At 44.9% G+C, this 70,834-nt stretch overlaps 1 protein-coding gene across 1 annotated transcript; it reads left to right on the top strand.

The window, feature by feature from the left end:
- The first annotated feature begins 43,324 nt into the window (after window positions 1-43,324).
- On the top strand, window positions 43,325-53,367 carry PABPN1 (poly(A) binding protein nuclear 1). Its single transcript, XM_069761811.1, has 7 exons — window positions 43,325-43,678; window positions 44,162-44,276; window positions 46,068-46,135; window positions 46,376-46,482; window positions 51,353-51,440; window positions 52,408-52,556; window positions 52,649-53,367. The coding sequence occupies exons 1-7, from the start codon at window positions 43,364-43,366 to the stop codon at window positions 52,686-52,688; spliced, it is 882 nt and encodes a 293-aa protein (XP_069617912.1). The 5' UTR covers window positions 43,325-43,363; the 3' UTR covers window positions 52,689-53,367.
- The last annotated feature ends 17,467 nt before the right edge of the window (window positions 53,368-70,834 follow it).

Below are 70,834 nucleotides of genomic sequence, written 5' to 3'. Positions count from 1 at the left end.
GCCCCCCACATATAATGACTGTGAGTAAGATGAAAAGACAAAACGTAGGGATGAAATAGATTCAGCAAAGTGGGGCCCGATATTCTAGGACAGAGCGAGGACAGTAAAGCGAACTTTGCAGTCTACAAAAAACCCTAAAGCAAAACCACGCAAAGGGGGCAAAAAAAACCCACCGTGCCGAAATAACGGCACGGCGGTACACCCTTTGCGTCTCAGAGCTTCCAGCAAAAGAAAAGACAAGCTGGACAGAAAAAAAGCAACAAAAAAGCAAAAAGCACTTAGCTATACAGAGCAGCAGGTCACAGGAACAATCAGGAGAAGCTAAGATCCAACACTGAAACATTGACAAGGAGCAAGGATAGCAGCATCAGGCGGAGTTAAGTAATGAAGCAGTTAACGAGCTCACCAGAACACCTGAGGGAGAAGCTCAGAAGCTGCAGTACCACTTGTGACCACAGGAGTGAATTCAGCCACAGAATTCACAACAGTACCCCCCCCTTGAGGAGGGGTCACCGAACCCTCACCAGAGCCCCCAGGCCGACCAGGATGAGCCGCATGAAAGGCACGAACAAGATCGGAAGCATGAACATCAGAGGCAAAAACCCAGGAATTATCTTCCTGAGCATAACCCTTCCATTTAACCAGATACTGGAGTTTCCGTCTAGAAACACGAGAATCCAAAATCTTCTCCACAATATACTCCAATTCCCCCTCCACCAAAACCGGGGCAGGAGGCTCAACAGATGGAACCATAGGTGCCACGTATCTCCGCAACAACGACCTATGGAATACATTATGTATGGAAAAGGAGTCTGGGAGGGTCAAACGAAAAGACACAGGATTGAGAACCTCAGAAATCCTATACGGACCAATAAAACGAGGTTTAAATTTAGGAGAGGAAACCTTCATAGGAATATGACGAGAAGATAACCAAACCAGATCCCCAACACGAAGTCGGGGACCCACACGGCGTCTGCGATTAGGGAAAAGTTGAGCTTTCTCCTGGGACAAGATCAAATTGTCCACTACCTGAGTCCAGATCTGCTGCAACCTATCCACCACAGAATCCACACCAGGACAGTCCGAAGACTCAACCTGTCCTGAAGAGAAACGAGGATGGAACCCAGAATTGCAAAAAAATGGAGAAACCAAGGTAGCCGAGCTGGCCCGATTATTAAGGGCGAACTCAGCCAACGGCAAAAAGGACACCCAATCATCCTGGTCTGCAGAAACAAAACATCTCAGATATGTTTCCAAGGTCTGATTGGTTCGTTCGGTCTGGCCATTAGTCTGAGGATGGAAAGCCGAGGAAAAGGATAGGTCAATGCCCATCCTACCACAAAAGGCTTGCCAAAACCTTGAAACAAACTGGGAACCTCTGTCAGAAACAATATTCTCAGGAATGCCATGCAACCGAACCACATGCTGAAAGAACAAAGGTACCAAATCAGAGGAGGAAGGCAATTTAGCCAAGGGCACCAGATGGACCATTTTAGAAAAGCGATCACAGACCACCCAAATGACTGACATCTTTTGAGAAACGGGAAGGTCAGAAATGAAATCCATCGAAATATGTGTCCAAGGCCTCTTTGGGACCGGCAAGGGCAAAAGCAACCCACTGGCACGAGAACAGCAGGGCTTAGCCCTAGCACAAATCCCACAGGACTGCACAAAAGTACGTACATCCCGTGACAGAGATGGCCACCAGAAGGATCTAGCCACTAACTCTCTGGTACCAAAGATTCCAGGATGACCAGCCAACACCGAACAATGAAGTTCAGAGATAAGTTTATTAGTCCACCTATCAGGGACGAACAGTTTCTCTGCTGGACAACGATCAGGTTTATTCGCCTGAAATTTTTGCAGCACCCGCCGCAAATCAGGGGAGATGGCAGACACAATGACTCCTTCCTTGAGGATACCCGCTGGCTCAGATAAACCCGGAGAGTCGGGCACAAAACTCCTAGACAGAGCATCCGCCTTCACATTTTTAGAGCCCGGAAGGTACGAAATCACAAAGTCGAAGCGGGCAAAAAATAACGACCAACGGGCCTGTCTAGGATTCAAGCGCTTGGCAGACTCGAGATAAGTCAAGTTCTTATGATCAGTCAATACCACCACGCGATGCTTAGCTCCTTCAAGCCAATGACGCCACTCCTCGAATGCCCACTTCATGGCCAGCAACTCTCGATTGCCCACATCATAATTACGCTCAGCGGGCGAAAACTTCCTGGAAAAGAAAGCACATGGTTTCATCACTGAGCAATCAGAACCTCTCTGTGACAAAACCGCCCCTGCTCCAATCTCAGAAGCATCAACCTCGACCTGGAACGGAAGAGAAACATCTGGCTGACACAACACAGGGGCAGAACAAAAACGACGCTTCAACTCCTGAAAAGCTTCCACAGCAGCAGAAGACCAATTAACCAAATCAGTACCCTTCTTGGTCAAATCGGTCAATGGTTTGGCAATGCTAGAAAAATTACAGATGAAGCGACGATAAAAATTAGCAAAGCCCAGGAACTTTTGCAGACTTTTCAGAGATGTCGGCTGAATCCAATCCTGGATGGCTTGGACCTTAACTGGATCCATCTCGATAGTAGAAGGGGTAAAGATGAACCCCAAAAACGAAACTTTCTGCACACCGAAGAGACACTTTGATCCCTTCACAAACAAAGAGTTAGCACGCAGGACCTGAAAAACCATTCTGACCTGCTTCACATGAGACTCCCAATCATCTGAGAAGATCAAAATGTCATCCAAGTAAACAATCAGGAATTTATCCAGATACTCACGGAAGATGTCATGCATAAAAGACTGAAACACAGATGGAGCATTGGCAAGTCCGAACGGCATCACTAGATACTCAAAATGACCCTCGGGCGTATTGAATGCAGTTTTCCATTCATCTCCTTGCCTGATTCTCACCAGATTATACGCACCACGAAGATCTATCTTAGTGAACCAACTAGCCCCCTTAATCCGAGCAAACAAGTCAGATAACAATGGCAAGGGATACTGAAATTTAACAGTGATCTTATTAAGAAGGCGGTAATTAATACACGGTCTCAGCGAACCATCCTTCTTGGCTACAAAGAAGATCCCTGCTCCCAGTGGTGATGACGATGGGCGAATATGTCCCTTCTCCAGGGATTCCTTCACATAACTGCGCATAGCGGCGTTTTCGGGCATGGATAAATTAAATAATTGACCTTTAGGGAATTTACTACCAGGAATCAAATTGATAGCACAATCACAATCCCTATGCGGAGGTAGAGCATCGGACTTGGGCTCTTCAAATACATCCTGATAATCAGACAAGAACTCTGGGACCTCAGAAGGGGTGGATGACGAAATCGACAAAAATGGAACATCACCATGTACCCCCTGACAACCCCAGCTGGATACCGACATGGAATTCCAATCCAATACTGGATTATGGGTTTGTAGCCATGGCAACCCCAACACGACCACATCATGCAGATTATGCAACACCAGAAAGCGAATAACTTCCTGATGTGCAGGAGCCATGCACATGGTCAGCTGGGCCCAGTATTGAGGTTTATTCTTGGCCAAAGGTGTAGCATCAATTCCTCTCAATGGAATAGGACACCGCAAAGGCTCCAAGAAAAACCCACAATGTTTAGCATAATCCAAATCCATCAGATTCAGGGCAGCGCCCGAATCCACAAACGCCATGACAGAAAACGACGACAAAGAGCATATCAAGGTAATGGACAGAAGGAATTTGGACTGTACAGTACCAATGACGGCAGACCTAGCGAACCGCTTAGTGCGCTTAGGACAATCAGAAATAGCATGAGTGGAATCACCACAGTAGAAACACAGACCATTCAGACGTCTGTATTCCTGCCGTTCAACTCTAGTCATAGTCCTATCGCACTGCATAGGCTCAGGTTTAACCTCAGGCAGTACCGCCAAATGGTGCACAGATTTACGCTCGCGCAAGCGTCGATCGATCTGAATGGCCAAAGACAAAGACTCATTCAAACCAGCAGGCATAGGAAATCCCACCATGACATCCTTAAGAGCCTCAGAGAGACCCTTTCTGAACAAAGCTGCCAGCGCAGATTCATTCCACTGAGTGAGTACTGACCATTTCCTAAATTTCTGACAATATACTTCTATATCATCCTGACCCTGGCACAAAGCCAGCAAATTTTTCTCAGCCTGATCCACTGAATTAGGCTCATCGTACAGCAATCCGAGCGCCAGGAAAAACGCATCGACACTACTCAATGCAGGGTCTCCTGGCGCAAGAGAAAATGCCCAGTCTTGAGGGTCGCCGCGCAAAAAAGAAATAATAATCAAAACCTGTTGAATAGGATTACCAGAAGAATGAGGTTTCAAGGCCAGAAATAGCTTACAATTATTTTTGAAACTTAGAAACTTAGTTCTATCTCCAAAAAACAAATCAGGAATAGGAATTCTTGGTTCTAACATAGATTTCTGATCAATAGTATCTTGAATTTTTTGTACATTTATAACGAGATTATCCATTGAAGAGCACAGACCCTGAATATCCATGTCCACACCTGTGTCCAGAATCACCCAAATGTCTAGGGGAAAAAAAAAGTGAACACAGAGCAGAAAAAAAAAAAAAAAAAAATGATGTCAGAACTTTTTCTTTCCCTCTATTGAGAATCATTAGTTTGGCTCCTTGTACTGTTATGTTTGCTAATGACAGGTGTTATGAAGGCAATCCAGAAACACAGTGTGCTTAGCGATCAGAGCGCACACAGTGATCTGACAAATACCCAAAAATACAAGAACGAGCTCTGAGACGTGGAAACTCTGTAGACTGCACACCTGATCCTATCCTAAACACAACTAAAAGCGGCTGTGGATTGCGCCTAACAACTACCTAGGCAACTCGGCACAGCCTAAAAAACTAGCTAGCCTGAAGATAGAAAAATAGGCCTGACTTGCCCCAGAGAAATTCCCCAAAGGAAAAGGCAGCCCCCCACATATAATGACTGTGAGTAAGATGAAAAGACAAAACGTAGGGATGAAATAGATTCAGCAAAGTGGGGCCCGATATTCTAGGACAGAGCGAGGACAGTAAAGCGAACTTTGCAGTCTACAAAAAACCCTAAAGCAAAACCACGCAAAGGGGGCAAAAAAAAACCACCGTGCCGAACTAACGGCACGGCGGTACACCCTTTGCGTCTCAGAGCTTCCAGCAAAAGAAAAGACAAGCTGGACAGAAAAAAAGCAACAAAAAAGCAAAAAGCACTTAGCTATACAGAGCAGCAGGTCACAGGAACAATCAGGAGAAGCTCAGATCCAACACTGAAACATTGACAAGGAGCAAGGATAGCAGCATCAGGCGGAGTTAAGTAATGAAGCAGTTAACGAGCTCACCAGAACACCTGAGGGAGAAGCTCAGAAGCTGCAGTACCACTTGTGACCACAGGAGTGAATTCAGCCACAGAATTCACAACAAGGATGACAAAGAGCAAATCAGAGTAACAGACAATAGAAATTTAGACTGTACCGTACCAATGGTGGCAGACCTAGCGAACCGCTTAGTGCGCTTAGGACAATCGGAGATAGCATGAGTGGAATCACCACAGTAAAAACATAGCCCATTCCGACATCTGTGTTCTTGCCGTTCAGCTCTGGTCAAAGTCCTATCACATTGCATAGGCTCAGGCCCATGCTCAGATAGTACCGCCAAATGGTGCACAGCTTTACGCTCACGCAAGCGTCGATCGATCTGAATGGCCAAGGACATAGACTCATTCAGACCAGCAGGCATGGGAAATCCCACCATGACATCCTTAAGGGCTTCAGAGAGACCCTTTCTGAAGATTGCTGCCAGGGCACATTCATTCCACTGAGTGAGCACAGACCACTTTCTAAACTTCTGACAATATATCTCCGCTTCATCCTGACCCTGACACAGAGCCAGCAAGATTTTCTCTGAATGATCCACTGAATTAGGTTCGTCATAAAGCAATCCAAGCGCCAGGAAAAACGCATCAACATCATGCAATGCCGGATCTCCTGGCGCAAGGGAAAATGCCCAGTCTTGAGGGTCACCACGTAACAAAGAAATAATGATCTTTACTTGTTGAACAGGGTCACCTGAGGAGCGAGGTTTCAAGGCAAGAAACAATTTACAATTATTTTTGAAATTCAAGAACTTAGATCTATCACCAAAAAACAAATCAGGAATTGGAATCCTAGGCTCTGACATCGGATTCTGAACCACAAAATCTTGAATGTTTTGTATCCTTGTAGTGAGATTATCCATCCAAGAGGACAGACCTTGAATGTCCATGTTTACACCAGTGTCCTGAACCACCCAAAGGTAAAGGGGAAAATAGAGATAAAACACACTGCAAAGAAAAAAAATGGTCTCAGAACTTCTCTTATCCCTCTATTGAGATGCATTAGTACTTTGGGCCACCTGTACTGTTATGACATGGTGGTCAGGACAATAATGGACTTGGTGGTTAAGAGCACACGGAATGACCTGATAGTTACTGATAATAAGGACGAGCTCTGGGACGTGGGAACTCTGCTGACCGCAATCCCTAAACCTATCAAACACACTAGAAATAGCCGTGGATTGCGCCTAACGCTCCCTATGCAACTCGGCACAGCCTAAGAAACTAGCTAGCCCTGAAGATAGAAAAATAAAGCCTACCTTGCCTCAGAGAAATTCCCCAAAGGAAAAGGCAGCCCCCCACATATAATGACTGTGAGTAAAGATGAAAATACAAACACAGAGATGAAATAGATTTAGCAAAGTGAGGCCCGACTTACCGAACAGACCGAGGATAGGAAAGGTTACTTTGCGGTCAGCACAAAAACCTACAAAAAGACCACGCAGAGGGCGCAAAAAGACCCTCCGCACCGACTCACGGTGCGGAGGCGCTCCTTCTGCGTCCCAGAGCTTCCAGCAAGCAAGACAACAAATTAAATAGCAAGCTGGACAGAAAAATAGCAAACCAAAGAAATACAAGCTGGAACTTAGCTTCTGATGTGAAGACAGGTCACAAGAACGATCCAGGAGTGAACTAGACCAATACTGGAACATTGACAGGTGGCCTGGAGCAAAGATCTAAGTGGAGTTAAATAGAGCAGCAGCTAACGAATTAACCTCGTCACCTGTGAAACTCAGAAACACCCACCAGAGGAAGTCCATGGACAGAACCAGCCGAAGTACCATTCATGACCACAGGAGGGAGCCCGACAACCAAATTCACAACAGAGGAGACTGCAATGATGGGGCTGACGGGGAGAGGGCAATGATGGGGATGGTGTTGGAGGAGAGGGCAATGATGGGGATGGTGGGGGAGGAGAGGGCAATGATTGGGCTGACGGAGAGAGCAATGATGGGGATGGTGGTGGAGGAGGAAATTATGGAAGTGGTGGAATGGGCAAGGATGGGGATGGTGGGGAGGAGGAAACGATGGATGTGGTGGAAATGGCAATAATGGGATTGGGGGGAGGAAATGCTGGAGGTGGTGAAATGGGCAATGATGGGCGTGTCGGAGAAGGCAATGATGGAGGTGGTGAAGAGAGCAATGATGGGGTGGGGTAGAGGAGAATAATATGTGTGTGGACAATTTGAGTGGGGATGGGGGGATTTATTATGTGGGGAGAATTTGGGGATGGGGGATTTAATGTGTGAGGGAGATTTGAGGACACAAAATGAGCAAAAGGGGAGATGGGAGGCATATATGAGGAAACAGTACAGGGGAATTGGGGGAATTTATGAGGAAACAGTATTGGGGAATGAGGGCATGTATGAGGAAACAGTATTGGGGAATGGGGGCATGTATGAGGAAACAGTATGGGGGAATTGGGGACATGTACGAAGAAGCAGTGCGGGGGAATAGGGGGCATGTATGAGGGAACAGTATTGGTGGGGGGCATGTATGAGGAAACAGTATGGGTGAATGGGGGCATGTATGAGGAAACAGTATGGGGAAATTATGGGGCATGTTTGAGGAAACCGTATGGGGGAATTAGGGGCATGTATGAGGAAACAGTATGAGGGAATGGGGGGGCATGTATGAGGAAACAATATGGGAGAATGAGGGCACAGTATGAGGAGCAATGTGAAAAATATATGTGGACAGAGTACGGGGAGTGAGGGTGATGGGATGTGTGCAGACACAGTATGGGGAGTTAGGTGAGCAGGTAGTATAGAAAGTGAGGGGGTAAATATATGAGGAGACAGTATGGTGTACAGGGGGATGTGAGGAGACAGTATGAGGAGGGAGGGGAATAGTGTGAGGAGACAGTATGGGGGCACCAAAGTGAGTGGGCACAGAATAGAAACTGAATAGTGGGGGTGTAGCATGGAGGGACAGTGTGAGGCCACAGCCAGGAGGGGATAGTATACCAGGAAGGGGGAGTGTGATGATAGAGTACAGTATAAATACTGGGCCCTATAAGGGAGACACAGTATGAGAGAACAGTGTGAAGAGGGGGCCGGTATGGAAAGGAGAGGTCAGTGTGAAGAGCATGTACCATAAGAGGGACAGTGTGGGGGTCCTATTTTGTGCAGACAATATAGTGAGGGGCAATTTTTTATTCAGGAGTATTTTAATGACACTTGTATCTTTAAGGGTATCATGTGGAAATTTTCTGCAAAAGAGCGGAGAAGATGGAAGTCTGCAGAGATGAGCTGTGGATGAGAAAACGCATCATGGGATCTGAACAAGATGAAGAAAAGGAGAACGGCTCCAGAGATGACGTCATCTATAAAGTACCTCGATGTAAATGTTATGTGTGATGCTAACTAACTCTCATGTTTTTATTTACAATATGTTAGGAGCTTTGAAGGGGATGTCCAGGTTTGTGATGAGTCTGCAGTCATTCTTTGTGACTGCAGACTTCTGATTTCTCACAGTGCGCACTGCACGCTGTCAGTACTCTCTCGTGCTGGCGATTTACATACATGCAGTCATGTGCTGACTAGACATGTGTGGCCTCACTCAATGAAAATGAACTCAGCGAGGCCGGGCACGTCTAGTTGGAATGTGGCCAGAGGTGTACAAATCGCATGCTTGTGCTGACATGACTTTCCACAGGCAAGGGAGAATCCTAAAAGTGTGCAGTGCATTAGTTGTGAGAATTCAGAAGCTGCAGGATTCAGCTCTGCAGGTTCCAGTAGTCGTCACATGGACACTTCACTCATATGTGACTTTCATACTTGTGGTCCTGTGACAACGAGCTTCTCTTCCTGCTTCTCTCAGTTTTTTACTGAACATTGAGGAGCTCGTCGGTACATGACTAAGTGTGAAAATCGCATATGTCCTTGGGTGGGGGGGGGGGGGTGGTATGGTGCCAAAATGAACTGTTGCCCCGGGTGCCAGAAAACCTAGATACACCTCTGCTTTGAATCCCCAATTGCTTCACAGACGTTTATAACGTAGAGCTGTGAAAATAAATCATTTTTTCCACAAAAATGATCTTTTAACCCCCAATTTTTTATTTTCCCATGGGTAAGAGGAGAAATTGGACCCCAAAAGTTGTTGTGCAATTTGTCTTGAGTACGGTGATACCCCATATATGGGAGTAAACTACTGTTTGGGCGCATGGCAGAGCTTGGAAGGGAAGGAGCACTGTTTGACTTTTTCAATGCTGGAATTCAGATCAGAAGCCATGTCGCGTTTGGAGAGCCCCTGATGTGCCTAAACAGTGTAAACCCCCAAATTCTAACTCCAACCCTAACCCCAACTTATCCCTAATCCCAACCCTAACCAGAAACCTAACCCTAACACACCCTTAATCCCAACTCTAACCCTAATCCAAACCCTAATTCTAACCCCAACTCTAGCCCCAACCCTAACTTTAGCCCCGACCGTAACCCTAACTTTAGCCCTAACCCTAACGGGAAAATTGAAATAAATACATTTTTTTATGTTATTATTTTTCTCTAACTAAGGTGGTGATAAAGGGGATTTGATTAACTATTTATAGCAGGTTTTTTATGTTTGGCAGCTGTCACACACTAAAAGACGCTTTTTATTGCAAAAAATAGTTTTTGCATCACATTTTGAGAGCTATAATTTTTCCATATTTTGGCCCACAGAGTCACGTGAGGTCTTGTTTTTTTGCGGGACGAGTTGACATTTTTATTGGTACCATTTTCGGGAATATGACATTTTTTCATCGCTTTTTATCTCAATTTTTGGGAGACAGAATGGGCAAGAAACAGCAATTTAAAAATTTCTTTTGGGGGGGGGGTGTTTACACCGTTCTGCGTGTGGTAAAATTGATAAAGCAGTTTTTTTCTTCGGGTCAGAACGATTACAGAGATACCTCATTTATATTTTTTTATGCTTTGGCGCTTTTATGTAATAAAAACTATTTTATAAAAAAAATAATTGTTTTTGCATCGCTTTATTCTGACAGCTATAACTTTTATTTTTTCGCTGATGATGGTATGTGGCGGCTTGTTTTTTTCGGGACAAGATAACATTTTTAGCAGTACCATGTTTAGTTATATCCGTCTTTTTGATTGCGTGTTATTCCTTTTTTTGTTCGGCAGTATGATGATAAAGCATTGTTTTTTGCCTTGTTTTTTTAATGGGGTTCAGTAAGGGGGTTAACTAGTGGGACAGTTTTATAGGCCGGGTCGTTGCAGATGCGGTGATACAAAATATGTGTACTTTTATTGTTTAGATTTTTTTTCATTCAAATATTTAGTGATCAAATAAATATTGATTTTTTTTTATAGATAGATTTTTCAAATTATTTTAAAAATTTTTTTACACTTTGTCCCACTATGGGACACATTTTGTGCAGGCTGATCGCTTCTATAGCATGCAGATCTGCATGCTCTAGAACCTGTCAGCGATGCAGCTTCTATACACTAACCTGAGAGACTTCCTGGTCATCACTGCGCATGACAGGAAGTCTGTCAGGACTGGAGACCCGGATGTCGTCATGACGATATCGGGTCTCCATGGCAGCAATCGGGACCCCATGCGGTCTCCAATACAAAGGATAAATAGAAAATGGAGGGCACCGCAAATAAATATCAGCAAGGAAGGTTCACCGTGGGCTGGAATTAAAGGGACACTGTCACCTGAATTTGGAGGGAACAATCTTCAGCCATGGAGGCGGGGTTTTTGGGTATTTGATTCACCCTTTCCTTACCCGCTGGCTGCATGCTGGCGGCAATATTGGATTGAAGTTCATTCTCTGTCCTATGGTAACAAAGCCCAAGCCAAACATGACACCCGAATAGAATGAGGGTAAGACCAAAATAGTCCAAAAGAGCTCAACAAATCCCATATAAAGACAATATATATAAGTGGGATAACAGAGTGAAATGATATTCAAACCCACATCCAATGTCCCATCAGCCAAAATCCTGTCAATGTTCATTGACCATTATAGTCAAAAATGGCTGAATCATAGCCCACTCAGGGATAACTAATACATAATATGAATCAACCATAGAACCCAGAGAAAAGAAGCTCTTCATTGAGTCCATTAGGTGACATGCTTTTCAAATCGAAGATCCAGCGGGATTCCCGACGTAGTAGTTCCTTAGTCTGGTCACCACCACGAATACTGTCCAACACTTGGTCCACAATCATGACTTGTATGTTATGATGTCTGCTGTCATGGTTTTCCAAAAAATGAGATGCGACTGATGAAATAGGTCTATCCTTTTCCTTGTCCCCTTTAGCCTTGCCAATGTTTGATATATGTTGCTGAATCCTTCGTCTGACTTTCTGGCTTGTCTGTCCAACATATATCTTCGGGCATGAACAAATGAGTAGGTAAATCACATTCCTGGATCGGCAGTTGGGATAGATTTTTGTTTCAATTCTTTCTGGAAAAACCAAGAGCATTAGTACATCAGTAGCAATCATATAGGGACGCACATTACAGTTGCCGCAGGGAAAAAAATCCCTTAAGGCGACTTCCTGTCCCCAGTCTCGTAGTTGGCCTCTTAAAATGGCTCACAGTCAGGATATCTTTAATATTTTTAGCTCTTCTAGTGAGGATCTTGGGCGTGTCAGACAAATGGGGTCTGAGCTTTGGCTCATTCAGCAAGATGCCCCAATGTTTCCTCAGAATGTCATAAATGTCCTGCCACTGGTTATTATACACAGTTATTAAATTGGTGGATGACATCTCATCCCTAACTGGGTTGACGAAGATCCTGTCTATCACTGCGCCGAAAGTTCTCAAAGGCCCGTGATATGATTTTGTGTGGGTACCCTCGCTCAGATAATCAAGTCGTTAAGTCACATGCTCCTTCACGAAAGTCAGCATCAGAGCTACAATTTCGTCTTACCCTTAGAAATTGTCCTTTGGGAAGGTTATTCCGTAGGTGCTGAGGGTGAAAGCTTGAGAAGTGGAGAAGATTGTTTGTCGCAGTTGCCTTACGGTGAATTTTTGTTTGAATCTGACTGCCAACTTTCATCACTTTAAGATCCAAAAATTCTACCGATGTAGAAAGAGGCAGTTAAAGAAATATTAGACGTATTACAGTTGAGCATGGTGATGAATTCTTTACATTCAGCCTCAGACCCTGTCCATAGGACCAGAAGGTCGTCAATGTAACGAAACCAACGGAATACGTTGGTTTTAAAAGCATGCAACGGGCGCACCAGTGTCTCCTCCCACCAGCCCATAAATAGGTTGGCATAGGAGGGGGCACAATGGGCGCCCATTGCAGTTCAAGAAATTTGCTTATAGAACACTGTCAAAAACAAAGTAGCTATTGGACAATACAAAAGATAAAAGGTCTACGATAAAGGACTGATGTCTGCGGTCTCCTGTGATTTGTTGGTTGAAAAAGAACGAGACCGCCTCAATGCCCAATGTGCGGCTTATGCAGGTATATAAAGAAGCAATGTCCATCGTTACAAGTAAGGTATTCTCAGGAATAGTCAAATCTTGTAATTGACGAATCAGATGGTAAGTATCCTGTATGTACGAACCTAAATGAGTGACAAGAGGTTGTAAAAAGTGGTCAAGGTATATGCAGGGTCTCTCATAAAGACCGCCAATACCGGCCACTATTGGCCTACCCGGTGGTTCTTGAATAGACTTGTGAATTTTCGGGAGTAAATACAAGGTAGGGACAATTGGAGAAGCTGTGGTCAAGAATTTAAATTCCCTGTTGTCCAGTATACCATTAGACTTAGCTGATGTAAGCAACTGGTCCAGCTTCCTTTTAAAAGTATCTGTGGGATCAGAGGGTAAAATTTGGTAACAATCAGAGTTATTCAATTGTCATCGGGCCTCCTTCACATACATATCAACTGGCCACAATACGATATTGGATTTCCCTTCAATCTTGACAATACTTGTCTTTCCCTCGGCCCTAGATTTTCTCCCTGTTGATTCCTCAACTTTAGGCCGGCAATGTCTTGACTTACCAGTTCATAGAAGATTTGGATCGTGGGAGAGATAGCAAAAGACGGTGTGGCTTGTGTAGGTAAACGCCATAGCCTGCTTGCATCCCTATGACCAAAACCCTCATTCTCCTCCAATAGCTGTAGAAAATCATTAAAGACTTGTCTCTCATACTGAGGTAAGGAATCTACAATTGAAGGCTGAAGATGCAATAATTTAAAAACAAGTTGCCGACAGAACAAGTATGCATCTTTAGTCAAAGTGAATTTATCTAGTCTCTTCATTGGGGAGAATGACAACCCCCTAGTCAACAGCTGTTTCTCCTCAGCAGACAAAATGTAGTCTGACAGATTTATTATTTGTAAATGACCTGTAGTATCACCACCAGTTACTATTGCTGCTTCCTCCTGTTGCTCCTTGATGGTCTCCTCTGTGTCGGGGACCATGTTTGGTATCGCCGCCCCTTCTTCCTTTGATTGGGCTGGTTTTCGGCGACCTCTTCTATGGCGCTTTCTTGGTCGCTCGTGCCCGAAGATAAAAAAACACTAGCAGAAGAGTCACCAATTGTGACTAAGGAAGTTGGTTTCTTCTTGTCCAGGCTGCCAAACTTATTAAACCGTCCACTTAAAAATTGGTTGGCTATCAAAATCCCCTTTGTCACATATAAACTTTCTCTTTTTTCTCTGCATGATATCCTTCTCTTCTCAAAGACTTCAATGGTCTCCTTTAAACGTTCCTGAAATGGTGAAACCACACTCTGTGCATCAAAGGCATTGAGCTCTGCTTCCTTTTCCTTAATCTTATCCTTCAATTTACCAATGAGACCAAGATCATGATCAATCCATAAAATAATGAGAATAGAGGAACAGTTTAAAAGGCCAGTCTCCCAGGCATTTTTGAAATCATTGTCTGCTTCCCACGCTGGGAAAATTTTAACTCTTAGTTCTTTAGGGACAATGCCCAGCTTATTATATTGTTCCAAGCTTTTAACATTCCACCATGTTTTGGTGAGTAGCTTATGGAGACTAACAAATTCTGAGCACAGATTGGTTACAGACCCATCCTGTGTAGTCTCTGTACTCCCAAAAGAAAAAATTATTATATATATTATAGATAATTCCAACAAATGACTGCGTGCCAACACTCCACAAGAAAAATCAGAGGACAACCCCCTGAAAGAGAAAACTCTGGATAAATAGAAAATGGAGGGCACCACAAATAAATATCAGCAAGGAAGGTTTACCGTGGGCTGGAATTAAGCATAACAGAAGCCAAGACAAAGATCATGCCCACATACATGGGAACACCTCCACATATAAGGATATCAAATTCGTATTTTATTAGCAAACCTCAAAAAACATGTGAAGAACAAAACACACAAAACAATTAAAAACACTTAAAAATTGCAAATGTGCAAAGAATACCTATCCACATGTCATGCCCTAATATAGGGGTAATGACAACCCACAAAACATGTATAGCCCACAATGATGATGTCAAAAATGATGTTACGACAGAATACAAATAATATAAATGCTCAAAGCCCCATCATGCAATGTGCATGGTAGTGCAATGATATTTAGCAGTTCCAAGACATCAGGAACATGACAAAAAATAAAAAGTAAAAAAGTTGGAACTGTGGAGAGGGAACTGAAAAATAAGAGAACCCAATCCTCAAACCAAAGCCACCTCATACCAACAGTCCTGAGGGTGATGCATCAGGTCATGTGAAGTGGGAAGACAGGATGTGGGATAGGTTTCCACGCGTATTGCCGCCCAGATTGCGGCTTCCTCATGGAAAAAAGATTAGCATGTTGTGTTAAACATTCTTCACAGCTACTGCGCATGCGCGAGGTCAAACAAGCGGCGTACGCCAGCAACTCATGGCTGGCCAAGATAATCAATACTGCGCACGCGTAGAAGAAAATACCGGCGCATGCGCAACCCACAGCACCGCACTGAAAGGAGCATAACGATTATAAGTGCTACTCATGCACACAAACAGCTGATTCACTAGTGCTACAGCATCATTTAGTATTTGGTATGCCCAACACAGAAAAAAAATGAGTCAGTACCAACAATTATGTACAAAAAGGAAGAGGCAAATAGAGTTGCTGACGTACGCCGCTTGTTTGACCTCGCGGATGCGCAGTAGCCATTCAATACAACTTTCTTGTTCAGTCCAGGCTTGGGCATTCACAAGATGGCCGCGGCCGCACTGTGCTCCATGTGCGCAATCCTGGGAGTTTCTTTACGCAGGTGAATGCTTCCTATCATGAGAGGTGTATACAGTTAGGGCCAGAAATATTTGGACAGTGACACAATTTTCGCGATTTGGGCTCTGCATGCCACCACATTGGATTTGAAATGAAACCTCTACAACAGAATTCAAGTGCAGATTGTAACGTTTAATTTGAAGGGTTGAACAACAATATCTGATAGAAAATGTAGGAATTGTACACATTTCTTTACAAACACTCCACATTTTAGGAGGTCAAAAGTAATTGGACAAATAAACATAACCCAAACAAAATATTTTTATTTTCAATATTTTGTTGCAAATCCTTTGGAGGCAATCACTGCCTTAAGTCTGGAACCCATGGACATCACCAAAAGCTGGGTTTCCTCCTTCTTAATGCTTTGCCAGGCCTTTACAGCCGCAGCCTTCAGGTCTTGCTTGTTTGTGGGTCTTTCCGTCTTAAGTCTGGATTTGAGCAAGTGAAATGCATGCTCAATTGGGTTTAGATCTGGAGATTGACTTGGCCATTGCAGAATGTTCCACTTTTTGGCACTCATGAACTCCTGGGTAGCTTTGGCTGTATGCTTGGGGTCATTGTCCACCTGTACTATGAAGCGCCGTCCAATCAACTTTGCAGCATTTGGCTGAATCTGGGCTGAAAGTATATCTTGGTACACTTCAGAATTCATCCGGCTACTCTTGTCTGCTCTTATGTCATCAATAAACACAAGTGACCCAGTGCCATTGAAAGCCATGCATGCCCATGCCATCACGTTGCCTCCACCATGTTTTACAGAGGATGTGGTGTGCCTTGGATCAAGTGCCGTTCCCTTCTCCAAACTTTTTTCTTCCCATCATTCTGGTACAGGTTGATCTTTGTCTCATCTGTCCATAGAATACTTTTCCAGAACTGAGCTGGCTTCTTGAGGTGTTTTTCTGCAAATTTAACTCTGGCCTGTCTATTTTTGGTATTGATGAATGGTTTGCATCTAGATGTGAACCCTTTGTATTTACTGTCATGGAGTCTTCTCTTTACTGTTGACTTAGAGACAGATACACCTACTTCACTGAGAGTGTTCTGGACTTCAGTTGATGTTGTGAACGGGTTCTTCTTCACCAAATTAAGTATGCGGCGATCATCCACCACTGTTGTCATCCGTGGACGCCCAGGCCTTTTTGAGTTCCCAAGCTCACCAGTCAATTCCTTTTTTCTCAGAATGTACCCAACTGTTGATTTTGCTACTCCAAGCATGTCTGCTATCTCTCTGATGGATTTTTTCTTTTTTTTCAGCCTCAGGATGTTCTGCTTCACCTCAGTTGAGAGTTCCTTTGACCGCATGTTGTCTGCTCACAGCAACAGCTTCCAAATGCAAAACCACACACCTGGAATCCACCCCTGACCTTTTAACTACTTCATTGATTACAGGTTAACGAGGGAGACGCCTTCAGAGTTAATTGCAGCCCTTAGAGTCCATTGTCCAATTACTTTTGGTCCCTTGAAAAAGAGGACGCTATGCATTACAGAGCTATGATTCCTAAACCCTTTCTCCGATTTGGATGTGGAAACTATCATATTGCAGCTGGGAGTGTGCACTTTCAGCCCATATTATATATATAATTGTATTTCTGAACATGTTTTTGTAAACAGCTAAAATAACAAAACTTGTGTCACTGTCCAAATATTTCTGGCCCTAACTGTATATAACTGTGAAGAAGGTTTAACACAACATGCTAATCTTTTTTCCCTGAGGAAGCCGCAATCTGGGCGGTGATACGCGTGGGAACCTATCCCACATCCTGTCTTCCCACTTCACATGACCTGATGCAGCACCTTCTGGACTATTGGTATGAGGGGGCTTTGGTTTGAGGATTGGGTTCTCTTATTTTTCAGTTCCCTCTCCCCCTGCCCCTCTCCACAGTTCCAACTTTTTTACTTTTCATTTTTTGTCATGTGCCTGATGTCTTGGAACTGCTAAATATCATTGCACTACCATGCACATTGTATGATGGGGCTTTGAGCATTTGTATTATTTGTATTCTGTAGTAACATCATTTTTTACATCTTCATTGTGGGCTATACATGTTTTGTGGGTTGTCATTGCCCCTATATTAGGGCATGACATGTGGATAGGTATTCTTTGCACATTTGCTATTTTTAAGTGTTTTTAATTGTTTTGTTCTTCACATGTTTTTTGAGGTTTGTAATATAATACGATTTTGATATTTTGATATCCTTATATGTGGAGGTGTTCCTATGTATGTGGGCATGATCTTTGTCTTGGCTTCTGTCTCCGATACAAAGGCAGAGGGGCTGTTAGCCCCTCTGCCGGCTCCAGAATGCTGCGATCATGTTTGATCGCAGTGTTACGGGGGGGGGGGGGGGGGGGGGTTAAAGTGACCACTTCTGGCACTTAGTGCCGGGTGTCAGCTGTGAGAATCATCTGACACCCAGCCGCACTCCCCCCATGAGCGCGGCTGATCGCACATGACGTACTATCCCGTGCATGGGCATACGGGCCCAGGGCACATGGATAGGATAGTATGTCGGATGGCAGAAAGGGGTTAAAGGATGGTGGGAGAGGTCACCACTCACAACATCTGACCAGCAACACAGCAGCTGCCATCAAGGAAACGATATTTACCCTTGCTGGCACGAAAGCAAAAACAACATTTAAATTAAAGCAGAGTCAGAGCTGTCACTAATCCAAAAATGAGTCATGACAACAAACTTATATATGTTACAGCACAAATAAACAGGTGTAATAGCAACAAGCAAATAGACAGGAAAATGAAGGAGGAATAATTGGTGAGAAAAAGTAGGAAAAAAAGGGAGGGTTGTGATACGTAAATTGACTTTACCCAATCATTCCAGCATGCCTTCCACTAATGCCAAGTCTTTAGAAAACTGCAAATTGTCTCTTCAGAGAGGAAGAGGACTTGAACTCAAGCACCACCTATAAGAAGTAGCAATTAGTGATGTGTCGTTCGCGAACAATCCGACACAAAGAGCCGGCTACCTGCTGTTGATGATGGGAGCTGGCACCCCAGTGAGAGCCACTAAATTCTCTGAATGGCTCTCACTGGTCGTAAAATCCTGGGGTTCGGCAGACATAACTCCGCCCACCCAAACAAAACTCCGCCCACTAACCAATTTATTTGGTTCCTAGCAAGTGGGCGGAGTTCTGCAGTGGGTGGGTGGGATTTTGGATGCCTGAACACATATTCAATAGGGATCCATTTAGGATCCAAAAAGAGACGGCTCTTTTTGGTGAGTGGAATCATGAGAGCCGGACTGCCCATCACTGGTAGCAATCCTAAAAACCAGGGATTCAAGCTTCAAACCAGGGATTCAAGCTTCAGGAGGCTAATTTGCATATTCCAGGTGCCTTCTGGGAGAAGCGAAGTCTCCCTAAGCTAGAAGATCGTTGGGTACAGCCGGGACCAGCTGCTTCGAAAGCATCACCAAACCAGGGATTCAAGCTTCAGGAGGCTAATTTGCATATTCCAGGTGCCTTCTGGGAGAAGCGAAGTCTCCCTAAGCTAGAAGATCGTTGGGTACAGCCGGGACCAGCTGCTTCGAAAGCATCACCAAACCAGGGATTCAAGCTTCAGGAGGCTAATTTGCATATTCCAGGTGCCTTCTGGGAGAAGCGAAGTCTCCCTAAGCTAGAAGATCGTTGGGTACAGCCGGGACCAGCTGCTTCGAAAGCATCACCAAACCAGGGATTCAAGCTTCAGGAGGCTAATTTGCATATTCCAGGTGCCTTCTGGGAGAAGCGAAGTCTCCCTAAGCTAGAAGATCGTTGGGTACAGCCGGGACCAGCTGCTTCGAAAGCATCACCAAACCAGGGATTCAAGCTTCAGGAGGCTAATTTGCATATTCCAGGTGCCTTCTGGGAGAAGCGAAGTCTCCCTAAGCTAGAAGATCGTTGGGTACAGCCGGGACCAGCTGCTTCGAAAGCATCACCAAACCAGGGATTCAAGCTTCAGGAGGCTAATTTGCATATTCCAGGTGCCTTCTGGGAGAAGCGAAGTCTCCCTAAGCTAGAAGATCGTTGGGTACAGCCGGGACCAGCTGCTTCGAAAGCATCACCAAACCGCGCGCCGTACGGCGCGCGAATTTTTGCCTGTAGGACATTATTGCAAGAGAGCTTGGCTGAGTAGATTACACAAGAAGGAAAACACACAGCAAGTCAGCAGGATCTAGGAGCAACATGGCAGATGTGACAACCTACATGGTGAGCTGCAGCATATGCTACATGTTCACAGATCGACCAGAAGAAGAATCCAATTTCACCTGTCAGAAGTGTAGACTAGTGGCCCTTTTAGAAGAAAAGGTGCGGGGTCTGGAAGAAAGAATAGCAACTTTGAAACTCATCAAAGAGAATGAAGACTTTCTAGACAGAACAGAAGCATCTCTACTGGTCACAGAAGGTGCAAAAAGTGTCAGAGAACCTCCAAAAGCAGATGAGTGGAAGCATGTGACCAAAAGAAGCAAGAAGACCATGGAGAAATCACCAACCACACAACTGAAGAACCGATATCAAATCTTTGTAGAGGATGAAGATGGCACACCTAAGAATGAAGCAATACCAGCAAGCAAAAAAGAAAAGGGCACACAGCAACAAGTGACAGCAAAAAGTACAGCCAAGAAGCAACGAAGAGTGGTGGTGGTGGGAGACTCACTACTGAGAGGCACCGAAGCAGCCATCTGCAGACCGGACATAACTGCAAGAGAAGTATGCTGCCTTCCAGGTGCGATGATCAAGGATGTGACCGATAGGATACCAAAGCTCTTCAGCTCCAAGGACGTCCACCCATTTCTTCTGATACATGTTGGCACCAATGACACGGCAAGGAAGGACCTACCGACAATCTGCAAGGACTTTGAAGAGTTGGGGAAGAAAGTAAAGGAACTGGATGCACAGGTAGTTTTTTCTTCTATCCTTCCAGTAGACGGGCATGGCACCAGGAGATGGAACAGGATCCTTGATGCAAACAACTGGCTAAGACGATGGTGCAGACAACAAGGATTTGGATTCCTGGACCACGGTGTGAATTACTGGTATGATGGACTCCTCGCCAGAGACGGACTACACCTCAACAAACCTGGGAAACACACATTCGCCAGAAGACTCGCTACACTCATCAGGAGGGCGTTAAACTAGAAGAAGAGGGGACGGGAAGAAAAACATTAGACTCGAACAAAGACGACCCAGGAAAACATACTCAGAAGGGAGGTAAGAACATTTCTAAAACAATCCACAGTGAGGAGATTGGAACAAAACAAAATCCTCTAAACTGCATGCTCGCAAACGCCAGAAGCCTGACAAACAAGATGGAAGAACTAGAAGCAGAAATATCTACAGGTAACTTTGACATAGTGGGAATAACCGAGACATGGTTAGATGAAAGCTATGACTGGGCAGTTAACTTACAGGGTTACAGTCTGTTTAGAAAGGATCGTAAAAATCGGAGAGGAGGAGGGGTTTGTCTCTATGTAAAGTCTTGTCTAAAGTCCACTTTAAGGGAGGATATTAGCGAAGGGAATGAGGATGTCGAGTCCATATGGGTTGAAATTCATGGAGGGAAAAATGGTAACAAAATTCTCATTGGGGTCTGTTACAAACCCCCAAATATAACAGAAAGCATGGAAAGTCTACTTCTAAAGCAGATAGATGAAGCTGCAACCCATAATGAGGTCCTGGTTATGGGGGACTTTAACTACCCGGATATTAACTGGGAAACAGAAACCTGTGAAACCCATAAAGGCAACAGGTTTCTGCTAATAATCAAGAAAAATTATCTTTCACAATTGGTGCAGAATCCAACCAGAGGAGCAGCACTTTTAGACCTAATACTATCTAATAGACCTGACAGAATAACAAATCTGCAGGTGGTTGGGCATTTAGGAAATAGCGACCACAATATTGTGCAGTTTCACCTGTCTTTCACTAGGGGGACTTGTCAGGGAGTCACAAAAACATTGAACTTTAGGAAGGCAAAGTTTGAACAGCTTAGAGATGCCCTTAATCTGGTAGACTGGGACAATATCCTCAGAAATGAGAATACAGATAATAAATGGGAAATGTTTAAGAACATCCTAAATAGGCAGTGTAAGCGGTTTATACCTTGTGGGAATAAAAGGACTAGAAATAGGAAAAACCCAATGTGGCTAAACAAAGAAGTAAGACAGGCAATTAACAGTAAAAAGAAAGCATTTGCACTACTAAAGCAGGATGGCACCATTGAAGCTCTAAAAAACTATAGGGAGAAAAATACTTTATCTAAAAAACTAATTAAAGCTGCCAAAAAGGAAACAGAGAAGCACATTGCTAAGGAGAGTAAAACTAATCCCAAACTGTTCTTCAACTATATCAATAGTAAAAGAATAAAAACTGAAAATGTAGGCCCCTTAAAAAATAGTGAGGAAAGAATGGTTGTAGATGACGAGGAAAAAGCTAACATATTAAACACCTTCTTCTCCACGGTATTCACGGTGGAAAATGAAATGCTAGGTGAAATCCCAAGAAACAATGAAAACCCTATATTAAGGGTCACCAATCTAACCCAAGAAGAGGTGCGAAACCGGCTAAATAAGATTAAAATAGATAAATCTCCGGGTCCGGATGGCATACACCCACGAGTACTAAGAGAACTAAGTAATGTAATAGATAAACCATTATTTCTTATTTTTAGTGACTCTATAGCGACAGGGTCTGTTCCGCAGGACTGGCGCATAGCAAATGTGATGCCAATATTCAAAAAGGGCTCTAAAAGTGAACCTGGAAATTATAGGCCAGTAAGTCTAACCTCTATTGTTGGTAAAATATTTGAAGGGTTTCTGAGGGATGTTATTCTGGATTATCTCAATGAGAATAACTGTTTAACTCCATATCAGCATGGGTTTATGAGAAATCGCTCCTGTCAAACCAATCTAATCAGTTTTTATGAAGAGGTAAGCTATAGACTGGACCACGGTGAGTCATTGGACGTGGTATATCTCGATTTTTCCAAAGCGTTTGATACCGTGCCGCACAAGAGGTTGCTACACAAAATGAGAATGCTTGGTCTGGGGGAAAATGTGTGTAAATGGGTTAGTAACTGGCTTAGTGATAGAAAGCAGAGGGTGGTTATAAATGGTATAGTCTCTAACTGGGTCGCTGTGACCAGTGGGGTACCGCAGGGGTCAGTATTGGGACCTGTTCTCTTCAACATATTCATTAATGATCTGGTAGAAGGTTTACACAGTAAAATATCGATATTTGCAGATGATACAAAACTATGTAAAGCAGTTAATACAAGAGAAGATAGTATTCTGCTACAGATGGATCTGGATAAGTTGGAAACTTGGGCTGAAAGGTGGCAGATGAGGTTTAACAATGATAAATGTAAGGTTATACACATGGGAAGAGGGAATCAATATCACCATTACACACTGAACGGGAAACCACTGGGTAAATCTGACAGGGAGAAGGACTTGGGGATCCTAGTTAATGATAAACTTACCTGGAGCAGCCAGTGCCAGGCAGCAGCTGCCAAGGCAAACAGGATCATGGGGTGCATTAAAAGAGGTCTGGATACACATGATGAGAGCATTATACTGCCTCTGTACAAATCCCTAGTTAGACCGCACATGGAGTACTGTGTCCAGTTTTGGGCACCGGTGCTCAGGAAGGATATAATGGAACTAGAGAGAGTACAAAGGAGGGCAACAAAATTAATAAAGGGGATGGGAGAACTACAATACCCAGATAGATTAGCGAAATTAGGATTATTTAGTCTAGAAAAAAGACGACTGAGGGGCGATCTAATAACCATGTATAAGTATATAAGGGGACAATACAAATATCTCGCTGAGGATCTGTTTATACCAAGGAAGGTGACGGGCACAAGGGGGCATTCTTTGCGTCTGGAGGAGAGAAGGTTTTTCCACCAACATAGAAGAGGATTCTTTACTGTTAGGGTAGTGAGAATCTGGAATTGCTTGCCTGAGGAGGTGGTGATGGCGAACTCAGTCGAGGGGTTCAAGAGAGGCCTGGATGTCTTCCTGGAGCAGAACAATATTGTATCATACAATTATTAGGTTCTGTAGAAGGACGTAGATCTGGGTATTTATTATGATGGAATATAGGCTGAACTGGATGGACAAATGTCTTTTTTCGGCCTTACTAACTATGTTACTATGTTACTATGTAAAAGTCAATATTGACTCTGTAATGAGCCTTGCCATATGACTTAGGATAAAAGCCAAAATCTCAACTTGCAGACACTGTGTCGGGGTACTACCCCTTCCCAGTGCAAAGTGTGAGATCTGGGCTGGCTGTGTGAGAGGTACATGACCAGGATCCAAGGGACAACGTTTCTCATTGCAGAGCCTAACATGCCAAGATGAGTAGAATTTTAAGCCTGGCAATGCTCCTCTGGAAAATATGCAAATTGTCTTTTTAGAGAGGAAGAGGACTAGAACTTTAGTGCCACCTATAGGACAAAGCAGCCCTAAAAGTGAACTATCATAATTAGAAGATTGAGAGGTGAGATCCTCTATGCACTGGTGCCCCTCAATGTTTTGGAGATTACAAAGGGGGTTCTGTATATATGACAGGATGTGAATACATGCTTTTTCTTTTACTATGTATCTCAAATGGAAGCGTTGCTGTAATATAGTGTAGCAGGAATAAGGCAGGGGAAAATATAACACCGTCAAAATAGATATAATTTTCCATTTCTCCTTCCAAAACTGCACCTTCTAAGTTACCTTCCAGCACCAGCAGAGTGAGGAGCTAGAGGGCTTCATATTATGCAGATCTCTAGGGACTTTGTATCAATTGGAGGGTACATACATTATACTTCATGAAGTCACTGAGGAACCAAGAGCCAAGGCAGAAGGGCCTTCCTTTAACTCGTGTATCTGGGAAAATAACTGATGAAGAAATGGGGTGTGAAGGGGTCTGTTTGGACCCCAATACAGCAAATGTCACCAAGAGTGTATTTCTCACCAGACAAGACACAGATCTTAAGGTCACTGTTGACTTTCGTTATTAACCAAGGGCCAAAGGTGAAGGGTGGACAGTTAGGGTACCGTCACACTAAGCGACGCTGCAGCGATACCGACAACGATGTCGATCGCTGCAGCGTCGCTGTTTGGTCGCTGGAGAGCTGTCACACAGACAGCTCTCCAGCGACCAACGATCCCGAGGTCCCCGGTAACCAGGGTAAACATCGGGTTACTAAGCGCAGGGCCACGCTTAGTAACCCGATGTTTACCCTGGTTACCAGCATAAACGTTAAGCCGGAAAGCAGAGCGGTGAAGTCACAGGATGCAGGAGGAGTGCAGAGAAGCACAGCGCCGGGGACAGACACCGGAATGTAAGTATGTAATGTTTGTTTTTTTACGTTTACGCTGGTAACCAGGGTAAATATCGGGTTACTAAGCGCGGTCCTGCGCTTAGTAACCCGATGTTTACCCTGGTTACCAGTGAAGACATCACTGAATCGGCGTCACACACGCCGATTCAGCGATGTCAGCGGGAGATCCAGCGACGAAATAAAGTTTCAAATGATCTGCTACGACGTACGATTCTCAGCGGGGTCCCTGATCGCAGTAGCGTGTCAGACACAGCGAGATCGTAAGGATATCACTGGAACGTCACGGATCGTGCCATCCTAGCGATCAAAGTGCCACTGCGTGACGGTACCCTTAGGAAGGAAACTTCCTGGAATCTAAGGGCATAGTGCCCAAGATGGCTGCTAAGGATTAGAGAGCTATCTGTTGCTAAGGGAGCATTTACTTTCTTTTTCTCAGATGAGAGTATAATTTGAAAAAGGAGCTGCAATTAGACATCTGTGAGTCTCCCAGTCTAGTAGATAGTCAAATCATTTGCAAAATTCAGAGTAAAAAATGCAGTTAGATCCTAATTAATTTCCTGGACCACAAGGGGGTCAATATGCAAACCCATGTAAATGGCTGAGAGGAAAACAATGAAAGGAGTCAATGGAAGGTAGTATTATGTGGTGCCAGGAAAAAAGGTGCTGCAGCCAAAAGTAAACATTGTGTGGCTGGGGAGTAAACAACAGCCTAAAGTGTGCTTCATGGGGAGCAGAGAAGAAAAAGGGAGGAGAACTTGAACATCTAGTGTTATGTTAAGGCCACCTTCCCCCAAAACCAACACCCTTTCAGAAAATCCTCCATGTCTCTAAACAGATGCTCCAAAAAACCTCCAGTAGTATTGGGAAGGTAGGATGTGCGAAAAATATAGACCGAATTACCCAGGTTTCTTTTTACAGGAATGAGCAGAAAAATGTCGCAGGCACAAAACCTGACTATTACTGCAAGATCTTGTGTCTCTGACTAGATGAGCGCTGTAGTAGTGCAGATGTCGCACCTATTGGTGTGTGTATATATAAGTATACACTAGAGTTAAGCAAACATTTGCACTACCCTAGTCCGGTCTGCAGTCCAGGACTAACTTCTGCAGATATCCTCACAGGCACCTCTGGCGTTTACTAGTCCCCGGCAATGTACGTGAAAACGTTGCTTGGGTTCTAGTAACTAGAATTATGTGACGTTGTCACATTGTGGGCCTAGTAAGTGCCAGCAGTGCCCAGGAGTCCGGTCACATATGTGACGATTGCCTAGGTCCAGCTGCCATGGAGGACCGGACTTGTCGTCAGACCAGATTAGTGCAAATGTTTTTACTCTGGTCTATTATACACCAATAACCACCACACATACAGTACACTATATACAGCACTTTTCTGCAGTGTTATACTGTAAAGGTACCGTCACACATAACGATTTCTTTAACGATATCGTTGCTTTTTGTGACGTAGCAACGATATCGTTAACGAAATTGTTATGTGTGACAGCGACCAACGATCAGGCCCCTGCTGGGAGATCGTTGGTCGCTGGGAATCATCAGGACCTTTTTTTTGGTCGCTGATCACGATACGATACGATACGATACACTTTATTGATCCCGTGGGAAATTATGGTATCACAGCAGCACAACTTAAATCATAAAAAACATAAAGGAATTACATAGTTGACATGACAGTTTGTTGACAGAAGAACATTATACATTATACATTAGAATAGGACATACACAACGAGTGAACTGAAATGTAGAGAAATAAGTAGACTTTCACCTTGGTGGTTTAACCCTAATGTTATTATTGTACATTCCCATGGCAGTTGGCACAAACGATTTCCTATATTTTTCCTTCTTACACCTCAGAAGTATTAGCCGGTTACTGAAGGTGCCCTTCTGTCTCATGAATAGCTCATATTTGCACATTTGCTCCTTCAAAAAGAACCTGAAGACCCACCTCTTCCGACAAGCCTACAACCTGCAGTAACCACCGATTGACCAAACCGCTGCACGGCCAGCTCTACCCTCACCTACTGTATCCTCACCCATCCCTTGTAGATTGTGAGCCCTCGCGGGCAGGGTCCTCTCTCCTCCTGTACCAGTTGTGACTTGTATTTTTCAAGATTATTGTACTTGTTTTATTATGTATACCCCTCCTCACATGTAAAGCGCCATGGAATAAATGGCGCTATAATAATAAATAATAATAATAAAATAATAATAATAATATAATGGATGTGCATTATTGTTCATAATTGCCATACACTTTTTCAGAGTTCTTCTCTCCACTACCTCCCCAAAAGAGTCCAGATTGCAGCCCACAGCAGAACTTGCCTTCTTGATAATCTTATTCAGCTTATTAGCATCAGAGGCCCGCACACTATTACCCCAGCACGTGATTGCAAAAAAGATGGCACTTGCCACTACAGATTGGTAGAACATTTCTAACATTTTGCTACACACATTAAAAGACCTCAGTTTCCTTAGGAAATACAATCTGCTCATCCCCTTCTTGTAGACAAACTCTGAGTGGCATCTCCAGTCCAGTTTGCTATCCAAATGGACCCCCAAATATTTGTAACTCTCCACCTGCTCTACCTCCTGACCTGCAATAGTGATCGGTAAGCATTCCAACTTAATCCTGCTATAGGTGGCCACCAACTCCTTTGTTTTCTTAACATTTAGTTGTAGATAGTTACCATTGCACCAATCCACGAAATTCGACACCACACTTCTGTATTCCTCATCCCCCTGATCTCCCCTAATGCATCCCACAACCACGGAGTCATCCGAAAATTTTTGAAGGTGGCAAAGTTCAGATTTATACTGAAAGTCTGAAGTATACAGTGTGAATAGAAAGGGCGCAAGCACCGTTCCCTGGGGGCACCAACACTGCTCAATAATCTGCTTGACACCACTGCTCCCATCACCAACGATCTCCCAGCAGGGGCCTGATCGTTGGTCGCTGTCACACATAACAATTTCGTTAACGATATCGTTGCTACGTCACAAAAAGCAACGATATCGTTAAAGAAATCGTTATGTGTGACGGTACCTTTACAGTATAACACTGCAGAAAAGTGCTGTATATAGTGTACTGTATGTGTGGTGGTTATTGGTGTATAATAGACCAGAGTAAAAACATTTGCACTAATCTGGTCTGACGACAAGTCCGGTCCTCCATGGCAGCTGGACCTAGGCAATCGTCACATATGTGACCGGACTCCTGGGCACTGCTGGCACTTACTAGGCCCACAATGTGACAACGTCACATAATTCTAACCTCAGAAAAAGTACATGCCTAGGAAAGGCAGCTTTAACAAACGATAAATGCATCCAAAAATTAGAACAAGCGAAAGCTATAGCCTTAAAATAGTGAACATACTTTATTTCAAACAAAAGACGTAAAAAGACATTATCATAAAGGTAAGTAAAAAATGGATTATGCGGATACACAGTGCAAATGATATAATCGCCCCAGACTGGAGCCAGGCAATGTTATGGGTCATTGAATACAGGGTAAGTAAAGAGCATGTAAGCGCTTCAAGAGGCTAATAAGGTGCTAATGTGCTTTGGTGCAGCGATTTTATAAGCAAGAAAAACTGATAGGCCAAGGATTGCAAGCTAGTGCAAGTATGAATATATCCTAGTGGATAAAGTGGCCTAACTGTATAGACAGCGGTTAAGTAAATGCTTACTATAGCAGACTGACGTGATGACCCAGAGTAAATAAGGCACAGTGGCAAGGACACATTACCTGCAGCCGTGGAGCGATTCCCCGACGCGCGTTTCGCGTGTAGCTTTGACGAGGGGTAAGGTGCAGAGTGGAGTTGCCGGCTTATATCATGTGGGGACATACTGGCAGCGGCTAAGGCGGCGCTTCCGCCGGGAAAGTCCGCCGACGTCATCGGGCCTCGGCGTCATGCGGCGGTGCTCCTCCCCGCTCGACGCGTCAGAGCTGGGAGGTTGCACCGTAACACAATAGACGCGTTGCCCCGGCAACGCCCAAGCAGGACGCCCAGCGGGAGCGCACACCGCTGCAGAGGAGAGAACAGCAAGTGCTCCAGTGTGTACGGCAAGCAGCGAACAGGGACCACGCAGGGGGACTATGTCCTATGTCTGTATAAAATCTCTGTGAGAAAATGGTGTGTGTAAGAGTCCTTTGAGGCTAATAGGCAGAGAGAAAATAGGTGTACCAATGGGAAAGCTTTAAAAGGGGAAGATGTGCAGTGTGGGCATGGGCTGCCCCAGGGAAAAAAGGGGGGGGGGGAAAGGGAAGGTGTGTATATAGGCAGAAGTTACATCTAATGAATAACCTGCCAATTAAAGAAAACAAAAAGTAGAAAAATATAACATATAAAATATGGCAGTTTATACAAAAAGGACATAGGTGCCATATAGTCTAAAAAACCCTGATATATATAACAGTGAGTCGAAAAACAGACATATGTATCAAAAAGGAGCATATATATGATTAACATAGTATGAAAATATCCAAGACTCCAATACGGAGAGGAGTGGTCCTCGTCTAGAATGGATTAGGCCGTTTGCAGTATGATGTGGTTTGCAGATCTGTTTCACTACGCCTCAGCAGTGTCCATCATGTCCATGGATATCAAAGAAAGAAGAGCATCATAGACGGAATACATGGGTGAAACTGTTGTAGAAGAGAAGCATATATGTTAATATAAAAACATGATAAAAGCACTAAAAATACATAAAATAGGTTAGAGAAATGGGGCAAAACTGAGAATTTCATTTAAGCCATATGGTTGAACTGACCCTATTCTGTGGATCCACCGGGCCTCCAGCTGGGCAAGGGATTTCCTCCAATTACCCCCTCTGGCATCTATGTAAATTTTATCTATACCAAAGGCTTTTAAAAGAGAGGCATCACAGCCGTGTGCCACTTTAAAATGCCTAGGTACCGGTTTCAGGATGGCAAGGTCTTCAATCGCCTGGGCATTGATAATATCCCGGTAGTGTTCTCTAATTCTCGTTTTAAGCGGTCTTGAAGTAAGGCCTACATAAATTTTAGAACAGGGGCAAAAAATGTAGTAAATTACCCCAATGGTATCACAAGTTATGTGTTGGGTTATTGAAAATGTCGTTCTCCCATCCCAAGATTTGAATGTGGTGGCCCGTGCCATATTGGGGCAAGCGATGCAATTGCCGCAAGGGTAGAAGCCCCATTTAGGGCCTTTGGATGTAAACGCCTTTTCCGGGGTGGCCCCTGGGTAGTAGCTCCGGACCAATTGGTCCTTGAGGTTGGGGGATTTCCTATATGTGATAGAGGGTCGATCCGGGAGATGCTTTGCGAGGGTATGGTCGACCTTTAGGAGGGGCCAATATTTAGTAAGCGCTGCTGACATATCCTTCCAATTTTGATTGTACGTGGTGATGAAACGAATTTTCGTATCAAAGGTAGTTTTGTTGCGAGGTTTCAGTAGGTCAGTACGGTTGGCCTTTTCGGCTCTCTTTAGTGCCCTCTTTATACTTCTCTTAGAGTATCCTCTGTCCTGGAAACGCGTAGCTAATGCGGCTGCCTGCTCGGAGAAGTGCCCGTCATCGGAGCATATGCGTCTTACCCTGAGAAATTGCCCAATCGGGATACTAAAAATAAGGGGTCGAGGGTGAGAGGAGGTGGCATGCAGGAGGGAGTTCACTGCAGTTTCTTTGCGAAATATGCTGGTTTCCAAGCATCCCCCTGGGGGACCTAGTATTTGGATGTCTAGGAAATCAATAGAGGTCTGGCTGCGTTTGTGGGTCAGTCTGATGTTGTAACCATTATCATTTAATAACCCAATGAACTCCAGGAGGTCCTGCTCTGGGCCCTGCCATACCATAAGGATATCATCTACCGTATATAGCGGGCCCAGAACAGGACCCGCTCGATGTGGGCTACAGGTTTAGCGAAAAAAATGTCCCTTTCCCACTTTCCCATAAAAAGATTTGCATAGGAAGATGCAAAAGCCGCACCCATCGCGGTCCCCTGCTGTTGCTGGTAGATGCTCTGCTTAAAAATAAAGAAATTGTGCTCAAGAGCAAACCCAAGGAGGGTGAGGAGAAAAAGAACAAAATCGGGTTGGTACTCCGACATTTCAAGGAATGTTTGTGTGGCCTTGATACCATGTTGGTGCTGAATAGAGGTATAAAGGGACTCAACGTCCATAGTCACCAACCACATGTCAGAATCTAAAGGGATGCCCTCTATTTTTCTGAGAACGTCACTAGTGTCCTTGACGTAAGAGGGGAGATCTGCGACTAGGGGTTTGAGGTAATGATCCAGGTATTTACAAATAGTCTCCGTCAAGCTACCATTACCAGAAACGATAGGGCGTCCAGGGGGGTTAAGGGGGTTTTTGTGGATTTTGGGTATGAAGTATATACACGCCATCCTAGGGTAAAGTGGGACTAGATAGTTTTTCAAATCCGCTGTTATGAGACCCTGATCAAATGCTTTATCCAAAATATCCTGCAACTCCCCTTTAAATTTGACCGTGGGGTTAAACGTCAGTTTTTTGTAGCAGGAAATGTCCCTTAGCTGTCGAAAAGCCTCCCTCTCATACATGTGTATGGGCCATACCACCACATTACCCCCCTTGTCCGCCTGTTTAATTATGACCCCTTTTACTTTCTTGAGTTCGGAAAGGGCTGCCCTTTGTGAGAAGGTAAGATTGTGATTGGTTACAGGAGTTTTAATCCGTTCAAATTCCTGGGTGACGAGTTTTACATACAATTCAATGTTGGGAAATAGGTTGAGAGGTGGAAATTTTTTGGGAACTGGAGGAATAAATTTACCTGAAGGTGTAGGGTCTGGTGGCTCGTCACTGAGTTCCTCAAGGATGGCAATGGCTCGCAGCTCGTCCTCAGACCACACATCTTCAGATCCTGGTTTATCATGAAGTTTTTTCAGCACTAGCTTACGGGCAAAAAGTTGGAGGTCTTTGATGGCTAGGAAGGGATCAAAAGCGGATGAAGGTGAGAAGGATAAGCCCAAACTGAGAACCTCAATTTGTGATGGTGATAGGGTGATATCAGAGAGGTTAATTACCTGCAGTTTGGAAGAGGATGCATTCCCTGGTCGTGCATGGGTTTTAGTAGGCGTATAACTTTTTTTACTAGTTTTGCCCTGACGTAGATTATAGGCTCGCTGCTGAGAGCTGCCACTTTCCCTTGAGGAGGTGGATGATATAGAAGACGAGCGTATAGATATCCGCTCACGTCTTTCACCAGAGGGCCATTTGTATATGGAGCCATTATTAAAGTCACTCAAGTCCCTCTGAAACTTCCTGGCCTTGGTCTCTTTCACCTCTTTTTCCCATATAACAAATTGGTTGTCAATATCCTTGTTGATTGCCTCAATTTCTGCAGACGGAAGATTATCCAGCAATTTGGAACGAGTGGATTCAATATCCGTATCTAATTTCTCAAGGGTTTTTTTATTGTTCCCTATTAAGAGTTCGATCAATGACTTGGAGCAGGTGGTGCAGGATTCCTCCCACCTAGTTCTAAAAGTGGCATCCTCAATAGGAAAGGAAGGCATTATGCGCACACGTAGACCCCTGGGTATCAGTCCCTTGGCCAGGTAACTCTCTAAGGAGGCTTTGTTCCACCAGGTCCGAGTTCTTTTTTTGAGAAGATATTTCAATGTATTTCTTAACTCAGTTTTTTGCCCATTTTCAGTAGTACTAAATTGCACAGTGTCTCCACAAAATACCGTATCAACACAAGAGAGCCAGGTTTTGTCCCTTGCTTTGTAATCCATCCTGGCACGTGGATAGAAACCTGTAACTGGTACAGAAAGTAACAATAACCTCAGAAAAAGTACATGCCTAGGAAAGGCAGCTTTAACAAACGATAAATGCATCCAAAAATTAGAACAAGCGAAAGCTATAGCCTTAAAATAGTGAACATACTTTATTTCAAACAAAAGACGTAAAAAGACATTATCATAAAGGTAAGTAAAAAATGGATTATGCGGATACACAGTGCAAATGATATAATCGCCCCAGACTGGAGCCAGGCAATGTTATGGGTCATTGAATACAGGGTAAGTAAAGAGCATGTAAGCGCTTCAAGAGGCTAATAAGGTGCTAATGTGCTTTGGTGCAGCGATTTTATAAGCAAGAAAAACTGATAGGCCAAGGATTGCAAGCTAGTGCAAGTATGAATATATCCTAGTGGATAAAGTGGCCTAACTGTATAGACAGCGGTTAAGTAAATGCTTACTATAGCAGACTGACGTGATGACCCAGAGTAAATAAGGCACAGTGGCAAGGACACATTACCTGCAGCCGTGGAGCACCAACATGGTATCAAGGCCACACAAACATTCCTTGAAATGTCGGAGTACCAACCCGATTTTGTTCTTTTTCTCCTCACCCTCCTTGGGTTTGCTCTTGAGCACAATTTCTTTATTTTTAAGCAGAGCATCTACCAGCAACAGCAGGGGACCGCGATGGGTGCGGCTTTTGCATCTTCCTATGCAAATCTTTTTATGGGAAAGTGGGAAAGGGACATTTTTTTTCGCTAAACCTGTAGCCCACATCGAGCGGGTCCTGTTCTGGGCCCGCTATATAGATGATATCCTTATGGTATGGCAGGGCCCAGAGCAGGACCTCCTGGAGTTCATTGGGTTATTAAATGATAATGGTTACAACATCAGACTGACCCACAAACGCAGCCAGACCTCTATTGATTTCCTAGACATCCAAATACTAGGTCCCCCAGGGGGATGCTTGGAAACCAGCATATTTCGCAAAGAAACTGCAGTGAACTCCCTCCTGCATGCCACCTCCTCTCACCCTCGACCCCTTATTTCTAGTATCCCGATTGGGCAATTTCTCAGGGTAAGACGCATATGCTCCGATGACGGGCACTTCTCCGAGCAGGCAGCCGCATTAGCTACGCGTTTCCAGGACAGAGGATACTCTAAGAGAAGTATAAAGAGGGCACTAAAGAGAGCCGAAAAGGCCAACCGTACTGACCTACTGAAACCTCGCAACAAAACTACCTTTGATACGAAAATTCGTTTCATCACCACGTACAATCAAAATTGGAAGGATATGTCAGCAGCGCTTACTAAATATTGGCCCCTCCTAAAGGTCGACCATACCCTCGCAAAGCATCTCCCGGATCGACCCTCTATCACATATAGGAAATCCCCCAACCTCAAGGACCAATTGGTCCGGAGCTACTACCCAGGGGCCACCCCGGAAAAGGCGTTTACATCCAAAGGCCCTAAATGGGGCTTCTACCCTTGCGGCAATTGCATCGCTTGCCCCAATATGGCACGGGCCACCACATTCAAATCTTGGGATGGGAGAACGACATTTTCAATAACCCAACACATAACTTGTGATACCATTGGGGTAATTTACTACATTTTTTGCCCCTGTTCTAAAATTTATGTAGGCCTTACTTCAAGACCGCTTAAAACGAGAATTAGAGAACACTACCGGGATATTATCAATGCCCAGGCGATTGAAGACCTTGCCATCCTGAAACCGGTACCTAGGCATTTTAAAGTGGCACACGGCTGTGATGCCTCTCTTTTAAAAGCCTTTGGTATAGATAAAATTTACATAGATGCCAGAGGGGGTAATTGGAGGAAATCCCTTGCCCAGCTGGAGGCCCGGTGGATCCACAGAATAGGGTCAGTTCAACCATATGGCTTAAATGAAATTCTCAGTTTTGCCCCATTTCCTCTAACCTATTTTATGTATTTTTAGTGCTTTTATCATGTTTTTATATTAACATATATGCTTCTCTTCTACAACAGTTTCACCCATGTATTCCGTCTATGATGCTCTTCTTTCTTTGATATCCATGGACATGATGGACACTGCTGAGGCGTAGTGAAACAGATCTGCAAACCACATCATACTGCAAACGGCCTAATCCATTCTAGACGAGGACCACTCCTCTCCGTATTGGAGTCTTGGATATTTTCATACTATGTTAATCATATATATGCTCCTTTTTGATACATATGTCTGTTTTTCGACTCACTGTTATATATATCAGGGTTTTTTAGACTATATGGCACCTATGTCCTTTTTGTATAAACTGCCATATTTTATATGTTATATTTTTCTACTTTTTGTTTTCTTTAATTGGCAGGTTATTCATTAGATGTAACTTCTGCCTATATACACACCTTCCCTTTCCCCCCCCCCCTTTTTTCCCTGGGGCAGCCCATGCCCACACTGCACATCTTCCCCTTTTAAAGCTTTCCCATTGGTACACCTATTTTCTCTCTGCCTATTAGCCTCAAAGGACTCTTACACACACCATTTTCTCACAGAGATTTTATACAGACATAGGACATAGTCCCCCTGCGTGGTCCCTGTTCGCTGCTTGCCGTACACACTGGAGCACTTGCTGTTCTCTCCTCTGCAGCGGTGTGCGCTCCCGCTGGGCGTCCTGCTTGGGCGTTGCCGGGGCAACGCGTCTATTGTGTTACGGTGCAACCTCTCAGCTCTGACGCGTCGAGCCGGGAGGAGCACCGCCGTATGACGCCGAGGCCCGATGACGTCGGCGGACTTTCCCGGCGGAAGCGCCGCCTTAGCCGCTGCCAGTATGTCCCCACATGATATAAGCCGGCAACTCCACTCTGCACCTTACCCCTCGTCAAAGCTACACGCGAAACGCACGTCGGGGAATCGCTCCACGGCTGCAGGTAATGTGTCCTTGCCACTGTGCCTTATTTACTCTGGGTCATCACGTCAGTCTGCTATAGTAAGCATTTACTTAACCGCTGTCTATACAGTTAGGCCACTTTATCCACTAGGATATATTCATACTTGCACTAGCTTGCAATCCTTGGCCTATCAGTTTTTCTTGCTTATAAAATCGCTGCACCAAAGCACATTAGCACCTTATTAGCCTCTTGAAGCGCTTACATGCTCTTTACTTACCCTGTATTCAATGACCCATAACATTGCCTGGCTCCAGTCTGGGGCGATTATATCATTTGCACTGTGTATCCGCATAATCCATTTTTTACTTACCTTTATGATAATGTCTTTTTACGTCTTTTGTTTGAAATAAAGTATGTTCACTATTTTAAGGCTATAGCTTTCGCTTGTTCTAATTTTTGGATGCATTTATCGTTTGTTAAAGCTGCCTTTCCTAGGCATGTACTTTTTCTGAGGTTATTGTTACTTTCTGTACCAGTTACAGGTTTCTATCCACGTGCCAGGATGGATTACAAAGCAAGGGACAAAACCTGGCTCTCTTGTGTTGATACGGTATTTTGTGGAGACACTGTGCAATTTAGTACTACTGAAAATGGGCAAAAAACTGAGTTAAGAAATACATTGAAATATCTTCTCAAAAAAAGAACTCGGACCTGGTGGAACAAAGCCTCCTTAGAGAGTTACCTGGCCAAGGGACTGATACCCAGGGGTCTACGTGTGCGCATAATGCCTTCCTTTCCTATTGAGGATGCCACTTTTAGAACTAGGTGGGAGGAATCCTGCACCACCTGCTCCAAGTCATTGATCGAACTCTTAATAGGGAACAATAAAAAAACCCTTGAGAAATTAGATACGGATATTGAATCCACTCGTTCCAAATTGCTGGATAATCTTCCGTCTGCAGAAATTGAGGCAATCAACAAGGATATTGACAACCAATTTGTTATATGGGAAAAAGAGGTGAAAGAGACCAAGGCCAGGAAGTTTCAGAGGGACTTGAGTGACTTTAATAATGGCTCCATATACAAATGGCCCTCTGGTGAAAGACGTGAGCGGATATCTATACGCTCGTCTTCTATATCATCCACCTCCTCAAGGGAAAGTGGCAGCTCTCAGCAGCGAGCCTATAATCTACGTCAGGGCAAAACTAGTAAAAAAAGTTATACGCCTACTAAAACCCATGCACGACCAGGGAATGCATCCTCTTCCAAACTGCAGGTAATTAACCTCTCTGATATCACCCTATCACCATCACAAATTGAGGTTCTCAGTTTGGGCTTATCCTTCTCACCTTCATCCGCTTTTGATCCCTTCCTAGCCATCAAAGACCTCCAACTTTTTGCCCGTAAGCTAGTGCTGAAAAAACTTCATGATAAACCAGGATCTGAAGATGTGTGGTCTGAGGACGAGCTGCGAGCCATTGCCATCCTTGAGGAACTCAGTGACGAGCCACCAGACCCTACACCTTCAGGTAAATTTATTCCTCCAGTTCCCAAAAAATTTCCACCTCTCAACCTATTTCCCAACATTGAATTGTATGTAAAACTCGTCACCCAGGAATTTGAACGGATTAAAACTCCTGTAACCAATCACAATCTTACCTTCTCACAAAGGGCAGCCCTTTCCGAACTCAAGAAAGTAAAAGGGGTCATAATTAAACAGGCGGACAAGGGGGGTAATGTGGTGGTATGGCCCATACACATGTATGAGAGGGAGGCTTTTCGACAGCTAAGGGACATTTCCTGCTACAAAAAACTGACGTTTAACCCCACGGTCAAATTTAAAGGGGAGTTGCAGGATATTTTGGATAAAGCATTTGATCAGGGTCTCATAACAGCGGATTTGAAAAACTATCTAGTCCCACTTTACCCTAGGATGGCGTGTATATACTTCATACCCAAAATCCACAAAAACCCCCTTAACCCCCCTGGACGCCCTATCGTTTCTGGTAATGGTAGCTTGACGGAGACTATTTGTAAATACCTGGATCATTACCTCAAACCCCTAGTCGCAGATCTCCCCTCTTACGTCAAGGACACTAGTGACGTTCTCAGAAAAATAGAGGGCATCCCTTTAGATTCTGACATGTGGTTGGTGACTATGGACGTTGAGTCCCTTTATACCTCTATTCAGCACCAACATGGTATCAAGGCCACACAAACATTCCTTGAAATGTCGGAGTACCAACCCGATTTTGTTCTTTTTCTCCTCACCCTCCTTGGGTTTGCTCTTGAGCACAATTTCTTTATTTTTAAGCAGAGCATCTACCAGCAACAGCAGGGGACCGCGATGGGTGCGGCTTTTGCATCTTCCTATGCAAATCTTTTTATGGGAGAGTGGGAAAGGGACATTTTTTTCGCTAAACCTGTAGCCCACATCGAGCGGGTCCTGTTCTGGGCCCGCTATATAGATGATATCCTTATGGTATGGCAGGGCCCAGAGCAGGACCTCCTGGAGTTCATTGGGTTATTAAATGATAATGGTTACAACATCAGACTGACCCACAAACGCAGCCAGACCTCTATTGATTTCCTAGACATCCAAATACTAGGTCCCCCAGGGGGATGCTTGGAAACCAGCATATTTCGCAAAGAAACTGCAGTGAACTCCCTCCTGCATGCCACCTCCTCTCACCCTCGACCCCTTATTTCTAGTATCCCGATTGGGCAATTTCTCAGGGTAAGACGCATATGCTCCGATGACGGGCACTTCTCCGAGCAGGCAGCCGCATTAGCTACGCGTTTCCAGGACAGAGGATACTCTAAGAGAAGTATAAAGAGGGCACTAAAGAGAGCCGAAAAGGCCAACCGTACTGACCTACTGAAACCTCGCAACAAAACTACCTTTGATACGAAAATTCGTTTCATCACCACGTACAATCAAAATTGGAAGGATATGTCAGCAGCGCTTACTAAATATTGGCCCCTCCTAAAGGTCGACCATACCCTCGCAAAGCATCTCCCGGATCGACCCTCTATCACATATAGGAAATCCCCCAACCTCAAGGACCAATTGGTCCGGAGCTACTACCCAGGGGCCACCCCGGAAAAGGTGTTTACATCCAAAGGCCCTAAATGGGGCTTCTACCCTTGCGGCAATTGCATCGCTTGCCCCAATATGGCACGGGCCACCACATTCAAATCTTGGGATGGGAGAACGACATTTTCAATAACCCAACACATAACTTGTGATACCATTGGGGTAATTTACTACATTTTTTGCCCCTGTTCTAAAATTTATGTAGGCCTTACTTCAAGACCGCTTAAAACGAGAATTAGAGAACACTACCGGGATATTATCAATGCCCAGGCGATTGAAGACCTTGCCATCCTGAAACCGGTACCTAGGCATTTTAAAGTGGCACACGGCTGTGATGCCTCTCTTTTAAAAGCCTTTGGTATAGATAAAATTTACATAGATGCCAGAGGGGGTAATTGGAGGAAATCCCTTGCCCAGCTGGAGGCCCGGTGGATCCACAGAATAGGGTCAGTTCAACCATATGGCTTAAATGAAATTCTCAGTTTTGCCCCATTTCTCTAACCTATTTTATGTATTTTTAGTGCTTTTATCATGTTTTTATATTAACATATATGCTTCTCTTCTACAACAGTTTCACCCATGTATTCCGTCTATGATGCTCTTCTTTCTTTGATATCCATGGACATGATGGACACTGCTGAGGCGTAGTGAAACAGATCTGCAAACCACATCATACTGCAAACGGCCTAATCCATTCTAGACGAGGACCACTCCTCTCCGTATTGGAGTCTTGGATATTTTCATACTATGTTAATCATATATATGCTCCTTTTTGATACATATGTCTGTTTTTCGACTCACTGTTATATATATCAGGGTTTTTTAGACTATATGGCACCTATGTCCTTTTTGTATAAACTGCCATATTTTATATGTTATATTTTTCTACTTTTTGTTTTCTTTAATTGGCAGGTTATTCATTAGATGTAACTTCTGCCTATATACACACCTTCCCTTTCCCCCCCCCCCTTTTTTCCCTGGGGCAGCCCATGCCCACACTGCACATCTTCCCCTTTTAAAGCTTTCCCATTGGTACACCTATTTTCTCTCTGCCTATTAGCCTCAAAGGACTCTTACACACACCATTTTCTCACAGAGATTTTATACAGACATAGGACATAGTCCCCCTGCGTGGTCCCTGTTCGCTGCTTGCCGTACACACTGGAGCACTTGCTGTTCTCTCCTCTGCAGCGGTGTGCGCTCCCGCTGGGCGTCCTGCTTGGGCGTTGCCGGGGCAACGCGTCTATTGTGTTACGGTGCAACCTCCCAGCTCTGACGCGTCGAGCGGGGAGGAGCACCGCCGCATGACGCCGAGGCCCGATGACGTCGGCGGACTTTCCCGGCGGAAGCGCCGCCTTAGCCGCTGCCAGTATGTCCCCACATGATATAAGCCGGCAACTCCACTCTGCACCTTACCCCTCGTCAAAGCTACACGCGAAACGCGCGTCGGGGAATCGCTCCACGGCTGCAGGTAATGTGTCCTTGCCACTGTGCCTTATTTACTCTGGGTCATCACGTCAGTCTGCTATAGTAAGCATTTACTTAACCGCTGTCTATACAGTTAGGCCACTTTATCCACTAGGATATATTCATACTTGCACTAGCTTGCAATCCTTGGCCTATCAGTTTTTCTTGCTTATAAAATCGCTGCACCAAAGCACATTAGCACCTTATTAGCCTCTTGAAGCGCTTACATGCTCTTTACTTACCCTGTATTCAATGACCCATAACATTGCCTGGCTCCAGTCTGGGGCGATTATATCATTTGCACTGTGTATCCGCATAATCCATTTTTTACTTACCTTTATGATAATGTCTTTTTACGTCTTTTGTTTGAAATAAAGTATGTTCACTATTTTAAGGCTATAGCTTTCGCTTGTTCTAATTTTTGGTCACATAATTCTAGTTACTAGAACCCAAGCAACGTTTTCACGTACATTGCCGGGGACTAGTAAACGCCAGAGGTGCCTGTGAGGATATCTGCAGAAGTTAGTCCTGGACTGCAGACCGGACTAGGGTAGTGCAAATGTTTGCTTAACTCTAGTGTATACTTATATATACACACACCAATAGGTGCGACATCTGCACTACTACAGCGCTCATCTAGTCAGAGACACAAGATCCAGCGATGTGTTCACTGGTAACCAGGGTAAATATCGGGTTACTAAGCGCAGGGCCGCACTTAGTAACCCGATGTTTACCCTGGTTACCATTGTAAAAGTAAAAAAAAAAAAATCAGTACATACTCACATTCTGGTGTCTGTCACGTCCCCCGGCATCAGCTTCCCGCACTGACTGTGTCAGCGCCGGCCGGCCGTAAAGCAGAGCACAGCGGTGATGTCATGACGTCACCGCTGTGCTCTGTTTTACGGCCGGCCGGCGCTGACAGTCAGTGCGGGAAGGTGACACCGAGGGACGTGACAGACACCGGAATGTGAGTATGTACTTTTTTTTTTTTTTTTACTTTTACAATGGTAACCAGGGTAAACATCGGGTTACTAAGCGCGGCCCTGCGAACTCATCATCTTTCCCCCATCTCATGTATCCCCCCTACCTGACCTATCTATTATGGTAAACGGCATCACGCTCTCTCCCGCACCTGAAATCCGCTGCCTCGGGGTAACTCTCGACTCTGCCCTGTCCTTCAAACCCCACGTCCAAACTCTTGCGAACTCCTGTCGCCTCCAACTCAAAAATATTGCCAGAATCCGTCCCTTCCTCACCCCACAATCTACCAAAACTCTTGTGCATGCCCTCATCATCTCCCGCCTCGACTACTGCAACACCCTCCTCTGTGGCCTCCCAGCTAACTCCCTTGCACCACTCCAGTCTGTCCTCAACTCTGCTGCCCGGCTAATCCACCTCTCTCCTCGCTACTCCCCTGCTTCTCCCCTCTGCAAATCCCTCCACTCGCTCCCAATTCCGCAACGAATCCAGTTCAAACTACTAACACTGATCTACAAAGCCATCCACAACCTGTCCCCTCCTTATATCTCTGAACTAATCTCTCGATATCTTCCCTCACGTAATCTTCGATCCTTCCAAGACCTCCTTCTCTCCTCCACACTTATTCGTTCCTCACACAACCGCCTCCAAGATTTCTCCCGAATATCCCGCATCCTCTGGAATTCCACGCCTCAACACGTCCGATTATCCACCACCCTCGGATCCTTCAGACGGAACCTGAAAACCCATCTCTTCAGGAAAGCCTACAGCCTGCAATAACCATTCTGCCGCCTCGCCATCGCCAGAGCCGCCGCCTCGCCCCTACCTTCTGTCTCTCCCCACTATCCCACAGAATGTAAGTCCGCAAGGACAGGGTCCTCTCCCCTCTGTACCAGTCTGTCACTGTAAATTTGTGTACTGTAAACGATATCTATAACCCTGTATGTAACCCCTTTCTCATGTACAGCACCATGGAATTAATGGTGCTATATAAATAAATAATAATAATAGAGGTTACTGGGAGTGCATTATACTATGTGGAGGACTCTGAGGAGTGCATTATACTATATGGAGGTCTATGTTGGGGCCATTATACTATATGGAGGTTTATGTGGGGGCCATTATAATATTTGGAGGGGGATGTGGGAGCTTTTATACTTTATGGTGAGCTATGCGGGTTTCATTATATGGTATGCAAGCACCTATACAGTGTGAAGGTTTGTGTGGGGTCCATCATACTATGTGGGACCATTGTACTATTTTTAGGGCAAGTGGGGGCCAATATAGAGTTTGGTGAGGTGTGGGGACCACTATACTGCATGAAGCGCTGTGTGGGGGGTCAGAGTTGGGGGACCATAGTGTGCTGGGGTCACCATACTTTGCCAAGGGCGTTGAAGAGGGGTACAGTAGGGTCATCATTCTATGCGTGTGGAGGAGCTCAGGATGGGGGTGTGTTTGTACAGTGTTTGTATGAGACTTTTGTCTCATACTTTTTGGGTGCAATGAAATGGGCATCTGGGGCTTCAGTAAGAGGAAAATTACTTTGTAAAGGCTGCAAAGTTTTGAGCTATGCTCTTCTATGACCCTGCTAAATATTTTTTTTTTGTTAGCAGGGGTCAATTAGCACTTTTGCTATGGGACCCCATGATTTCTATCTACACGGCCACCTTAGCATCATATGTGAGTGCCGCCTGCTGTGGTCACATTCACTATAACGGCTTGTGCTGAGCTGTAGCCCAAAAGCCACATCTGCGGATGCCTCCCCGGTCACACGACTTTACCAGTGATCATACACTGTAAGTGGCCACAGACCAGGCTGGCATTTTACTTTACTGCCAACCCAGCAGTGTACCTACAAGTTTCCGCCGGATTTTGGTGGCACGACCTAGCCGCAGTGTCCTAGTGTAGCCATACAGCACACTGCCTCCGTCCTAGGACACCGACTATCACTGTGTGGTGGCCACACCCACAAGACTGGGAGCAGTGGGGCGTGGTCGGAGCGTTGATTGACACGCCGGGCAGCCATTCACCACATACCGGATGGACGGGACTTTTCCCTGGCGCGTAACAAAACAAAAAAATCAGTCTTCCAGCCAATTGTCGGTTGCGCTTCTATGATTGATAGCAGGACGGCCCAATCACAGCTCTAGCTTGGTTATAAGGGCCGCCTCTACGGCAGGCTGCTCAATCTCTGTAAGATGGCGGCCGTGTCCTCGGCAGCAGCGCTGCGTGGGGCTGATTACGAAAACGGGCTCCGTGGTGGTTCTGGTAGCGGCCAGGATGTTGGCGATGACGAACCTATGGGTCGGGGAGGACTGGATCTCGACCTGGAGCTGTTGGGCCCGGGCAGAAGAATTCGACGGATAGGGGGCAGAATAGCGACGGGGAGGAGATCCGGCGCACGGGGGAGCACGGAGAGCGGAGGGGCTGGCGCCCTGGAGGAGTTGGAGGAAGAGGAGATGGAGGAGGAAGAGGCCGGAGAGATCGGGGGAGATCCCGCTATTGATGACCCGGTGAGAGAGCGGGGGAGGGGCGGCGCGTGCTGTGGCGCGGGGATGACGTCACGGGCGGAGGCTTTGTCCTGGCCCCGGTACTGTGTTGTGCCGTTAGTGGCCCCGTTACTGTGGTGGCGGGTACTGGCTGGTCGCACAATGATGGGGGAAGTGTGCGCGCCGGGCAGGAAACAGTGCACTATGTGATGGGCGCAACCTGCACTGATGTCACGGCCCTCATGACTGCGGCAGCCAATCGCTGGCCCGGGCTCTGCTTCCATGCACGGTGATTGGCTGCTGCAGTCCTGTGCTTGAGGCTGGGGTCTCCTAGCTGTAGGGTCAGTGGAGACCCCTGGAATGGAGGAGCAGGTGAGTGCTGGGTGTTCTCCTGGGACTTGTGCTCCCTCAATGCTGGTGTCATGGCCCATTGTTAATAATCGGTGTGTGGGCGCTTCCGATCCCCGGGAAGATTTGTGAGTGATCGTCTCTCCATTGTCATCACAGGAGCTGGAGGCGATCAAAGCCCGCGTTAGAGAAATGGAGGAAGAGGCTGTGAAGCTGAAGGAGCTGCAGAATGAGGTGGAGAAACAGATGAACATGAGCCCCCCGCCCGGCAATGGTACGTGTAATGGGGTCGGTATGTTGGCAGGGTGGGAGGAAGGCAACAATCGGGCACCCAGACCTCACCCGGCCAGGCGTTATTGCTGAGGGCCGAGTCCCTTCATCATTTCCCTCCGTCCTCCCTAATAAGTGGAGCTGCTTTTGTTCCTTGTGTTAATTTGCTTCACTCTTCCTTTAAGCAGATGTTGGCTGTGACTTCTGGTACTTGTTTCCCGGCACTAGTATATTTATAATGCCTCAGCACACTAGACATCATTATAGTGCAGCCTTTCTCACAAACTGTACTCCTCAAAATGGCCGCTGGTGGAGGAGCATGTGACCAGAGTGGTCCTGCAGCCTCCTCTGCTTTACCGTGTGAGGTGTTCTATTGGAGCAGGCTGGTGGGCCACTCTGGTCACATGCTCCTCCATCAGCCGCCATTTTGAGAAGTACAATTTGTGAAAAAACCAAGTTGTAGAGTAGAACCTGTAATTCTTGTAGTGAGGGCCTCGAAGCAGTGTTCTTGTTAGGAGGATACAGTGGCCTCAGGGCTGCACTTACATTTAATCCTAACTTTTAGACTAGACCTTTATGAACTGCATGAAATCGGTTTAATCTGGTTCATGCTGGATGGTAAATTTGGCGCAATTCTGACTGGAATACACTTGATGGTGGGCTTACTTTGTGCTGTGTTTTAGGCCAAGCACCCTTTCCTAGCAGGTCAGTTTTAAGACTTCTCAACCACATGCTGTGATGGGTTCTCTAAAAATCGTCACATTTCAATTTCTGCACAGAAACTGTCTTACAATACTGCCTTACCTGCAGTGCCTTCCGGCACCTTGACTGATGTCCAGCTCGGCACACAAGTGTTGCAAATTCATTTTTTTTTTTTTTTTTGAACCAATGTTTGCTCTTTAAATTCAAAACGTGTCCGTTTTCCTTCTTTTTGTGGATTATACCTTTTGCAATACATAAGTCAACTGCAAGTCTGCTTCCATTTCTGATGTGGAGCTGGGCCAGATTTATTGTAGTCTGTAGCTTCAGATTTCGCTTCCCTTATTTTCCCTGGTATCTGTACCCCACATGTGATTATTGCAGAGACCTGACTGTGCTCTGGACCAGTGCTAGTCCTTATATCAGACATCTGCCGCCAGCCTCCTGTTCAGTCACATCGACCATCACCTGACTGGGTGGCTGAGTCTGAGCCCTTTATAATAATCTTTATTTTTATATAGCACTAACATATTCCGCAGCGCTTTACAGTTTGCACTCATTATCATCGCTGTCCCCGATGGGGCTCACAATCTAAATTCCCTATCAGTATGTCTTTGGAATATGGGAGGAAACCGGAGAACCCGGAGGAAACCCACGGCGAGAACATACAAACTCTTTGTAGTCATGTGTTTGGTGATTATACCTGGGCTGAAGCCCCCAGTGCAGCTTTCCAAGCACTAGTAGATTAGTATTGTTCTATTCACCCCAGATACCACCTTAAGTTTAGGGAATTGCAATACTAGCCATTTCCTATTAAAATTCCATTTGTCAAGCCGCAGTATCAGGGTAATAAAGCAATCGTCTTGTGGAGTAAGCAGTGACTGGTTGTTGGCATGTGTTTATGGGCATTGCCACATACTGCCTACTCTGATACTGGCGCTGAGCCTCCACTACAGCTTAGTGTGGCCTAATATCCACACAGATCTAGCAAAATGACAATGCCAGATGCACCAGTGTCAATTAATGTCCGTAGGTTTGATCTTTCCTGGCAGCATTAGTACATGCTGTCACATCCATGTTTCTTGTCACACTGCAGCTGGTCCAGTTATCATGTCCATAGAGGAGAAGATGGAGGCGGACGCTCGGTCGATATATGTAGGAAATGTAAGTGCTTTACTGTTCTACAGCGCTGCCACTACTCATCCTCCTAATTTATAACTCCCATCCAGCTTTGTGTATCCAGATTGTCCCAGAACATGGCCATTCATTTTCCTCAGTATAGAAAACGAGATTTGTGCCCCCATCTGAGACCATTGCGTTACATGAGCATATAACGCAGGTTATAGATTTCTGATGTTCTACCAGCAATAATTCAGGTAGTTACATATTTTTCTATATCTACAGGTTGATTATGGCGCAACAGCAGAGGAACTTGAAGCACACTTCCATGGTTGTGGCTCCGTGAACAGGGTAACCATTCTTTGTGACAAATTCACCGGTCACCCTAAAGGGTAAGTCTCTCGTTATCCAGGCTTTGTAAATCATACTGTGCCGCAGTAATGTTGCCACCTTTTCTGCTAGTCAGTAGTCAAAATGATAACATATGGGTGTGAACAAGCCTGTCCTACAGAACTTGGAAACCTGCAGAATCGTTAGTGGTCACTTTTCGGATACATTGACTTGTACCATAATTGTGGTGTTTTGGTTTTTTTTTTAAGCACTTAATAAACTTCGATTTGTTGCAGTGACTGACCTTATAAAATCCTCATGGAAAATTTGCTACCTTTCTGTGGTCTGAACATGCCCATCGTGCTGTCAGTCATTGGTTTTTATGAGGTGACAAGGACATATTAATAACAATGTGGTATATGGCCATGTAAAGCATCATTCACATTTAATGAAAGCTGGTATGGCTATGCAACTCTTGGCTCTTTTTGTGTGGAAAGGAGTATGGATAGGTTCACATAGCGTTTGCCATTATGTTCAGTGCCTCCATCAGCGCTTGCATCCGAACCTCTGCAGAATGGGATTTGGGCTTATACACTGGTGAGACCATTGACTGTTATGGTGTAGGTGGAGTCACCATGTGCAGTCGTACATCATTTTTGGCCATATGTACCAGTTGAGGCAGGCGATAAGGCTGGCAACTTCCAATAAACCTTTATGGCCAAAAATGATGCAAACAGAGCAGTTACTCGGTCTGCATTAGACAATGGTCCCGTCTGCCCCTGAATCCTGTTTTGCAGAGGCTCATATGTAAGCCCAGATGGCATTTCATTTCATTCAGTGGCTCTATGAGCCCAGCCTAAGGGTACCGTCACACTATAACATTTCGATCGCTACGACGGTACGATTCGTGACGTTCCAGCGATATCGTTACGATATCGCTGTGTCTGACACGCAGCAGCGATCAGGGATCCTGCTGAGAATCGTACGTCGTAGCAGATCGTATGGAACTTTCTTTCATCGCTGGATCTCCCGCTGTCATCGCTAGATCGGTGTGTGTGACACCGATCTAGCGATGCGATCCAGCGATGCGTTCGCTTGTAACTAAACTAAAAAAAAAACAAACAGCACATACTTACATTCTGGTGTCCGTCAGGTCCCTTGCAGTCTTTGCTTCCCGCACTGTGACTGCCGGCCGTAAAGTGAAAGCAGAGCACAGCGGCTCTGCTTTCACTTTACGGCCGGCAGTCACTGAGTGCGGGAAGCAGACTGCAAGGGACCTGACTGACACCAGAATGTAAGTATGTGCTGTTTGTTTTTTTTTTTTAGTTTAACGCTTGTAACCAGGGTAAACATCGGGTAACTAAGCGCGGTCCTGCGATGTTTACCCTGGTTACCCGGGTACCTCTGCATCGTTGGTCGCTGGAGAGCTGTCTGTGTGACAGCTCCCCAGCGACCACACTACGATTTACCTACGATCACGGCCAGGTCATATCGCTGGTCGTGATCGTAGGTAAATCGTATAGTATGACGGTACCCTAAGTCGCACACTGATAGCATGTGAATGCACAAAACATCAAGGCACACTTTCCTTTAGGCTATGTTCACATACTGATTTTTGCTGCAGGTTTTGTTGGCTTTTTTTGCTGCATTTTTTTCAGGATCCCAGAGTTCAGCTTTGCTTCCACCATAAAAGCATGACCAATGCAAGGCATTTTTTTTTTTTTTTTTTTTTAAAGGGCATTTTGATTAAAATCTGTATCCACCAAAGAAGTTGTAGTGGAAACAGATTAGTCTGAAAAAATGACTATTCTGAACAAAAGTTTGTATTCATGAAAAAATACACCATTGCATATGTAAAACTAGTGGGCGGAATTGAATTGGTCAGGAATAGTTTACCGAAGACATTAGCAGAGCATTTTGTCAGGCACTGTTTACATTCACACATTGGTCAGCCTGTGAGCTGGTCAGGCATTGTTCATGTTCTAATTTAAACTGTACAAATAACAAACCCTAACTGCCATGCTCAGGTGAGGAGACAACGACATTATGGTTTAAACTGGAGAAAATCACCAAAAAGTTTCCTGCTGTACATGCTTTTTTCCACTAAATATTCAGCGGATTGTAGTATTTTTGCCTCAATTTTGCACTTACTCATTGCTTTCTATGGGTGAAGGAAAGCTACAAAAACAGTGACATGGTGCAGTTTTCTGATTCAGTCAGGAAAGTGTTCATGATCTTTCTGAAATCTCACACTTTTTTACTGGTACAGTAAAAGGCAGCTTTTAATTTGCATCACACCACTGCAGAAAACGCAGCTTGTGAACTTGGCCTTACAGTGATAGGTGATTGCTTTTTTAAATTCAGACTTCTTCAGGTATGCAACAATGTCCTCTGTCAGATAGGTGATTGCTTTTTTAAATTCAGACTTCTTCAGGTATGCAACAATGTCCTCTGTCAGCTTTCAACATTCCTGGAGCAGTTTAACCCCTTTCTGACATCGGGCATGATAGTACGCCAATTTCTGTCTCCCTCCCTTTGACGTTGGCTCCGGCGCTGAGCCCACATCTCATCTGGCCAGTCCAGTGGGTGTGGCTGACTAGGGGTGGCCTCACTCCATACAAGTGTAAGGAGCGATGCTGCGTCCTCTGGATGGGTTCTGGCTTGGGAATGTGCTTATAGCTCTTACCCTCTGGTCAGGGATCAGAAACTAGTGATTCCTCCCAGTGCATAGTGTGTGTGCTGGGGGAATTCATAAGTCTGCAGTCAGTGACTGCAGACTTATCGATTTGGATCAGACAACCCCTATAATGACGGTAAGTCCTAGTGTACTTTGCAGATTTTGTATATGTATGAAATGCCAGATCTGACTTTGTATATCAAGCAAACCATGGCAATCTTATACATTTGATTTGTATTTACCAGCAATTTTAATATAACTTTAGGATTAAAATTTTCATCTGTTCCTGAGACACTAATTTTCTGGTTTCTACCTTGCTCCCTTGGAGACCAACCACCTCTGATACACTGAAGAACAGGTGCAGTGCTCATAAGCTCTTATACTACGAAGATTGTAAGCACTGTTTAGCTACTGGCCTGGAAGACTGCGGTTACTTCCTAATCCTGGCCAACGTCCGTGTATTCCATACATACTAGACAGCAGTGGACGGCCTCCTAGACAGCGAGCTGTAAAGTACTAATGTCTCAAGACCAGTTGAAAATGTTGAAAGGCTGTCCATTACAAAAATACTAGCTGATAGTATAAATCTACAAAGATGGTTCGTGACTGATAAGTGCCACCTTCCCCAGATATCCAGCATACATAATATATTCTGTGGACAATAAAAGATAGCAGTTTCCATCCTTTTTTCATGCATGATTATTGCAGCTTTGTCTGTACATGAAGCGGTTATATGGGTGTTGGGTACGTAAGGGTTTTTAGTTTGATCAAAAAGCTGCAAATATAATAATAAAAAATGCCACTTATTCACAGAATTGCTGCAGTCACTGGTCTGTTATTTGCTGGTATCACTGCTGAGGTTTTTTACACTTGGCGCCAGGCACTTTATCAATAACAATCATAAAAACTCCAGATACAGATTTTCCATCATTCAATTAACTTGAATGTCAAAATAAATCCATAGTTTAAAACAAAGTATCACCACTTCAGTTCCCTAAGCCATCCAAATCCCAACATTCCAGAGAAGACAATTTCAATTTTCAGAACCGTTCTAGAATAAGAGTATAACATTAGTAGAAGGGGGAGAAGAGGACCAGCAATTAAGGATAACATTGTAAATATTCATCTATTTAGATTTGTGGTTAGCCCTGGAGTATCCAACCAAGGGCTCATACCTTTTCAAATTTGCGAGTAGTTACTTTTATGGTAGGCTCTTTCCAACCAGATTATATTATTCATGTCATTGTAGTTTTCCCATAGATGAAGGCTGTGTCTAACAATGAAATGCAAGACTCAAGAAGACAGAGCTGAGGCCCTTTCATTTTCTGTAAAAGGGGCAGCACCCGACTTGCCCAGGTCATCTCTACTTCCCCATCCATGGAGGTGTTGTAAAATACAGCCATGGATCAGGAATGGCCAGTCCACTCTCATCCTTATTACAGTGGAGAGTTTGTAGTTTTATTGGAGCATGTTTATGCCATATTTTCCTGAACATGGTTTGTACTTCACAAAATATGGGAGGGTGAGGAGCGTTATGGCGCATCTAACAATTGTGGCATAAGGATCGTCTTGATAGATTTCCTCTACCTATAACTGATAACGGGAGTTGGGTCCATGCACTAACCTTAGTTCTAAACTTTATCTAACAAAGGGTCTGTTAAATGTTCCATATTCTTTAGATTTGGTACTGACACTTAGGGTACCGTCACACAGTGGCATTTTGATTGCTACGACGGCACGATCCGTGACGCTCCAGCATCGTAACAATATCGCTCCAGCGTCGTAGACTGCTGTCACACGTTGCAATGTACGACGCTGGAGCGATAATTTCATGACGTATGTGCGATGTAGAAGCCGTTGGTTATTATGCGCACATCGTATACAATATCGTGCACACCTTTGTTAAACCATGCGATCATGCCGCCACAGCGGGACACTAGACGACGAAAGAAAGTTTCAAACGATCTGCTACGACGTACGATTGTCAGCGGGGTCCCTGATCGCAGGAGCGTGTCAGACACTGCGAGATCGTAACTATATCGCTGCAACGTCACGAATCGTGCCGTCGTAGCGATCAAAATTGCACTGTGTGACGGTACCCTTATTCCCAGGTATTTCAGCTTGTCTACAATTTGTAATTGAGATTGTTCCACTACTGGAGAATGGGGAAGAGGGTCTGCTGGTTAATCGGATGCTTAATCGGATGTTTAACAGTTAATTGAAATCCATAATCATTTAGAGATCGGTTTCTGCAGGTTTGCCTATATTGAATTCTCGGATAAAGAATCTGTTCGGACATCCATGGCATTAGATGAGTCTTTGTTCAGAGGTCGACAAATAAAGGTAAGCATATTCTGACTGTATTAACATTGGTTTCAGAAATACATTAAATTTTCAGCTTCCTAATTGCCATCTGGTCAGTTTGGAGAGGGCAGCTGGTCAGGAACACTGGTTTTCATATAGAACTACAAATAAAGTATACTAGTGGCTACATTTCTTGTTATTGAGGCCAAGTTGCAGGGTTGTTAAAGAAGCATTTTGTCGGTGCCGTTATCCTTGGCCATCATTCCTCTTGATAAATTACATTTTCTGTGACATTTGAAAGAAGTCTAATTTATTCTCCTGGATTCAGGATTAAGTAGTTACCACTATTGTGTTACTTGCTTGTGTGACTTTTTTGTATAATTTTGTATAATTTTGTGAATTTTGAACACTTGGTTCATGGCGCTATCTCTTTGGCATTCTAATACCTTGGGTACTGCCTGTTCACCCATGTGATCAGCTGTAATTGCTTGACACACAAACTGTGGGAACTGGCGAGAACACTGTTCGCTGTAGTTTAACCACTTAAATGCTACTGTAGCTATTGACCGCAGTTTCTGTGGTTGGCTGAAGGCACTCTCCTGTCTGTAATCTCATTGGGCTCAACGACCTGGTTGCCATACATACCTATTCCGAATGAAGGCTAGGAATAAAGTATGCTACAGAGAAGAAAGCAGGAAATTGCAAGACTGCATATAAGAGGTGCAGAATGTAATAAGCAATCAAGTGAAGGGTGTAGTTTTGGAAGAGAAAATAACGATTTTAAGGAGTGCTTGTTTATAGTGGGGGTCCACACTAATCATTCTGTAATAAAAGAATTTCCAGAGACTGCAGCTTGAAGAGCTGGTGCTTGGTAAACTACAAGCAATTGATCTACTATCAAAGGAAGTAAGCTGTAGATCGGAGACAGAGAACCTTTCTTTATTAAACTGAAAAAACCTAGACTAAGCATGAAACTATAGTCCTGAAGTTATTAATTATCTTTCAGGTGGTTCCAAAAAGGACTAACAGACCTGGTATAAGTACAACGGACAGAGGCTATCCACGGGCAAGATACAGGGCAAGAGCATCTTCCTATAGCTCTCGTTCCAGGTTCTACACCGGCTACCCAGCAAGGCCCAGAGGACGCGTCTACAGGTCTGGGGATGGGCTGAAGGAATGGTGGGTCGGTCAGTTGGGAGTAGAGTATGTATTATGTCTTTTGCTTACACTGTGCTTATCTTTTTCAGGGGACGGGCTCGAGTGACGTCATGGTATTCTCCTTACTAAAAAAAAATATATCTTTAGGAAGACCTGAGGCAAAAACACAAAAAAAAAAAAAAAAAAAAAATGAAAAAAAAGAAGACTGGAATGCATTTTAAGAGAATTGATAACATGAGCTCCTCTTGTGGGCCATCCTTTTCTCCTTTCCTCCCTGGCCCTCATGTACAGGCTTCAAACACTGTGTCAAGTTGGGTTTGATAGTCCAGGTTCCTGAAGCTTAATGTATTTTGGGGAATATAGGTGATTAGTCCTTATTCTCAGTGTGTTGAGTGTATGATTTGTCCCTGGGTTACACGGGGTCTGATTGTTCCATGTTGGGGAGATAAAGGGTTATAATGTAATGTTGAATGGTTCCCAGTGTAACTTTAGATATTGGGAGGGAGGGTGATGTCTGCTAAACATCCTGCTGTTTTCTTTTTTTTTTTTTTTTTTTTTTTTTTGCGTGTCTTTATCTTTGCAGGTTTCTTTCTATGGAAGAAGCTTGTTTCCTGGACACTCAGCTGCCCCCCTCACATCAGCCTTTTTTTTAAGTTTTATTCTAGCTCAGATTCCTGCAAACTGTTGAAGAAACAAGCTGGGCATCTCTTGTGTTTTTAGAATGGTTTTTTTTGTTTGTTTTTTTGAGATTTTTTATATATAGTGGCAGGCAGGGAAAAAATAAAAAAATAAAAAAAATGGAAAAGTGGATTGTTGCCTGATCTATTAAGTAAAATGTTAAATCTAGTTTGGCCTATTACAACTGCAATTTCTGTCCTGATTGGAGGTCTCCTGACCAGAACTATCCGTATCATATGCCAATTACCCTGTTATAGCCGGTCTTCAAACCTTGATAGGGCCACAAAACTTGAAGGCTTGCTTGACAAACACGGACAATCCGCACATGTTTTGTGGTTGTCTTAAAAGCTGTGAAACCTGCAAAGATGTCACTCGGAGCACGCTAAGCAAACCAGTAACGAGCACTTGCGCTAGTAACATACCACAATGAAATTACAAATCTCATAATGACCTCCTTTATTCTCCACTTAGTATCTGCATGTGGCTCCTGTTATGAATGGAATGAATCAAGTGCCAGGTCTGCTATGTTATAGATACAAAGTTCTCAATCTTTTGAGTCTTCTGGGTTGTGAGGAAAATTACAACTAAGGAAACTTTCAATCGCCATGACAGCACCCAATACGAGAGAGGGGATCCACCCACCATCCGGACAGGAACCTAAAGGTTAAAAAGGGGCGGTCCCCCTTGCTTCTCCAGTTTGGGATCCTGTCCGGACAGCGGGAGCCTGCAGGAATATACTTACCCAGGTCCACCAGGCCTCTGCGTGGTTTTCGTGAGAACGGCAGATTCGGATGCTGAAAGCAACGTCGAGGGTGTACTGCTCGCAGACCCCCCTCGTCTGATCGGAACGTGGATGCGATCCCAGGTATCGGGGAAGTGCCGTCCTGGGTCACATAAGTGTGGCACTTCAGCGCAGATCTGGGAAGTTTTACTACTTCTGGGGGAGGCCAGGAGGAGATGCGTGGCATTTACTGAAGGGAGCCGCAGCAAGGGGAAGTGGGTGCCGAGATGTCCTCTGTAGGGGACGCTGAGCACCTGCAGGTGCCTGAACAGCAAAGGAAGAGAGGTGACAGCTGCTCACGCAGCAGTGAGGTGGTTCATAGGAAGCAGACTTCAAGCACCCCAGCGTCACAGGGCACTTCACCTCCTCCGGAACCGGTACTCTTTCGTCAGCAGTGGGTGAGTGTAAAATTCCACACCTAGTGGCTGACAATGCCGTTTCCTGTGCTTTGTTACAGGTTAATATAAAGGTGAATATGACACAAGAACATGGTAATATAAAAATTGAAAATAAATCACTAAATGCCAAATCATATACCATGCTAGAAACAATAGGACAATAGAGCCTATCATCAATTACTACATAGAGAACAAAAAGAAAGATGATCAAAAGGCCAAAATATGAAAAAATACCAAACTTTATTTAATAACAACCATATAAAAGCATATGATCACAGTGTAAAATACAGGGAAAGCACACCCACCCATAAGATACCATCATACATAAAACGCACACCCACAGGATATATGACAACACACGATCATATATTGGGACAATGTAGGCACCCAGACTAACCAAATGGAACTAATACAGATCTATAATGACCCCTAGCCCAATCACTGCCCATAGGGAAACCTCGCTTAGTCATATGGAATTTACATCTGCACAACAGACCTCATATCCAGTATATCCTACTACCCAAAGTATCCCCATGCCCCCATAGTCTGTAGCATACACGGCTCAAAAGCCCTATAGTACCTAAATGATATCTGCATAATCACCTGCTCCAGACGGTGGGGGGAGTGTTGTCAGTCCTGCGGTAGCGCGTCCGCCCCGACGCGCGTTTCGGTCACCTTTATCAAGGGGCCGCACATGCACACACATCCCTAGTCTTCCTGTTATATAGTCACCGGCCGCCGCGTGAGACGCGCGACCGGATGTGACGTCCCACGCGTCTGGGTGCCTACATTGTCCCAATATATGATCGTGTGTTGTCATATATATCCTGTGGGTGTGCGTTTTATGTATGATGGTATCTTATGGGTGGGTGTGCTTTCCCTGTATTTTACACTGTGATCATATGCTTTTATATGGTTGTTATTAAATAGTTTGGTATTTTTTCATATTTTGGCCTTTTGATCATCTTTCTTTTTGTTCTTTGTTACAGGTTAAGAAGGCCTCAAAAACAAAACACAAGCAGTGTGCATTATGCACAGAGCCACTGCCAGACAGCTATGTAAAAAGTTGTCAGGCTTGTATTTGCCGTACGTTAGAAGAGAAAGCTCCCCTCCGTACATCAAATTTAAGGGAGGTTGTTAGGGAAGAGATCAGATGTTCCCTTAAAACTAGACGGCATGGAAAAACCAGTGTGGATATGTTGTCTGATTCTAGCCCCTCTGCAGGAGGGTGAATGTTCGGATGTTTCATCGCCATCCTCCTCGGATGAGGAAGGAAGAACGTGCTTTGCTATGGAAACATTAGTTAAAGCAGTTCGGTCGACCATGGGTGTCACAGACAATAGAGAACCTAGATCCACCCAGGAGATTGTTTGCTGGATTGTGTCAGAAAAGTCGCAGAGCCTTCCCAGTAGTAGATTCAGTCAAAGATCTAGTTAGAAGGGAATGGGATAAGCAAGAAAAGGGTTTTTACCATCTGCAAAAAGATACCCCTTTGATGAGCTTTTGTCCCAGTGGGTAAAAGTCCCTAAAGTAGACGCAGCGGTGGCTTTTACCTCAATATGCGCCTCTCTACCACTGAAGACGTGGGCATTCTTAAAGACCCATCTGACAGGAAGGCAGAAATGTTCCTAAAGAAAGTAGAGGAGTCCTCTTCAGGAGCCTTTAAGCCTGTGATTGCCAGTACCTGTACCGCCAGATCTATTATGGTCTGGGTAAGTCAGCTGGAGGACCAGCTTAAAACAAAAGTTCCCAGAGATAAGCTGTTAGACTCCCTGTCCCAGATCCGTGAGGGAGTAGCCTACCTAGCAGACGTGTCAGTAGACACTTTGAAGTTAGCAGCAAGATTGGCTGGTCTTTTGAATGCTGCCTGTTGCGCACTTTGGCTTAAAACCTGGAAAGGGGATGCTCAGGCTAGAGCCAAGTTGTGTACGATTCCATGCAGGGGTGAGTACCTATTTGGCCCCGTGCTGGATGATATCATGCAGAGGATAGGAAGAAAAGATTTCCTAAGGTCTTTAATCCTACTTTTAGAAACTCCTTCAGAAGACTGATGCCCTTCCGAAGACTTCAATCTGACCACCCGGGGTACAGCCGAGTTTGGGAACCAACGGAGCAGAAGAAAAAAGGTGCATACTTCGGAAGCTCTTCTTCATCATCAAGACGTAGATGCAACTATAGATAGAACTGATCTCCTGGTAGGGGGTAGATTAAAATACTTTCTTAGCCAAGATAACTTCTAGTAGCTGGATCCTAGGCGTAGTTGCGTCAGGGTTGAAGTTGGAGTTCCAGAAGATACCTCTGAATCAGTTTATTTTGACTACTCTTAATTCTCCGGTTCAGCAACAGGCCTTAGAGAAAGAGGCTCAGCAATTAAAAAGCGAGTTATTGTAGAAGTTCCAAGGGATCAGGAGAAGGGGTTTTATTCTCCCCTATTTTTGATTACCGTACTAAGCCTGCGGAGTCCTTTAGGACTATCATTAATTTATGGAAATTGAATAAATTTCTCCAATGTCACGCTTTTAAAATGGAGTCCATCAAGTTGACAACTAAACTTTTATTTCCCAGGGTTACATGTCTGTACTGGATCTAAAAGATGCGTACTACCATCTACCAGTTTACAGAGATCACCAGCAGTTCCCCAGGATGGCGGTGCGGTTAAAAGATCAGGTTAGGCATTTTCAGTTTGTGGCAATGCCCTTTGGCCTGTCCATGGCTCCAAGAATATTTACTAAGATTATTGCAGAGGTAATGGCCATGTCAGGGAGAGGGATACCCTTGTGGTACCCTACTTGTATGATTTCTTAATTGGGAATTCAATCTGCCAATGTAAGGCCCGTGTAAACGCTATAATATCGTCTCTGCAGGACCTCGGTTGGATGATTAAAGGGAACCTGTCACCTGAATTTGGCGGGACTGGTTTTGGGTCATATGGGCGGAGTTTTTGGGTGTTTGATTCACCCTTTCCTTACCCGCTGGCTGCATGCTGGCTGCAATATTGGATTGAAGTTCATTCTCTGTCCTCCATAGTACACGCCTGCACAAGGCAAGATTGCTTTGCACAGGCGTGTACTATGGAGGACAGAGAATGAACTTCAATCCAATATTGCAGCCAGCATGCAGCCAGCGGGTAAGGAAAGGGTGAATCAAACACCCGAAAACTCCGCCCATATGACCCAAAACCAGTCCCGCCAAATTCAGGTGACAGAGTCCCTTTAACATAAAGTCAAAACTAGAACCTTCCACGTGTCAAGTTTTCCTGGGTATTCTTCTAGACTCAGAAAAGCAGTCATGTTTTCTACCAGAAGACAAAGAAAGGATTGTTCGCAAAGTCAGAGTTGTGAGGGAGAGTCTGGATCTAACTTTAAGAGACGCAATGTCCCTAATAGGGTCCTTGACATCATGTATACCGGCTGTACAATGGGCTCTGTTATGTTTGCTAATGACAGGTGTTATGAAGGCAATCCAGAAACACAGTGTGCTTAGCGAGCAGAGCGCACACAGTGATCTGACAAATACCCAAAAATACAAGAACGAGCTCTGAGACGTGGAAACTCTGTAGACTGCACACCTGATCCTATCCTAAACACAACTAAAAGCGGCTGTGGATTGCGCCTAACAACTACCTAGGCAACTCGGCACAGCCTAAGAAACTAGCTAGCCTGAAGATAGAAAAATAGGCCTGACTTGCCCCAGAGAAATTCCCCAAAGGAAAAGGCAGCCCCCCACATATAATGACTGTGAGTAAGATGAAAAGACAAAACGTAGGGATGAAATAGATTCAGCAAAGTGGGGCCCGATATTCTAGGACAGAGCGAGGACAGTAAAGCGAACTTTGCAGTCTACAAAAAACCCTAAAGCAAAACCACGCAAAGGGGGCAAAAAAAACCCACCGTGCCGAACTAACGGCACGGCGGTACACCCTTTGCGTCTCAGAGCTTCCAGCAAAACAAAAGACAAGCTGGACAGAAAAAAAGCAACAAAAAAGCAAAAAGCACTTAGCTATACAGAGCAGCAGGTCACAGGAACAATCAGGAGAAGCTCAGATCCAACACTGAAACATTGACAATGAGCAAGGATAGCAGCATCAGGCGGAGTTAAGTAATGAAGCAGTTAACGAGCTCACCAGAACACCTGAGGGAGGAAGCTCAGAAGCTGCAGTACCACTTGTGACCACAGGAGTGAATTCAGCCACAGAATTCACAACAGGGCTCAAGCTCATACTCGAGTACTGCAATCCGAGATCCTCGAAGCAGAAAGAAGGCTTCAGGGTTATCTAGATGGGGGACTCAGGCTATCACCAGCCACTCTTTACGATCTAAAATGGTGGCTAGACATGCTCCACTGAACTCCTCTTGACAGATGGAGTATCAGGCTGGACAGAGTAGTCACAACCGATGCCAGTCCGTTTAGTTGGGGAGCCCACATGTGGAAGGTTCTGGCCCAGGGACAATGGTCAGGTCTAGAATCCCAAAGCTCTTCAAATTTAAAAGAACTCTTAGCGGTCAGATATGCGCTCCTTTACTTCCTACCATCCTTGAGGGGTTCACATGTACGGGTACAAACCGACAATACGACAGTGGTGGCCTACCTCAATCATCAAGGAGGGACAAGGTCACAATCTCTAAAGTCCACTGCGGCTCAGATATTTCAGCCGAAATTCACTTCCTTTCCCTATCAGCAGTTTGCATAAGGGGGGAGCACAATGTAGAAGCAGACTATCTTAGTCGACATTTCCTTCGGCAGGGGGAATGGTCCAGCAGTTTTCCCTAAGTTTACAGTACCATGTAAACCTATGGGGAAAAAAATGCAGCAAAATCTGCAGCGTGGGCACATACCCTAATGCAGCTAGAAGAGCCCTGTGGTTAAAATGCTGGCCGGGAGATATACAGACAATTTCAAAGCTCTGCGCCATTCCTTGCAAGGGAGAATATTTGTTTGGTCCGGCCTTGGATGAGCTCCTAGAAAAGGCCGGAGATGACAAAGTTCCCTAATTTATCCATGTCCTACCGTCGTCCCTTCAATAAGAGATTTGGTTGGGGAAGGAAGCGTGCATTTTCACCCGTTAGCGATCGGTCTAGATGGGAAGATAAGCGTAGAAGTACAGGATTTATGTTCTGTCGTTCCTCGAGGGAGAGAAAGAAGCCACACCAATGACTAGCAATCCCGGTGGGGGGGTGGATTGTGTTACACTTTTTTCCAGCATGGTCAAAGATCACAAATAGTGTTTGGGTGCAGAACACTATATCTCAGGGACTCAAACTTGAGTTTAGTCGTACCCCACGGGATAATTTTAAGTTGACTCTTTTTCGCTCTTCTCCCCTTGAACAGTCGGCTTTAGAAGAAGTGACTGCTCTTTGTTCTAAAAATGTCTTGATAGAAGTTCCAGAATCTGAAAGAGGAAGGGGATTTTACTCTCCCCTGTTCCTTATTCAGAAACCTGACAAAACATATAGGACCATCATAAACCTTTAGGTGCCTTAATTATTTTCTGGTCAAACATACCTTCAAAATGGAGTCAATCAATTCAACAATAAAAATGTTGTTTAACCCCTTCATGACCCAGCCTATTTTGACCTTAAAGACCTTGCCGTTTTTTGCAATTCTGACCAGTGTCCCTTTATGAGGTAATAACTCAGGAACGCTTCAATGGATCCTAGTGGTTCTGAGATTGTTTTTTCGTGACATATTGGGCTTCATGTTAGTGGTAAATTTAGGTCAATAAATTCTGTGTTTATTTGTGATAAAAACGGAAATTTGGCGAAAATTTTGAAAATTTCGCAATTTTCACATTTTGAATTTTTATTCTGTTAAACCAGAGAGGTATGTGACACAAAATAGTTAATAAATAACATTTCCCACACGTCTACTTTACATCAGCACAATTTTGGAAACAAAATTTTTTTTTTTCTAGGAAGTTATAAGGGTTAAAATTTGACCAGCGATTTGTCATTTTTACAACGAAATTTACAAAACCATTTTTTTTAGGGACCACCTCACATTTGAAGTCAGTTTGAGGGGTCTATATGGCTGAAAATACCCAAAAGTGACACCATTCTAAAAACTGCACTCCTCAAGGTGCACAAAACCACATTCCAGAAGTTTATTAACCCTTCAGGTGCTTCACAGCAGCAGAAGCAACATGGAAGGAAAAAATGAACATTTAACTTTTTAGTCACAAAAATGATTTTTCAGCAACAATTTTTGTATTTTACCAATGGTAAAAGGAGAAACTGAACCACGAAAGTTGTTGTCCAATTTGTCCTGAGTACGCTGATACCTCATATGTGGGGGTAAACCACTGTTTGGGCGCACGGCAGGGCTTGGAAGGGAAGGAGCGCCATTTGACTTTTTGAATGAAAAATTGGCTGCACTCTTTAGCGGACACCATGTCAAGTTTGGAGAGCCCCCGTGTGCCTAAAAATTGGAGCTCCCCCACAAGTGACCCCATTTTGGAAACTGGACCCCCCAAGGAACTTATCTAGATGCCTAGTGAGCACTTTAAACCCTCAGGTGCTTCACAAATTGATCCGTAAAAATGAAAAAGTACTTTTTTTTCACAAAAAATTCTTTTCGCCTCAATTTTTTCATTTTCACATGGGCAATAGGATAAAATGGATCCTAAAATTTGTTGAGCAATTTCTCCCGAGTACGCCGATACCTCATATGTGGGGGTAAACCACTGTTTGGGCACACGGCAGGGCTCAGAAGGGAAGGCGCGCCTTTTGACTTTTTGAATGGAAAATTAGCTCCATTTGTTAGCGGACACCATGTCGCATTTGGAGAGCCCCTGTGTGCCTATGCAATGGAGCTCCCCCACAAGTGACTCCATTTTGGAAACTAGACCCCCCAAGGAACTTATCTAGATGCATACTGAGCACTTTAAACCCCCAGGTGCTTCACAGAAGTTTATAATGCAGGGCCATGAAAATAAAAAATAATTTTTCTTTTCTCAAAAATGATTTTTTAGCCCGCAATTTTTTATTTTCCCAAGGGTAACAGGAGAAATTTGACCCCAAAAGTTGTTGTCCAGTTTCTCCTGAGTACGCTGATACCCAATATGTGGGGGTAAACCACTGTTTAGGCACATGCTGGGGCTCGGAAGTGAAGTAGTGACTTTTGAAATGCAGACTTTGATGGAATGGTCTGCGGGCGTCACGTTGCGTTTGCAGAGCCCCTGGTGTGCCTAAACAGTAGAAACCCCACACAAGTGACCCCATTTTGGAAACTAGACCCCCCAAGGAACTTATCTAGATATGTGGTGAGCACTTTGAACCCCCAAGTGCTTCACAGACGTTTACAACGCAGAGCCGTGAAAATAAAAAATCATTTTTCTTTCCTCAAAAATGATGTTTTAGCAAGCAATTTTTTATTTTCTCAAGGGTAACAGGAGAAATTGGACCCCAGTAATTGTTGCGCAGTTTGTCCTGAGTATGCTGGTACCCCATATGTGGGGGTAAACCACTGTTTGGGCACACGTCGGGGCTCGGAAGTGAGGGAGCACCATTTGACTTTTTGAATACAAGATTGGCTGGAATCAATGGTGGCGCCATGTTGCGTTTGGAGACCCCTGATGTGCCTAAACAGTGGAAACCCCTCGATTCTAACTCCAACACTAACCCCAACACACCCCTAACTCTAATCCCAACTGTAGCCATAACCCTAATCACAACCCTAACCCCAACACACCCCTAACCACAACACACCCCTAACCCTAACCACAACCCTAATTCCAACCCAACCCTAGCCCTAAGGCTATGTGCCCACGTTGCGGATTCGTATGAGATTTTTCAGCACCATTTTTGAAAAATCCACGGGTAAAAGGCACTGCGTTTTACCTGCGGATTTACCGCGGATTTCCAGTGTTTTTTGTCCGGATTTCACCTGCGGATTCCTATTGAGGAACAGGTGTAAAACGCTGCGGAATCCGCACAAAGAATTGACATGCTGCGGAAAATACAACGCAGCGTTCCCGCGCGGTATTTTCCGCACCATGGGCACAGCGGATTTGGCTTTCCATATGTTTACATGGTACTGTAAACCTGATGGAACTCTGCTGCGGATCCGCAGCGGCCAATCCGCACCGTGTGCACATAGCCTAATTCTAAAGGTATGTGCACACGCTGCGGAAAACGCTGCGGATCCGCAGCAGTTTCCCATGAGTTTACAGTTCAATGTAAACCTATGGGAAACAAAAATCGCTGTACACATGCTGCGGAAAAACTGCACGGAAACGCAGCGGTTTACATTTCGCAGCATGTCACTTCTTTGTGCGGATTCCGCAGCGGTTTTGCAACTGCTCAAATAGAAAATCGCAGTTGTAAAACCGCAGTGAAATGCGCAGAAAAAACACGGTAAATCCGCCATAAATCCGCAGCGGTTTAGCACTGCGGATTTATCAAATCCGCAGCGGAAAAATCCGCAGAGGACCAGAATACGTGTGCACATACCGAAACCCTAACCCTACCCCTAACCCTAACCCTAGTTCTTACCCCAACCTTAGTGGGAAAAAAAAAATTATTTTTTTTATTGTCCCTACCTATGGGGGTGACAAAGGGGGGGGGGGGGTCATTTACTTTTTTTTTTATTTTGATCACTGAGATAGGTTATATCTCAGTGATCAAAATTCACTCTGGAACGAATCTGCCGGCCGGCATTTTGGAAGATGGCGGCGCCCAGGAAAGAAGACGGACGGTCCCCGAGAGGCCAGGTAAGTATAAGGGGGGGGGGGAATCAGGGCACGGGGGGTGGGCGTCGGAGCACGGGGGGGTGGATCGGAACACGGGGGGGTGGATTGGAGCACGGAGTGGAGGATCGCTGTGCGGGCGGGTGGATCGGAGCACGGGGGGGATCGCTGTGCGGGGGGGGAATCGCTGTGCGGGGGGTGGGATCGGAGTGCGGGGGGGTTTGATTGGAGCACGGGGGGTGTGATTGGAGCACGGGGGAGCGGGCAGGAGGACGGGGGAGCAGAGCACAGGACCGAGGGGAGCGGACCACAGATCGGGGGGCTGGGGGGGCGATCGGAGGGGTGGGGTGGGTGCACATTAGTGTGTCCAGCCATGGCCGATGATATTGCAGCATCGGCCATGGCTGGATTGTAATATTTCACCATTTTTTTAGGTGAAATATTACAAATCGCTCTGATTGGCAGTTTCACTTTCAACAGCCAATCAGAGCGATCGTAGCCACGAGGGGGTGAAGCCACCCCCCCTGGGCTAAACTACCACTCCCCCTGTCCCTGCAGATCGGGTGAAATGGGAGTTAACCCTTTCACCCGATCTGCAGGGACGCGATCTTTCCATGACGCATATGCTGCGTCATGGGTCGGAATGGCACCGACTATCATGACGCAGCGTATGCGTCAAAGGTCGGGAAGGGGTTAAAAACTTTCATGGTAGTAGTGGATTTGAAAGATGCCTATTATCATGTACCCATCTATGTAGATTTCCAACAATTCCTAAGGGTAGCGGTTTTAATGGGGGGAGTAGTTTGCCATTTTCAGTATAGGACTCTTCCCTTTGGTCTATATTCCGCCCCTAGAGTATTTACAAAGATAATCACTGAAGTTATGGCACATTTACGGGAATCCAATATTCTTATTGTCCCCTACCTGGATGATTTCCTCATAGCGGGGAATTCAATGGATCATTGCTTGTCACAATTGGAGGTAGCTAGAATTAAGTTGGAACACCTGGGTTGGATAATAAATTATGAAAAATCTCGGTTACAGCCCCTAAAAGTTCAGAAGTTTTTAGAGTTGTTAGATTCAACTTCACCACAGTGTCCTCTTCCCATGGAGAAGTCAGATCAAATCCAACGACCGGTATTAAAAGCAATTAACACACCCTCCATGACTCTTCGACAAGCTATGTACTTATTAGGGTCCCTCACATCATGTATTCCAGCTGTTAAATGGGCTCAACTTCACACTAGATCCCTACAGAAAGACATCTTGATTAATGACAAAGCCTTGAGAGGGGCTTTACGAGAAAGGATAACTTTGAAGCCGTTAATCCTTAGATCCCTTAGGTGGTGGCTAGATAAAGATAATTTATCTGCAGGCGTTCCCTGGGTAACACATGTAACTCGGGTGATAACCACAGATGCTAGCCCCTCAGGGTGGGGGGCCCATATGGGTGACGTGGTTCAGGGACATTGGGACCCCCGCACAATATCTTCATCGAATCAGAGGGAGTTAATGGCGATCGAATTGAATTAGCAGTTAAAAACTCCTCGTATTTGCAGGGACACCACATCAGGATCCTCTTTTGGACAACCAGGTGGCGGTGGCTTATGTAAATCATCAAGGTGGAACACGTTCCGAGGCTCTGATGCAGGTGGCAGATCAACTGTTCCAAACAGCAGAGACAAATTTTCAATCTTTGACTGCTCTTCACATCAAAGGGAAAAAAAATGTAAAAGCAGACGTTCTCAGCCGCAAAACGCTAAAACAAGGAGAATGGTCTCTAAACGGCGACATTTTCAATCAAATTGTCCGCAGATGGGGTCAACCGGTGGTGGACCTCTTTGCCACCAGAGACAACAAAAAGTAAAAAGATTTTGTTCTCTGAATCCCAGGGAGAATCCTCTGGCTGTGGATGCATTCCTGATAAAATGGGATTTTCCTTTGGCTTCCGCTTTCCCACCATTGAACCGGTTACCTCTAGTGGTGAGGAAAATCAGGGAAGATCGATCGAAAGTCATTCTAATTGCCCCATTCTGCCCCAGGAGAACCTGGTTCACATAGCTCAGGACAATGTCGGTAGGCGATCCCTGGGTACTACCAGATATCCCGAACTTGCTTTTCCATTGACCAATCTGCCATTCAGAAGTGATGGGACTCCATTTAACGGCTTGGAGTTTGAGCAGTCATTGTTAAAGGACAGAGGCTTATCCCCAAATTTGGTAGATACCCTTCTAAAGAGTAGGAAACTGATAACAAAAATCTACTCTAGAACCTGGAGGAAGTTCCTGGCCTTTTCAGATTTCAACATCAAAGAAGGGGTGCCGATACGCCAGATCTTGGAATGTCTGCAGAAGGGGTTAGAATTAAATCTTTCCACAAGTACACTGAGAGTACAGGTCTCAGCCCTGGGTGCCCTGTTCTCTTGTAATATTGCCAATAACTATTGGGTGTCGAAGTTCATTAACGCAGTCGGTAGAGCTAGACCTTTGCATAAAAACAAGACGGTACCGTGGGACCTAAATCTAGTCCTTTCATCTTCGACGAAAGACCTCTTTGAACCCTTACAAGAAGCCTCAATCAAAATGTCCCTTAAAACAGCTTTCCTGGTAGCTATAACATCGGCTCGCAGGATAAGAGACATCCAGGCACTTTCCAGACTTCCCCCTTACACAGAATCCTTACAGGATAGAGTGGTCCTCAAGCCGGACCCAGCTTACTTGCCAAAAGTAGCCTCCCATATTCACATGTCACAGGAGATAGTTCTGCCATCTTTTATCCCTAATCCTTCTAACCCTAAAGAAAAAGAGCTCCATACATTAGATGTTAGAAGATGCCTTTTACATTATATCTCAGTCACTGATGCTTGGAAGAAGGATAATGCGTTATTCTTATCCTTCCAAGGTCTTAGGAAAGGGTTCAGAGATTCAAAATACCCTAGCCAAATGGATTAGGGAAGCTCTCTCTGGCTTATACTACAGGTGGAGGTCTGGCTCCGCAGAATCTGAAGGCGCATTCCACCTGGGCCATGACATCATCCTAGGCGGAAAGATCTGGAGTATCAATAGACCAGATATGTAAGGCGGCCACATGGTCATCCCCTTCCACCTTTTTCAAACACTATCGGTTGGACTTCGGATTCTCCTCAGATCTCACTTTCGGGTTAAGGGTGCTACAGGCTTGTAGTCCCTCCCTAAGGTTGCTTACATCTCTGTAAATTTCTCGTAGTGCTGTCATGGGAGTCTGAATAAAGCATTAAGCTACTTACCAGTAGCGGCATTTTTCGGAGGCCCATGACAGCACCCTTAGATCCCTCCCTATTCACGTGGGGGTTGCACTTCCTTAAAATAAAACGTTTTTTTCACGTGTGATATCTGGGTTGCAGTTTTTTATTAAGATATTGTATATGAATGTTTATGTTTGTATGATACGAACTGCGGTAGTCCTCTCAGGCTCTGTAATACAACGGATACGTGGGAGAGGTGCCGCCTTTTTGTATCTGTAGGTTTCCTGTTCCTAATGGGCGGATCCCCTCTCTCATAGTGCTGTCATGGGCCTCCGAAAAATGCCGCTACCGGTAAGTAGCTTAATGCTTTTTTTTCTATTTTCCTATACAATAAGTATATATGTAATAATCTTTCACTGGATTTGAGGCTTCATACCAGTGCGGAAGCAGTGAGATGTCCTGTCCGATGAGACGCTCCGTGCAGCTCTACCGGGCAGGCATGGATGTTCAGGTGCTGTTGTAGAGTCCTGTGGTAGGATGATGACCAGAGATTGCAGGACCTGCGTGACATCAGTGGTCACGTATGGCCCATGTGACTGCCGCAGGTACGAGGCACCATAAGGACCAAGCTTATCCTACATGTTTTGGAAATCAGTTTCCTTCACTTTTATTTTTTTTTGTTTTGTTAAAAATTAGAGATGGGCGAGCCCAAACGGTAAAATTCAGCATCTGTACCGAACACCTACTGTTCAGGCACAGACACCGAACACAGACTTCACCAGGAAGTCCGTGTTACTGTCCGGGTTCGGCTGCCCGAATACCAGGTTTTGTTGCGCTGTCTTGTGCATGACAGAGCGGCAAACACCGCTTCTGATTGGTGGTGAAATCTCCGCCGGTCAGAGAGCCACAGTTCCCATGCTGTCAAAAGACAGTGTGAGTGCTCAGCTGTGATCAGAGGTATAAAGTTTACCTCCGGTCACTGGTGTCAGCTGATGGGACAACTGCTCTCATCATCTGACACCTGCTGCCGCTAATAACAGCGGGAGCAGGAGCTACGGATATGAGTATTCATCAGCTACTCCTGCACTGTAAATAAAAAAAAAAACGGCATGGGTTCCCCTGTATTTTTAACCAGCCCTGTAATCAAGAATAGATGGGTCCCCCACGCCCTATTTATTTAAATAAAACGGCGTGGGGTTCCCCCCTACCCATTTTTGACAACCAGATTTGCTGAAGCAGACAGCTGGGGGCTGGTACTACCGCAGCCTCCCAGAAAAGGCACATCTATTAGATGCACCAATTCTGGCACTTTGCCTGGCTCTTCCCACTTGCCCTGTAGCAGTCGCAAGTGGGTTGATAGTTGGGGGGGGGGGGATTGGATTTGAGGTCATCTTTGTATTGTCCGGTGCCATCCAGCCCCAAAGTTAGTAATGGAGAGGTGTCAATAAGACGCCCACATTACTAACCCCATAGTCACTGTATGAAAACACAAACTCCAAGAATAAAGTCCTTTTAATAGAAAAAAAATTATACTCCTTTAATAATCTCAAACCATACTTACGACCTTGCCCAATTCCTCCGAAGCCCTCGTTCTCCTGTAATAAACCAAAAATTTAAAAAACAGAAATATCCCTTACCTGTTGGTCATTCTGTCCCACGTCGTACTCCATGTCTGGGGGAAAAAAACGTTTTCAACCTTGGCGGTGGCAAAATGCGACCGTACAGGCTGAGAACCACTGGTGAGTGAAGTGCGAGCGCAGCTTCAGTGACTGGAAGTGAAGTCATTGAGGTTACCTATGGTCACTTAGGCTCTGTTCCCAGCCGGGCAGGATGGCCATGACCTCGGTGATATCCCCGCTAGCACCGTGAGAGTTGATCTGGCTAGACCAGCTGGAATGATAGCTGAGAGAAAAACAATCAATGGACGCTATACATTGTGGGCCATTTTATATGGATACACTTAATTAAAATGGGAATGGTTGGTGATATCAACTTCCTGTTTGGCACATTAGTATATGGGAGGGGGGAAACTTTTCAAGATGGGTGGTGGCCATTTTGAAGTCGGACATTTTGGATCCAACTTTATTTTTTCCAATGGGAAGAGGGTCATGTGACACATCAAACCTAATGAGAATTTCACAAGAAAAATAACGGTGTGCTTGGTTTTTAACGTAACTTTATTCTTTCATGAGTTATTTACAAGTTTACGACCACTTATAAAATGTGTTCAAAGTGCTGCCCATTGTGCTGGATTGTCAATGCAACCCTATTCTCCCACTGTTGACACACTGATAGCAACACCGCAGAAGAAATGCTAGCACAGGCTTCCAGTATCCGTTGTTTCAGATGCTGCACATCTCGTATCTTCACAGCATAGACAATTGCCTTCAGATGACCCAGAAGATAAAAGTCTAGGGGGTTCAGATCGGGAGTCCTTGTTGACCATTCAACTGGCCCACTATGACCATCATGATGATGTGTTGCCCTCTTTATACACTGAAAATGGCACGTTCCCTGAGGTTTTCCAGCAAGATGGTGCGCCACCATATTATGGGTGTCAGGACCAAGCATTCCTACATGAACAGTTTCCTGGAAAGTGAATTGGTCGTCGTGGGCCAGTAAATCAAAGGAACTGAACAAGTTATTGAAGGTTCAAAATGGAAACCATAAAAACATCAGTAAAAATGCAGTTTCATGACTGTTCTGGACCTAAAGGACACCTACTATCATGTCCCTATCCACAGAGACAATCAAAAAGAGACTTAACAAAAATTCCTCAGGGTAGCAGTCCCCATATAAGGGGAATATACGGGTGCCATAATGGGCTCTGAGGAATCCTGTTACCGGTAAATAACTACGTCTTTCTCCTCCCCCCCCCCCCATGACGACACCACGGATAGACATCCCGGGGCATTCCATGAGTGATCTCAGTTTCTCAGGTTCTGACCACAGACGCTAGCCCCAGGGGTTGGGGGGGGGGGGGGGGGGCTCTTGAATGACCAGATAGCTCAAGGGGTCTGGATAGAGGACCTAAAATCAGTATCCTCAAACAGAAAGGTGGGGACATCCTTCCATAGATCTATTTGCCAACAAGTCAGAACAGGAAAGTTGATGCATTCTGCTCAATAGACTCCAAAGGGAACCCCATAGCGTTAGATGCCATCATGATTCCATGGGACCACCATCTAGCCTATGCTTTTACTCCGATTGCCCTGATTCCGGTGGTTCTGAGGAAGATGGGGCAAAAGTGATCTTAATAGCCCCCTTCTGGCCAAAGAGGACGTGGTTTTCTTGGCTGAGGATTATGTCCATCTCCGACCCCTGAGTACTTCTGGAACTTCTGAACATTTCCCATGGACTAGTTCTTCATCCTCCGGTAACAAACTTGCACATGAGAGCTTGGAATTTGAGAAGGCTCTCCTGAGGGATAAAGGGTTTTCCCCTAAGTTAATCTCCACATTACTACAAAGTAGGAAACCCGTTTACACCAAACTTTATGGGAAAACATGGAGAAACTTCCTTTGATCTTCAGGTTCCAGGTTAGAAGGAGGGGTTCCACGAACAGCCATCTTAGAGTTTCTACAGAAGGGGTTGGAACAGGGCCTAGCTACAAGCACTTTGAAAGTTCAAGTCGTAGCATTAGGGGCCCTATACAATTTCAACCTGGCTAGGAATCGGTAGATATCCAGATTCATCAAGGCATCGGCTAGGTCTAGACCCATCCCCACTCGGAATCCTCCTCCTTGGGATTTAGACTTATGCCTTACAGCCCTAACCAAACCTAATTTTGAACCTCTGGCAGATGCTTCGCTGAGAATCCTGTCTCTTAAGACATCACTTTTAGTAGCTCTCACATCCGCTCGTAGAGTCGGTGACATCCAGGCATTATCTGCTGGCCCTCCCTTAATGCAAATCTTGGAGGATAGTTATTCTTAAAACCGACCCAGCCTACCTACCAAAAGTGGTGTCCTGATTCTATAGATCTCAGGAGGTCTCCCTCCCTTTTTTTTACCCTAACCCAAAAAACAAGGGAGAAAGGGTATTACATACACTAGATGTCAGAAGGTGCCTAATCCAATACCTAGCGGCCACACAAGAGTGCAGGAAGGATAGGGCTCTCTTTGTGTGCTTTCAGGGACCCCGAAAGGAGCAAAAAGCTTCTAATGGCACTTTGGCAAGACGGATAAGAGACGCCATCACCTTGTCATACTCCTCACAAGGAGAGGCCCCCCTGAGAAACTGAAAGCTCATTCAACGATGGCAGCGGCAGCCTCCTGGGCAGAAAGCCGGTGCCTCAATAGAGCAGATATGTAGAGCTGATATGTGGTCTTCCTACTCTACATTCTTCAATCACTATCGGCTGCACCTAGCCTCTTCCGACCTAACTTTTGGTAGAAGGGTTCTAGAAGCAGTGGTCCCTCTCTAATGATACATTTCTCTGCAATTCTCTCTGTAGTGCCATCATGGGGGAAGGAGAAAGATGTGTTACTTACTGTTAACAGGATTTTTCAG

This window comes from Ranitomeya imitator, chromosome 1 (genome assembly GCF_032444005.1).
Source record: "Ranitomeya imitator isolate aRanImi1 chromosome 1, aRanImi1.pri, whole genome shotgun sequence".
Classification (NCBI taxonomy): domain Eukaryota; kingdom Metazoa; phylum Chordata; class Amphibia; order Anura; family Dendrobatidae; genus Ranitomeya; species Ranitomeya imitator.
The sequence above is the reverse complement of the archived record's forward strand: the minus strand, read 5'-3'. Positions and strand labels throughout refer to the sequence as shown.

Coding starts and splice junctions, on each gene's coding strand:
- PABPN1 (XM_069761811.1), top strand. CDS start 43,364: ATGGCGGCCGTGTCCTCGGCAGCAGCGCTGCGTGGGGCTGATTACGAA. Junction 44,277..46,067: donor GAGCCCCCCGCCCGGCAATG/GTACGTGTAATG, acceptor GTCACACTGCAG/CTGGTCCAGTTATCATGTCC. Junction 51,441..52,407: donor TCAGAGGTCGACAAATAAAG/GTAAGCATATTC, acceptor ATTATCTTTCAG/GTGGTTCCAAAAAGGACTAA.